The 62,283-nt window shown below is 43.9% G+C and overlaps 4 protein-coding genes across 9 annotated transcripts in view; 2 read left to right on the plus strand and 2 right to left on the minus strand.

The window, feature by feature from the left end:
• lsp1a (lymphocyte specific protein 1 a) overlaps positions 1 to 24,881 on the plus strand; it is a 49,079-nt gene extending 24,198 nt beyond the window's left edge. The window contains exons 7-13 of the mRNA XM_030054438.1: positions 4,570 to 4,613; positions 8,666 to 8,747; positions 11,900 to 12,037; positions 15,020 to 15,115; positions 15,942 to 16,028; positions 16,460 to 16,568; positions 23,930 to 24,881. Of these exons, the coding sequence (XP_029910298.1) occupies positions 4,570 to 4,613; positions 8,666 to 8,747; positions 11,900 to 12,037; positions 15,020 to 15,115; positions 15,942 to 16,028; positions 16,460 to 16,568; positions 23,930 to 23,952 (579 nt within the window). The 3' untranslated portion in view covers positions 23,953 to 24,881. The remainder of the gene's footprint in view (positions 1 to 4,569; positions 4,614 to 8,665; positions 8,748 to 11,899; positions 12,038 to 15,019; positions 15,116 to 15,941; positions 16,029 to 16,459; positions 16,569 to 23,929) is intronic.
• A 6,259-nt stretch (positions 24,882 to 31,140) lies between these two features.
• Positions 31,141 to 45,070, plus strand: tnnt3a (troponin T type 3a (skeletal, fast)). 6 transcript variants are annotated; one of them, XM_030054449.1, is made up of 14 exons: positions 31,141 to 31,201; positions 33,366 to 33,402; positions 33,914 to 33,921; positions 35,294 to 35,452; positions 37,500 to 37,517; positions 38,580 to 38,598; positions 38,734 to 38,779; positions 38,934 to 39,050; positions 39,634 to 39,711; positions 39,793 to 39,903; positions 40,326 to 40,438; positions 40,535 to 40,625; positions 41,598 to 41,638; positions 44,761 to 45,070. In XM_030054449.1, exons 2-14 carry the CDS (start codon positions 33,383 to 33,385, stop codon positions 44,795 to 44,797), a joined length of 858 nt encoding a protein of 285 aa, XP_029910309.1. In that variant the 5' UTR covers positions 31,141 to 31,201; positions 33,366 to 33,382; the 3' UTR covers positions 44,798 to 45,070. The 6 variants fall into 6 exon arrangements, with proteins under 6 accessions (XP_029910309.1, XP_029910311.1, XP_029910313.1 ...); XM_030054451.1 differs by lacking the exon at positions 41,598 to 41,638 and adding an exon at positions 42,962 to 43,002; XM_030054450.1 differs by having other exon boundaries at positions 31,153 to 31,197; positions 33,359 to 33,402.
• Positions 45,071 to 47,990: 2,920 nt separating this feature from the next.
• On the minus strand, positions 47,991 to 50,926 carry myod1 (myogenic differentiation 1). The gene is made up of 3 exons (XM_030054447.1): positions 50,320 to 50,926; positions 48,831 to 48,906; positions 47,991 to 48,202 (listed from the first exon to the last, which is right to left on the minus strand). The coding sequence occupies exons 1-3, from the start codon at positions 50,917 to 50,919 to the stop codon at positions 47,994 to 47,996; spliced, it is 885 nt and encodes a 294-aa protein (XP_029910307.1). The 5' UTR covers positions 50,920 to 50,926; the 3' UTR covers positions 47,991 to 47,993.
• Positions 50,927 to 54,780: 3,854 nt separating this feature from the next.
• Positions 54,781 to 60,686, minus strand: LOC115361138 (ferritin, heavy subunit). The gene is made up of 3 exons (XM_030054455.1): positions 60,414 to 60,686; positions 58,236 to 58,382; positions 54,781 to 55,759 (listed from the first exon to the last, which is right to left on the minus strand). Exons 1-3 carry the CDS (start codon positions 60,585 to 60,587, stop codon positions 55,466 to 55,468), a joined length of 615 nt encoding a protein of 204 aa, XP_029910315.1. The 5' UTR covers positions 60,588 to 60,686; the 3' UTR covers positions 54,781 to 55,465.
• Positions 60,687 to 62,283: the final 1,597 nt, after the last annotated feature.

Consider the following 62,283-nt stretch of genomic DNA (forward strand, 5'->3'; position numbering starts at 1 on the left):
CATATGTCTAAGTTTGTTTCCATGAAAAAAACATCACTCAGTGCCTTAAATGTAGCACTAAATCTCGCCCTCATTAAAAATGCACAGATCTATGAATATGCAAACAGGCCCCGCCCCCTGGTGTCAGTTCACACGCCCAGGAGGCGGAGCCAAAAGCACCACAGCTGAACTATTTCTCATGAACCAAAATCAGACGAGCAGAAATCTGGTTTTATTCAGCTCAAGTTTCCTGCTCAGACTGATCAGGCTGCTCGCAGTGTGAACACACACACACACACACACACACACACATACACACACACACACACACACACACACAGGTAAACCAATATGCTGACTGATGTTGCTCTGTCAACCATAAAAACATCAAACTATGACAAGTAATAACTCTGCGTCTTAAATCTTCACAGCCGATGAGTTCAGGTTCAGCTCGTAAGTTGCATGTGTGTGTGTGTGTGTGTGTGTGTGCAGAGCATGCTGTGAACAGACTTCTTGATTCTGTGTGTCTGATGAGTTTGAGTTTGTTAGTCAGACGATGTCGACTGTTAAAGGATAATTCTGGTGTTTTTGGATCGGCGCTCTGTTTTTCCACATTTTGGGTCCAAACAAACGACAGGGACACACAAACTGTTTGGTCCAGAGCTCAGAGAGAACTCCAACAGGTAACAGGTAACCTCACCCATCAAATGACGTGCAGTAAACGGCTTTTTCTGCCCAGACTGTTATTATAAACGTCCACAGAAAACAGCAGAATGATCCTTTATCAGTGTTTGAGTTTTGGTTGAAGAGTTTGTTTCCAAAATGAGACTGAAGGAGACAGAGTGGATCAAACACATCAAGGAGAGAGCACAAAGTTCAAACACAGGTAACAGACTGATTAAGATCCTGGTTGATTAACTGAAGCGACTTTTAATGACTTTATTCTTTAGGTTTTAGAGAAACTGAAAAAAACTTCACGTCTTTTTTTCTCTGCAAAGTCATGGAATCTGATCTTTTGTTTTCCAGTCCTGGAAATATTCGGAAAATGATGAAGTTTCCCTAAAATTACAAAGTGTAGAGACATTTTTTTCCCCTTTGAACATTTTGGCAGGGAACAGGTCAGGTGAACTGTCCAGGTGAGCTGGTCAGGTGAACTGTCCAGGTGAACTGGTCAGGTGAGCTGGTCAGGTGAACTGGTCAGGTGAACTGGTCAGGTGAGCTGGTCAGGTGAGCTAGTCAGGTGAGCTGGTCAGGTGAACTGGTCAGGTGAACAGTCCAGGTGAACTGGTCAGGTGAACAGTCCAGGTGAACTGGTCAGGTGAGCTGGTCAGGTGAGCTAGTCAGGTGAGCTGGTCAGGTGAACTGGTCAGGTGAACTGGTCAGGTGAGCTGGTCTGGTGAACTGGTCTGGTGAACTGGTCAGGTGAGCTGGTCAGGTGAACAGTCCAGGTGAGCTGGTCAAGTGAGCTGGTCAGGTGAACAGTCCAGGTGAACTGGTCAGGTGAACTGGTCAGGTGAGCTGGTCAGGTGAACTGGTCAGGTGAACAGTCCAGGTGTGAGCAGATGTGCAGGTGTGACAGGAAGCTGACACTCTGCTCTCTGATTGGTCAGGACTGGAAACCTCTCCTCAAGTTTTTTTTTTTTTTTTTTTGTGTGTGTGTGTGTGTTTGTTTGAGGTTTTATGATGATGGTGACGATGATGATGGTGATGATGATGATGATGGTGACGATGGTGATTGACAGAAACAGCTTGACTGCATGACACTGCATGATCTGCAACCGTCACAATACTACAAAAAAATCTCCATTTCAACACATTTGGACACTTTTATTATTTAACTGGGATTATCTCGTCCCACTGGTGGATTTTTCTTATCTCATTTGATGAAAAACAAAATTTGAGCTGAGACTAAATGACTTGGTGGAGATTTTTTTCTTCTCCCTCCCTGAGTGGAAAGTGCACCGTGTGTTGGTGGTTTCTGTTTGCTGAGTTTCACACTTTGCTCTCCAGTTGTGCCAAAGCTCTGCCTCCTAAAAATAAACTCTGACCTCGTGACTCCTCACCTCAGCCTCACGCCACAACACAGCAGAACAGAATAGAACAGAATAGAACAGAATGGAATGTCTTTATCGTTGTTGTACCAATACAGCGATATTAGGAGCACTAATCCTGATCAGGGCAAATTAGTGAAACAGTTTAAGACAGACAACAAGCACATGTCCTTTAAATATTCAAGTAAAATAAATACTTTTTAAAAATGGATATTAAAATGGACTTAAATGAATTAAAACAGAAAAGCGTCTCAGCAGATGATGCATTTCTCTCAGAGACATGAATTCAGTTTTTTTTTTTTTTTTTTGGTGGGTGGTTCTCCTGTCGCTGAGGGGAACCGTTTCAAAACAGATTACAGATTACAGATTACAGATTACAGGAGGGTGGTGAGCATGGCCTGCTGACAGTAAGCCGTCCAGCTGGCTCCCGCTGAACTCAGATCAGCTGGTTTCTGATCTGATTTTCTCCAGCGACAACAGGCCTCCATTGATTCCAGTGGGAGCTGTCAGGCCGTCGTTCAGGCCGCCTGTTGTTCATGAGTCAGCACATTTCCCTCAGGAGCATGACTCAGCAAAACACAGCGAGGACACACACATCACCTGAACACTGAATAATCCCTCAAACATTGATTCTCCCTTAAATTCCCCCCTCAAATGGAACTGAGGGAAATATTCAGAGCCAAGATGCTGCTGTTTTATGGCTGCAGAATCACATCACATAGAAAAGATCTACACACATTTCCCTGGAATCCAGCAGCTCATGTTTGGGATCTTCGGAAACCTCAGGATCTCAGCCTGAGTTTAAATTAAAGTTGAGTGAGTTTGAACGGAGCTCGGCCGCGCTGCGATGCGTTCGTGAAGCCGAAGCCGCCGAGGTGCCGAGGAATCAGGTTCAGGCTTAAGCCTTTACACAAGGGACTCTTTTGTGTGTGTGTGTGTGTGTGTGTGCGTGCGCCCACTTTGATGTGTGACCTCTCGGCCCTGGGCAGAGTAAACGCTGAGCCGTCCTGAAGCCTCGGTCTGCAGTTAAAAGCAGTTTGTTGTTTTAATGAAGCTCTTCAGTTTGGAGGATAAAAACCTGAAGGTGGCGCCGTGACGCTCTGTAGCATTTACCTCAGAATTTACTGAAAACTGAAACTTTAATTTTTACTGCATCACCAAACTCACTCTGAGCAAACCAAGTAACATTTCAAACTGAATTTATGATTTTTATTGGATGGTTTTCCTGTGGAACTCCAATACAACTAAACCGCATTCAAGCTGCACATTTAAACACAGACTTAAAGGAATAATGCAACATTTTGGGCAAAATCCCCTTTTCCCGTCTTCCCCAAACTGAGACCAGATGTTTCTCCTCTGGACGTCCAGTGGTTCAGTTCCTATGGGTAGCATTTCCTGTTAGCTTAGCACAAAGACTTGAAGTCTATGGGAGTTGTTAGCCTGGCTCTGTCAAAGTGAGAAATAAACCTTCCAGCAGCTCTGAAGCTGTCTGATTTGAAATACACAGCTTGGAATTTTTTTTTTTTTTTTCACTTTGACAGAGCCACGCTAACAACTCCCATAGACTTCAAGTCTTCATGCTAAGCTAACAGGCATTGCTTCTTAACCACTGGACGTCCAGAGGTGAAAATAGTATCGACCAGCTTGTCTCAGTCTGGGTAAATTAGAAAAAAGGTTGTTTTGCCCAAAACATTGGAGTATTCCTTTAAGAATCAATGATATCCCAGAATGACGAGCGGCGTCCTGGTTTCATTTTTAGGATCCAGTGGATTTAAAATATCCATCTAGAATGAGTTTGGAGACACAGTCAGAGTAAAAGTTTCTGTTTTCCATAAATTTTGAGGTAACTGTTGAAGCAATTTGGGGTAATTTTAAAGAGCTACTCACTAATTATCACCTACTTACCATGAATTTTGTGGGCCACTAAAATGAGGTGTTACCCAAACGGCTCCAGCCTGCTAAGTGTGACTGACATGTCGGGCGTTTTTATTAAATATCAGACATAATCAGACATAATTAGATCAGTGTGATTTCAGTGCAGAGTTTTAGTCTCATTACAGTCTAAATGCAGTTTGAGAGGCTTTTCCACCTCGATGGGATTAAAATTCTGCAGGAAACTCTGAAAACATGGATTATTTGAAACAAAACTGGATAAAATATAAAGTAGATTGGCACGGAATATCAGTTATTCAATACAAAAATATTGTAACTCCAGCACCAGTTATATTTTAGAAACAGCTCAAATTCAATCGAAATGAGGCAGAAATAAAGTAAAGAAATAGAATGAGAAAAAAACAACAAAATCTGTTAAAACAATGCTGTTGAAGCTCAGATGGAGATTTATTTTATGTAAAAGAGACCTGGGAGCAAAAACTAGGATTCATCAAAATATCAAAGTAAATTTTCAGTATATCTGAGTTTGTAACAGAGCAGGAAAGGTTTTCTCCCAGCTGAACACGTGAGGTTTTGCTCTGAGCTCAGACAGAAACACAGAAACAAGAACAAAATCACAGCCGACTTTGTTTTTTCTTTGTTTCAGATCACAGAGAGAACAGAGTCGCTGAACCGATCGCTGAAGAAAAGGTGAGCATCACACCTGCGTCCGGATCACTTTTACAAACTAACAGCCAGCGTATATTACAATATTCATCTGACCAGTCTATCCAATAATCATCTGTCAAAAGAGGAAAGAGGAAACTAGTATTTATATGAAATCCTACCTATTTTTAATATTTTGTGTAGAATCAGAGCCCTGAGTGTAGAAACAAAAAGTGATGAGGAGTTTTCATTTCAAGCCTGTTCTCACCTATAATGGATCAAATTAATGCTGATATGAACAGCTGATTATCTGATTAATTGACTGACCAAAAATGAATCAATTATATTGATAATGGAATTATTTTAGTCATTTATCAAGTAAGATGCCAGGCATTTGCTGATTCCAGCATCACATACGATCACTAAGGCGCTCAGACTGTCCTCCTTTTTTCCATTCATATCTTTATAAAATTAAATCTTTGGGTTTTTTACCCGCTGGTCAGACTAAAGCTGGGGACACACTCTGTGATTTCGGGCTGTCGCAGATGAAAAACAATCAATGTGGAAAAAACGTGGCAATGTCCTTGGTCGTGGCTCCAAAACGGTGGTCCTACATCGCTCTGTGAGAGAGGCTCAAAGATGGCCGTCGTCACGGTCTGATGACCAAAGATCGCAACAGAATTTAGGAGAAAAATCTCACAATGCGACCGCTGCTACGATCTGCGTCTGCCAACGAACCAACGGGAATGCAGCAGAAAATAATGACGCTGATCAACACGACACTGGAGCGAAACCCAATGATGGAGGTGAAACAAGCAAAATGAAATGTTTGGGATTCCAACAAAGAACATGACCGGGTCAACATTCTTCTCCTCATTTTCTTTTCTGGATTTTTGTCCAAACACATTAATATCACTCAGCTCTACTCTACTTAGTACATTAATGTCACTATTGCAAGGCTCCAGTCTTCCTGAGCTTCACTGTTCAACACAACAGTAGTGCAGAGTGATCACGTACGCTGATGATGTTTTATTGTATATTGACTTGCACTGTTTTAGATTCAGTCATGTGATCATCACAGAGTCGACACGCATCAAACTGGATGTCAGACACAAGTTTATTAGATCCATGTCACACAGTGTGGCCTGCAGTAAACTCATAAGACTGCTGAAATCTCAAGGAGGACATCTGAAGACATTGCTTCAGGCTCTGGTGTCTTCCATCGGACTGTGCCTTTATTTTTGTCCCTTAAAACTCTCAACAATCAGTCAGTTAACTGGCCGAATAATCTGCAGATTAACAGCATGAGAATATTTGTTATTTGCAGTCTAAGATCAGACTTTCAGTTCCTTGTTGGGTGAAGTTCATCAACTTACAACCAACTTCAGACTGATTCACCACCCTGGCAGCGGAGATATGAGGTTAAATGTCATTGCTTCATGCAGCCAATCAGGATCCAGCTTGCCCTGTGGCTGCTGAGGTTTCCCAGAGTGCACCAGGGCAGCTCTGCTGTCTGAAGGCCCTGGCAGAGAGGCCGGTGGTGACCTTTGCCCCCTCTCTCGCAGATGATTTATGGCTCAGTTTAACTCTGAGCAGATGCAGGCCGTGGTGTTTTCCCAGGGGGCCGAGCGGCCGCCGGGCTCCGGGCGGTCTGCTGGAACGACTTATCAAACACACACACACGCACACACACACACACACAAACTGCCTGGTCCAGCCTTTTATCTGAAATACTGTACAGGAGCAGGAGTGTAAACATGTTTGTAGGCCGTGTGACCTCTGACCTCAGCAGCTGGTCAGCGACTCCACAGCCTCAGCCTCTGACGGAGACGACGACAGTCAGCACTCAGGCTTTTTTATCATTTAACCTTGTATGTAACCTGTGTGTATTAATCATTCCAATCTTATGTGTATCGAGCATTTTAGGGGAGAAAAAGCAGTACACTTTACGTGGTAGAGGAAAACATGAGATACAACAAAATACAGAAAAAAGTAAATAAAAACAATAGCTAAAAAATAGATCATTCTAAAAATGAAATAAAATAACAGTAACAAATGTGGGTTCACACTTTAACCTGCTACATAAAGAGGTAAACCACCCTCCGCTTTGCATCGGGCGGCTCTCTGCCTCCACGTTTTAAGGCACAGAGTCGTAGCTGTGATTCACTCAAACATGTTTGATTTTATCAGGCCTGATAGCGTTGCACGTCAAAGACTCAGATCAGCACTAGCTAGTCTCGTCTGTGTGCAGAAATAACAACGGTGGCGAGCCATAGACCTAAATATAGAGCAGTATGAAGTAATATTTGTTTTGGTGTTAAAATACCATGAAAGCAGTTCAGGCTGGAGACTCTAATGCAGTGGTTCTCAAATAGGGGGTACATGCACCCCTAGTGGTACGTTGGAGGACTGCAGGGGTACGTGAATTTTTAAAAAAAAATGTTAATTATCAGTCATGAATAATTCCTAAAATAATTAGCCTGTGCTTTAATAGGATCAATAAGTTCGTCGAGCGAGGATGTTTGTTCACTCTGAGCGGGAAGACGAGACCAAACAAATCCAGAAAGTGGATCAGTGGTTGAAGCTGGAAACAAGGAGGAAGAAGAGAAGAAGAAGCAGAAACACAAACAAGAGAATCTGCTCAGGATCAGGTTGTTGTTTTTTTGCTCTGGATGGATCACTGAATGAAAAGAGATCCGCCCACCAGATCCCAGCTCAGTCTGCTTTCCTGCCAGAGAGACAGACAGGTGGTGAAACTTGTTGCCAGCACCTGACTCACACCTCACACCAACATGCAGCATAAAAACAACTGCAAACACCTCAGGCACACATCGATCCAGGTGTGTGAGCTCAGCGGCTCGTCATGATGTCATTACCAGGTGATACATCCTCCCTCTGTCATGACATCATCAGGTGTGAAGCGGCTTTGAGGTGGGCGTGAGGCCCGGCGGCGCCCGGGCATGCCGACGAAACAAAACAATCCCTGGTGATGAATGAGGTTTCTGCCACGCTTTTACTTTTCTCACCACCTGCTCTCGCATGACATCATCCAGCTCGCCTTGGAAACCTCCAGAAACCTCCAAATAAAGCTGCGCTCTCACATTTATCACAGGAAAACAGTCCAGCGAACCTCTAATCACTCACACATGGCTTTCATCAGCAAAAACCCCGGGAACGTCCCGGCACAGGAAGCAGGGGCCGGGCCGTCCCGTCAGCACACAGTCTGGTTTCATGTTTGGGGAAGATGGCCGAGATCAGGCCGCCGTGCGTTTGGACCGCTGGAGGACGGCTGGACGTCCCAGATTTTTATTTGTCCAGTTTTGAAATATGACATTACATACAACAGAGCACAGGAGGGAAACCTGTGGTGTTTGTCAGGGGAAGGGACTGTGGATCACTAAAAAAAGGCCATGTTGTCCCCTGCGTTTTGAAACTCAGGAGTCCATGTGTGTCAGGTCTTTTATTTTGAAAGCTATGAATCCACCTTCTATACAAAATTCGCTTTATATCTTTTATTGATCTCTTTTCTATTTTTCTTGTAATTTATTTAATTTATTTATTTCTGCTGTGGATCCACTGTGGGCTTCCTTAACATGAAGAACTCTTTCAGTTAAACCACAGAGCACTGGTGACCCGCCTGAGGACCGCGGGCCCTAGTTTGAGAACCGCTGAGTTCATTTTAAAGTCATCAGTTGCCACATCGCTGGTGCGTTTGGGTGTCGTAAGACGTTACAGCAACATGTTGGCAGGCTCAGCCGTGTGTCATCAGCGTTTCGAAATCTGGTCTCAAACCAGCCGGCAGCTCGCAGTGACATCACACACACATCATCCAGAAAACTTTATTTAAACTTGATTTGATGTCAGACGCCACGGGAATGTCACTTTTTCTACTATAAAAAAAACAAAAACAAGAATGAAACGATACGGAATAAAAATGAAGGAAACAACATTCTGATTTCACAACATAACTGATGACGGAAAGATAAAAATGGTTTAAAAAAACAGCACTAAAAAACAACAAAAACAGTATCTCTTACACATGTTCTGTCTCTCTCCCTCCCTGTCTCTCTCTCCTTCTCTCTGATTGGCTGAAACAGTAACAGCTTTAAGAAGACGCAGCTTCCTGTCCTGCTGTCCAAGATTGACGACAAGCTGGAGCAGTATGCACATGCTGTGGAGGTCAGTGCACACACACACACACACACACAGGGCTCCCATTGATGCACATGATGAGTGCTGTCATCACCGGGCCCGATCAGTGACTCATCTCGTCAGTGTCATTATTCGTTAGCGACCTGGCTCACGTCAGAGACACTCACCTGTCGCGAGTCAGTCACAGCACCTGTCAGCGTCTGTCTGTCTGCCTGTCTGCCTGTCTGTCTCAGCTGAGGATTTCCAGGCAGGTCGGGCAGGGCTGGGCTTGCTCTCTCACCTGAGTCACACCTGTTACTCTCTTCAAAACATGAGTGGGTCACAGAACTTTTCATGTTCACAAACCCCAAGTTGAATTTCAGTACGCTGTGAAACCCCCATGTGAAGGGATTTTGCACTATAGAGACCTTTGTACTCAGTTAAGTGTGTTGAGTATTAACTGCTTGTGAAAGGCGTCTGAACGCAGCCTGAGGCTCTGTGCGTGGGTGATGTTCCCAGGAGTTTTTTTTCTGCTAATATGCTTATCGCCTTTTTTCCCATGATTTGAAAGCAATCAAGTGACTTGTCTCATGTCTCAAGGGGTTAAACTGTACAGATGCCACACATGAAACATGATCCTTCATTCATGTTCTGGATTGTAGCAGTTTGAAGAGCAGAGTGAAATTAAACTAAGGACGCCCTAACGATAACCCCACGTTGAACACCAGCGCCTTAACTCTGGAGTGAAGTGACTCGCTGAAATCTTGCGTCGTAGTGTCGTGCAGTGTGTTTGAAAAGACTCTTCCCCTCAGTGTCAGGTCAGTCCAGATTCACCTGAAAACCTGTGGCCAAAACAAAAGGCCAAAGCAGACAGAAGTTGTCCAGGTTCTTTACGACACCATCAGCTCAAATATGCTGCGGGGTTCCCCAAGGCTCCTTTCTGGGCCCGATTCTTTCAGTGTTAAGCGGACGATTTCCAGCTCTACCTCCATAAACCCAAATGATGTGAAGCAGCGAGTGCCCTTACACAAACCTGTCTCTCTGATATTCAAACTTCTTTTAGAGCTTCCTGCTGACAAACCTGAAGTCCTCATTATTGGCTCTGAGCTTTTTAGGGATCAGATTCAAACAAATCTTGGCTCAGGCACTGCTAATGTCACCCCTGCATGCTGTGAAATCTGGAAGTTATCTTCCACTCAGATATGATCTTAGACAAACACGTTAATAAAGTTGCTCAGACTTGATTTCTATAATGAAGTAAATTGTCCAGAATCAAAGCATTTCTGTCTTATAATGACCATGAAACACTGATTTATGCTTTTATCTCACCGTGACCGGAATGCTGTAATTCCCTGTTTATGTGCCTCAACTACCAGAGCTTACATAAAAAAATCATAAAAAATCAAAGAAATGAGATCATATTGCACCGATTTCAGCCTCACTTCTCTGACTACCTGTCCATTTTAGGATTCATTTAAAAAAAAATCTGAATTAGTTTGAAAGCTTGACTGGGTTTAACCCCAAGTTTATCTCTGGGCCTTTATTGCTTTATGACCCTACATGTGGCCTGAGATCCTCGAATGGGGCCCTCTAGTTGTTCTGAGGGCCGGGCTGAGGACAAAAGGGGACCGTTCCTTATCTATTATAGGACCCCCAGCCTCTGGAATGCACTTCCTGTAGAGATCAGGATGGCAAAATCTGTCTTTTAAGTCGCTTCTCAAAACCCACTTCTTCAAGCTTTCCTTCTCGTAGACAGTTCCTCCAGTGTTTTGTGTTTGAATCAGGGTTTTGTGAGGTTTCGTTGGCTTTGAGAACTTCTTACTCTGTTGGACGTCAACGCTGGTCCTCGTGACTCAGAGTGCTGTTTTCTGTCCTGCCAGTTAATTAATTGACGTTAATTGCATTAGCCACGCACATCAGGTGTTAATAACTCCCTGCTTAGGCGGTGAGAATGAAAAACAGCAGGATTCTGGGGAACAGACTGAGGAACTCTATAAAAATGGCTCTGTAGCACAGTGAGTGGTTCATGTGTAAAGGATGTTTTTTTTCTGGTGCTGTACAGAATCCTTTAATTTAAGAGTGTGCTGCAGTTATAAATCTGCCCGTGCTTGGAGGATTACATCATGTTGTTTTCTCTGCATGTCGGACAGATATACTGCAGGAGCGCCCGACTTTAACAGCTTTTTATTTTTAGCTTTCCGTTCGCTCTTTTCCCTCCTCACCTCGGGGGTTCCTGTGGTGATAATCGGCGCAGTGTGCGAGCTTGACTCCGGTCCAAGTTATTTACAAGGCTCTTTAACAAACCTTACGCCACGGAGCGCTTCAGGACATGTGTGCTGATTAAAAAACAGAACCAACTCTCATTCTGCAAATTTTAGGAGATGATGCCAAAGCTCATGGGCAGATATGTGTGTGTGTGTGTGTGTGTGTGTGTGTGTTTAATGAGTCATTGGCATCAGTTCGGGTAAAGCGGTTTATTGCACTTTCTTTATCTTGGCCTGAGTGAGTCCAGATTTGATGGAGAACAACAATCTTTTCATAGTTTACGGCACATAAAAACCAGAGCAGAGCAGTAAGACAGGGAGGAAAATGTACTTAAGGATTGTGTGGAGAAGAAAACAGCGTAAAAAAAAAACCTGCAAAAATATCCCAAAACAGGAGGATGTTAAGTGGCCCTGCTGATCCATGACACACAACATAAAAGCACATAAGGAAAACGTCTCAAACATTCAGGTTGTTAACTGATCTGGGAAAAATGTGATGGTTGAGTTTTGACACGTGGTGTCTCTAATGTGTAATTTGAATTTGTTTAAAAACACAAAGTGGACTGAATCTAATGGAAAATTGGTCCAGATCAAGCAAAACCAGACAGGAATCAATTCATAATTTTAAGGAAATGATTCATGGGAGAGTGAGAGTTCCAGGCAGTTTGCTCGTTTGGTGCGTTGAACAGTGAATCACACGGACCAAATAGCAATAACATGTCTGTTCATACAGCCAGTAATTATCCACGTTCACCAGATAATGCATCTTTACTGTCATCATTCCATTATTCAGCTGGAAGTGCTGGTGTTGAATGACAGGAGACGCTGGGACTTTGTTCAGGCTTTAATATTAACCTGATGTCTCTGTGGTGAGTTGATGGGACAGCAAGTTACTTCAGACGGGACTGACCCATTTTTGTTGTTGTTGTTGTCTAGAACTCCCAGGAGGCCCGAGTGGCCCGGCCGGGCCCGGCGGACCTGCCCAGCTCTCCGGAGGTCGTGGCGTCCAAGAAGAACCTGTTTGAGGCTGGAGAAGCCTGGAACCAGAGTCCTGCCAAGGCGCCAGCGAGCAAGGCAAGGACACACTGACACACCAGACACACACAAACACACACACACACACACACACACCCAACTACCTTTACATGCAGCTGTGGTAGGGTAGGGTTGTGCCATATGAGATTTTTCCGATAGTGTTTCTGTTCTCGTCAAAGCCGCTTTAGGGCAGTATTTTACACTGAGTCACTGAGTCGGAGCTCCCAGGGGGCCTTGAATGCACCATCACCCCACGTGGGCTCAGATAACAAACACATGGAGAAGCCCAATACAGAACAGGACTCAGCCCGATCAAGACGAGATGAGGAACTGGCACCTAGAAAGGGTTCCTCTGTGATTTGGACAGAAATCTGACACCGACCAGAAAACGGTACCTGGCAGAGTCCGCCACGGTTCCGGTTTCCACGTCAGCCTCCAACACAACAAACCTCCTCTTCCTCTACAGAAAACACACTACGTCATGATCTATCAGTATCAAGATAGAAATGATCCTTATTGTGATAGAGGATTTGTGTCATGCATGGTGATTTCTGGGTGACAGGAATCTTTCCACCATCTATTAACCAGCTGCTGAACTCTGATCAGCTTCTTCATTACTGTCAGTTTCTTGTGATCCTGATGATGGAGGAGCTGAAGTTTATTTTTCTCTGGACTCTGAGGTGTTCTGGATGAGAGTGTCAGCGATATAAAACCATGTGGATCACAGCCCTGGCAGGTGTGTTTTCAGGAAAAAACCTGCCAAGAGCTCGGCCGGCAGCCAGCCTGTGATGATCACATCAACACGTACAAGAACATTCACCCTGACTTTCCTCCACATTCTGTGGAGAGCTGATTTGCAGATGTTGCAAGTGCTGGAAAAAGTCCTCAAGAAGGCTGCATTAAGCAATATCACATTGCATTTTTTTTTTTTTTTACAAAATGGGCCTCTTGCAACACCAGTCATCACTCTTCACCCCCTCACCGCCTCAGCTTAATTCAGATGTCACATTCTGCAGAAAAAGTTCATTCAAAGCAGCGCCACCATGTGGCTGAAAGTCTGCAGCTTCCCCACGTTTTCAAATTGGAGCTCAGAGACAAAATAATCCCAGTAATCCAACAGGATGTAGTGCACATTCTCTCACCTACCCAGAGACTATATGAAAATTACAAATGAAATTCTTTCCAACTCTGGCATATTTTCAGTATTGTCATTAACATGAACTGTCTCTGTCAAATCAGGTAATAAACCAAACTACAGTAAATTAAAGAGCCTCATGAGAGTGAAGTCCTCATTTCCATTATAAAAACACATTTCTTTCACCTTAACTTTGGATTTTGTACCAGGCTGCCCTGAGACGGGCTGACTGTTTGCAAAAGGGTTTTAAGCTCTCCACGCCCTCTAGTGGTCAGAAATCACTTACTGCAGCTCTAAGGAAGTGTGACAATAGATATAAATTTTACTCAAGCAAAACACTGTGAAAAGTAAAAGTAGTTGTGAACAGCAGTTTCCCTCAGAGAGCTGAATTCATGCTGCATGAACCTGTAAGGAGTATTTTAATGCTGCAGCTCTGACTGCTGCACATCCTGTTGGCTGGTTTCCTCTCAGCTCATCTGATGTTCTGCAGAGGAACTCCAGCCGTCAGATAAATGTAGAACAGGAAAAAGTACATGATTTCCCTCTAAAATGTGAAGTAGAAAGTCTCCGACGTCCATCAGGATCCAAATTGGGCTGATGGATGTTGTTTCTTCCCACCTGTGGATTTCAGCGCTGCAGCCTCACGCCTCTCGTTTCAAATGTTCCTGGCAGCCTGAATCTCTCTCCTGTGTGTTTAATTGCTTAATCTGACAGGCCTGAGAGTGAAACGATGAGTTATGAGCTGAGACAAACTGAGGCTTTCCTGGCATCAGATCATAACCTGCGCTGCGGAAAATGAACAATTTACAGAAAATTTACCCCAGATAAAGATAAGGAAACACCAAGGAACCAACAGAAAGGAAGAAATCAAGATAAGACGCAGGTAGAAATAAGTGTCGCCTTAGACCCAGAGCACTGCGGTTAATCAGCTCCTTATTTGCAGTTAACTGACTTCACCTGGCGTCTCAGGTGTAAACTTGTCCCTAATTAGATGGTGAGAATGAGCGGCCCAGAAGCCGAGACGCTCTCTGGATCACGTCCTCTTTTGTTCTGGCATTACTAGCTCTTCTTTTATTGGATTTAGTCGTATCCTCATGATTGTGCAGATAAACTAAACCAAACCAAACTGTGACAGAGAGGCTGTTCCCACCTGGTGTCAGCATCCATCCTGAGAAATAATCCTGGACACAAGCTGTCCCCTCCCAGTTCAGGTGGAAACAGCAGCCATGCGTCCTCAGTGCGTCCTGAGTGATCGGACCTCCGGACGCATTCAGAGGTTTGGGACGATGTTGTCTGCATCGCATTACAGGTGTAAACAGACGCGTGTCCCAGGACAGACTGAAGGACCGCCCACTCACCTGACGTCCTCTGTCTAGTTCAACCTGACACCCCAACACCTCGACTCTGGCCTCTTTTCCAACAGAAAAAATATGTGAACTGACTGTAATCAAATACAAACTGAGGTGCAGCTCGGCTGTACAGCAGCTGCTTAATGAAGGAAAACTGCCCTTAACGAGACATGAGCTCCCCTAAAAACATGATGCAAGAAATTCTGGGGGTCTCTAAAATATGTATTGATAATATGCAGGGTTTTTTCTTCCATGTAAAATTCAGAGGTGGCGGCAGGTCTTAAATTTCATTCCTCAGTGCAATTAAACACACTCTTTCTAACCCCAGACACAACAGTTACTATAGCAATAATGTGTGTGTGCTGCAGTTACTGCAGGAATACCACAGAAATATTACAGGCCTGCCTGGTAAACGCTGTTTTAGTTTTATTTTTTGCACGGGGGAGGACAAGCAAAGTGAGAATTAGGACATTTTGAATTTGAATTTCATTTTGGTCTCTCTCTCTCTCTCTCTCTCTCTCTCTCTCTCTCCAGCAGGACACTGAGGTGGTGAAGGTGGGCGTGGCCGGCCTCATCACCCAGTGGGTGAAGTCCAGTCCGGACGGCAGCCGGCCGTCTCCCTCCAGGCCGGCGGTGAGTGTCCTGCGTGGCGAACCCTAACCCTGACCGTATCATTAGTGATCATCATTAGTGATCATCATTAGTGATCAAGGACATTGATAAGTGATGTATCCAGGGCCGGTGTTTATGTGTCATAAATTTGAAAATGGATTTTATTACAAAATGCCAACACAAATCTTTCCTTGAATTAGTTTAACTAACATTATTGTATTAGTAAAAAATTTAAATAAAAAGAAAAAATGGTGAGAAAATTTGTGGAAAATTAGAAGGAAAAAGAAAATGATCAAAAAATTTGCTGAAAATGTGAAAAATTACTAAGAAGATTTATTTCCATCTGTGATGCTGACTGATTAATAATAATAATGAAATAATAATAATAATGAAATGAAAACTATAACCACCTCATCTTTAGGAAACCTGGCCCCGCCTACTTGGAGAGGCGGAGTCTGGCTGGTTTTCATATCAGCAGATCAAAAATCATGTAGATCAAAATGACGATATTGATCATTGATAAATCCTGAGTATTGGTGAGTGTTAATGCAGCGACTCTGTGCTCCATCTCAGACTGAGGCCTAGGGGAGGCCGCCCCCTGCTGGAGGATCAGCTCACTGCAGCCAAGCCCTCCTGTAGCTTACAAAATGAAATAAAAAAAATAAAAAAAACTCATATTTTTGTATTAAAGAGATACTGACTGATGGGCCTGATGATGATTTTCCTCCCTCCTGTGTGGATACATAACCTTCAGTGTGACGTGTTGGTGTGTGTGTGTGTGTGAGTGTGTGTGTGTGTGTGTGTGACAGCTCAGCTGGTCTGAATTATTTTGCTTTGACTTCATCAGGATGTGAAGCCTGGAGATGTGATGCAGAAGAGAAACATGTGGGAGATCATCGGAGATTCATCTGCCAGGACGGGCCCGAGGGCGAAGGCAAGGACACACACACACACACACACACACACACACACACAGAGTGAAAGGAGGTATTTAAAGCTGAAAACACAGCTTGTACACTTTGAGAGTGCACATTTTATTCCTTTCACTTTATTACTTTATTTATTTTATTTTGCCTTTTCCTTTATATCAGTGTTCCTCTTTTATATTTACATTACATCCAGCTCATTGCATTTCAAGTTTTCAGTTCTTTTGAAAAGTCCCATAGTAGTCGTTGCTGATTTACTGCTCAGCTGCAGAAGAAAAAAAAAACGTTTTCCCCTCTTTTTTCTGTTGGAAAAAAAAAAGTTTTCTTTTGAACATTTTGGTTCTGGAAAACATTGTAAAAAAAAAAAAAAAAAAACGTCTCAGGATAGATGCAGGAGCTGCACGTTCACTTACTGAACTTTTCTTTTCTATTTTCTCAGGGCGCGCCTTCTGGTAAAAGATATAAATTTGTTGTAACTGGCCACGGAAAATATGAGAAGATCTTTGTGGACGACGAGGACGGACACGAACTCTCAAACGGAAAATCTGGTGAGAAAATGTCAGCAATTTGTTAGATTTATTTCCTGAAATATTCTCAACTCCCAACTGTAAAAAAAAAAAAAAAAGAGCCAGATATTATCATGCCTTATGTTTTAAGAGACACGAAATCATGTCACTTTTAATGTGTGTGATCCATGTGAGTGCAGTTCTAATGTCTGGAGTTCAATAAATGATGAGTCATGGTTTGTAGGCAAACGTCAACTTTTTTATTCTTCTGGTCCTGTTGACAAAATCCTCTAAGAACAGATATTAGCTTGAAAATCAAATTTAAAAATGCAGTTTACAGCACCCGACTGTACTCAACGTAAATTAAGACTCTCCAGCTTCCATCCATCTCAACAGAAACACCTCCAGTCTGCTCCTCGCTCAGCTCGGTTCGTATCTAAATGTGGGCATAAGCAGCATTTGATTGAGGCAAAATGTTGTTTTTATCAAAAAATACAGAAAAGAAAACCTGCTCTACTGGTGTCACAGCATCTAAATCTAAAAAGGGCCCAGTTATGTAGGAACATGCAAGAAAACACACGTTCTGCTTCCCAGCTCGTCCGACACGGCAGCTCGGCCGCGGCGCTTCGCGTCTGATGCCAACGCCAAAAGACGTGTGGCATCAGGGCGAGAGGCGGGCGATGGTGATGAAGAATGAAGAGTGAGAAAATCAGGACCTTCACGCACGAGACCGGAGCTCGAATCCTGTCTCCAGTTTTGTGTCCCGTTTCCATGTTTATGCCTAACCCTAACACGTGACGCTGACACGTGGTCAAAGGCAGCCCACGGCGTCAGGATGCCGGAGGCCGCCTTTGACGTCGCCATCAGCAGTGAAAGTGGTGTGGCCAAGCTGCCGTATTCGACGAGCTGGGAGTGAGAATGTGTTGAGGAAAACACGAAGCAGCCTCTCAGGAGCGCTCGCGGGTCTTCATCACCTCCAAAAGTCTGCGTACGAAGCATCGCAGCCGCACGGCGAGCTGATCAGCAACAAACCATCGATCACGAGTTCAGCCTGAAATCCTCTCCGCACAGCTCAACCTGACGAGTCGCACTTTTCTTGTGAAACGAAAACGCGGCGGCGTCTGAGCCTCGGCCTCCCTCGCCCGTCGTCTGCAGCGCCGCCGGCCTCCGTGACGCTCAGCGCTCGTCTTCAGAGTCACACCGAAACCAAAAACCACCTCCTCGTTCAGCTCATCTTCATCATCACTGTCGACCACGTCCACCTCCACCGAGCGCACAAAACACTGGGGACGCTCGCTGTCTGCCGCTGATGCAGACTCATGCTAAGCCACTGTGCTTTATTAATGTTTATTATTAAAGACGAATAGAAGCAGAGATTTGTAAGAAACAAAATGAGATGTGGAGTAAAAAGGGTTTTAATGGAAAGTCAGGAAGCTGTCCCCAGTATTTTGTGCATTCAAGTGTATTTCACTGTAAACTGCAAAAAAAAAATATATAATATATATCTCTATCTATCTGTCTATCTGTATATATTATATAATAACCTAAAACTTTTATTTCTTAATGGTTACTTCATAGCCATACATAATCATTTCCATTGAAAGTGCCTTATGCAAAACTGCTGATTGTTGATTGAAGTGAGGACTGTTTAGACTCAGCTGACAGAAGCTGAGGAATAAGCTGTCATTTATGAGGCAAAACATGAGAACCGTGCAGACTCAGCCGTCATTAATTAGGTGCCTAACTGTTTCCGCATTTTCTGTCAGCCGGGACTGAGAGGTCTTCACTTTAGTCTATAAGATAACTTTTTTTTGTTTTTAATAGTGCATCTTTAACATATCCATCTCAGCGTTTTGAACGACCCTCCCGTCAAATTTAACTTCCTGTCTCTCCCTCGCCGCCGTCCCGTTGGCTTACGCCTCGCTGTCCGCCAATCCCGACCTGCCCCAACACCCTGACACACGCCAAACCCCCCAAAAAACAAACACACAAACAAACAAAAAAACTAATATCTGGAGAAAAGGTCCTGCGCTCGCCGGCAGGTAGCACCAGTTTGAACCACATGGGGAGGAAATCATCGATCATCTGATTCCATAAACGATTCGTCATAAAATCAATAAATTCTAGATTTGAAACACTTGAGTCAGTTCCACACCATAATTACAGCTGGTGTATTATCGATTCATACTTAGTTAATTCCTCTCTGTGAGCTCATGATCAGAAAAAGAGCCTTTTTCACGCAAAATCACAGGCGAGTAACTCAGCTAGCAATGGTGGCATTTTTTAATTTTTGATGATTATGAATATGTTCTGGATTTTTCCATGGGCCGACACAAAAAAATGCTTTAGAAGAGCACATATCATATCATATTGTTCACCCTAATGCAGTGAAGAGCGACAATGAGATGGAGGTAAAAAGGGAACTTAACGTCAAAATTTTCACTTTTTTCCATTTGTCTCCATTTGCTTGTTGTAAAATCCTAAATGAACCCAAACTGTGTCCAGTATCACACTCTGATAAACCAATATGAGCGTTACACTCTCAAATACAGTGGAAAAAAACAGTTAAAGGGTAAAAGATTATGGCAGAAAATACAATGAGTAGATGAATAAATAAGTGTCAATATTAGGTAGAGAGACTGTTTACCTTCATAGTCATGGACGTAATTACAGATAAATCTCAACAACCAGTGAGTAGCTTTTGTCAAGCCTGATAATTAATTTGATTGGGTGTCAGTCCCATAAAGAACAATGTCATTTGTGGAAAATTTGAGCAAATATTGTATTGAGGAGGAAAATATCCTCGATACTTCAAAACGCTGCCATTGCTAGATGAGCTGTGATGTCTGCTGTTGAAGTGTGAGAGGAATCTGTTGCATGAATTTAGTTTTTTAAAGTCCCCACATATTTAGCTTAATGATCTGTGTTCATCGTTTTCGTACGATATGTGATAAAGGTTGCACACTGGACAAAAGAGAAGCTCTGAAATTACTTAAAACATACGCTTTAATCTGATGGGACGTCTGAGTGACTTTAAGACAAGTGAAGCTCTCTCTAACCAGGAAATCCACAGACACTCACACACACCTACAACCAGCCAGACAACCAGGCATTCAGTCCGCTCTCCAAACGCAGCACACTGCATTTGTCCAGTATAAACTCTCTACGACGCTGCCACACGCTTCATTCTAACACAGAGACTAAAAACACCAGACCTGTACATCATTTACGTTGCTAAGATTTCTGCACCTGTACATAAAGCATACATTATAATATTTTTTTTAAAACTTTTCTTTCTACATTTTCACGTTACCACATCATTCACATTTGTCATAGTTTTAAGAAGCAGTGAACCCTCTTGCTGTTCTGTTAAAGTCTTTTGGTTCCTCGTCTTTGTTTTTACGCCCTATCAGACCCATTTCAAAGACGGTTGAAATTTTGGTGAGCGGCCTCGACGCTGCCTCTTTCAGCTTTTTGGCGTCGAACCTCGGGCTGAAGAGCAGCACGGGGAGCCGGTGAGCAAACGTAGGGATTTCTTTTAACTCCTCCTTTGCCTCTGTCTTTTTCTCTTCCTCGCTTTTGTTTAACTCAATCTGATGCATGATGTTCTCTTTAGTGGAAAACATCTGGAAGAGGACAGCGTCCCACATCTGCGTTGCCTTGGCAGTGTCCTTGCTCTGTGTCTCGGTTTCAGTGCCAGATTTTTCTCCGGCCTTCTCTTCATCCGGCTTCGCTTCACCTTGACTCGGCTCTGCTGTTTTCTTCTCGGGCTCTGACTCTGGAAACTGGGGCTCCTCTTGCTCGACCACCATGTGCTTCTTGAGGCGGGACCAACCGCTCAGTTTAGATTTCACTCCCTTTGGCTTCTGAAGGACTTTCAGCAGGGGCTCGGCTGCAGGGAGGGAGTCGTCTCCTTCTTTTTTCTCAGAGGCAGATTTGCCTTTCTCGTCTTTTTCTTTGTCTGCAGTGCCTGTCGACTCAGCAGGCACCTTAACGTCAAGAACAGGCTTTGCTGGAGTCGTGTCCTTCGCTGGTGGAGTTGCGTTGTTCAGCTTTGGGCCTTCAGCTTTTGGCTTGGCAGGAACTGAAGGTTTCTCTGACTCTTTTTGATCTGAGACAACAGGTTTTGTCTTGGTTACTGTTTCCTGCTCTGTTGTCTGGACTGTGTCTTTGGCCAACAGTTTGGTTATTGCCACCAGAGGTACTTGGCCTTCACCTTTGCTTGCTGGGGTGGGTAAAGGACGTTTGGCTTCAGGAGGTCTTATCTTTGGTTTGGGGATTTCTTTCGTTGGTGTTTTCACCCTTTCTTTCTCTGGTGTCTTGACCTCTACAGTTACAGGTTTCACTTTTGGTTTTTCTTGTATCGCAGTTTGTTCATGCGTTGCTGCAGCGTGGCCAGGTATCTTACTTGGCGTGTGCACTGATAATGTTGTTTCTGTGATGTCTGACGCTTGTGAAACAACAATACTAGGAACCACGACTGCAGGACCAGCAGGACCCAAAGAGGGTTTCTCTACCTCTTTGGGGGCTTCATCAGCTTTAGACACCTCAGCCACAGATTGTGTTTTCACAGGTGATTCTAGGCTGGGTGTTATATCTTCCACAGGTGCCTCTTTTGTGGCTTTAATCTCTTCTTGAGTTGGCGTCTTTGGCCTAGAGATACCAAACGCTGGTGTGTAACTTTGGATTCCACCGTAAGCGACATATTCGGCCGGTGTCAATCCACGATATGATGACTTTGGTTTCTGCGCCACATGGGTTGGGGTTTTAGGTCTTTGAGAAGGTGTCCCGTACGCAGGCGTCCTCGGCCTTGGAAACCCAGTTGACGCTGTCATAAGTCGCGACGCCTCATAAGTTGGCGTCTTAGGCCTTTGGTAGCCGTAGGATGTAACAGCTGGCTTTAGTGGCTCAGATGTGGGAGTTGTTGGCGTCTTAGGCCTCTGGTAGCCGTAGGACGTCACAGCTGGTTTTAGTGGCTCAGATGTGGGAGTTGTTGGCGTCTTAGGCCTCTGGTAGCCGTAGGACGTCACAGCTGGTTTTAGTGGCTCAGATGTGGGAGTTGTTGGCGTCTTAGGCCTCTGGTAGCCGTAGGACGTCACAGCTGGCTTTAGTGGCTCAGATGTGGGAGTTGTTGGTGTCTGAAAGCCAAGCGGAGCTGCTGGGGTCTTTTCTGTCTTCAGCTCAGGCACTGCGGCTTCTTGTTGAGCAGGTTCTGCTTTGGTAATACTTTCTTGGGTTGGCATAGCTGCAGGTGGCTTTGCTGGTGTTACGTCTACATGAATGTCACCATTTAGAGCACAGGTATCGTTTGATACCGTCTTGTCAGGCTTAGGCTCAGGGGCCTTCACACTTTGGGAAGTGGGCACGGCTGTTGGTGTTTTTGACCTCTCCGTCTCGACTGTGACTGGTGACACTGCGAATAAAAGGGGATTGGGCTTTGAGATTTCAAAGACAGGTGTTTTTGCCCGGGTTACATGATATGATGGTGTTTTAGGCCGTCCACCCAGAGTTCTTGATGTTGGATAGTCATACGTTGGTGTTTTAGCCCTTTTGATCTCAGCTGTTGGAGTCACTCTTTTGACTTCAGATGTGGGAGTTTTGACTCCGTTGGTTTCTCTTGTTGGTGTGGTTCCTCCTGTTGGTGTGGTTCCTCTTTTGATTTCTGAAGTAGGTGTTCTTCTCTGTGGCTCGGCGCCCAACACAGGACTCTGACCCACTGGTGTCACGTCTCTTTTTATTTCTGACGTCGGAGTCAAACCTCTTTTCACCTCAGATGTTGGTGTCGCGCCTCGCTTTATTTCTTGCGTCGGTGTTTTAGGTAACTGAGGTAGCGTAGTGCCAATGGCGGTTAATCCAGCCGTGTCGTACACTGGAGGCGTCCGGGATGTCTCGTAATATGATGTGGTTGCAGTGTACATCCTAATCTGAGGGACGTCGAACATCGATTTGGGTGATCTGGTGGCTTCATTTGCTTTGAACGTCGGACGAGGACTTTTTGGTTTGACGTGTTGGGTCAGCACTGTGAGTGGTCTTATCACAGCTTGAGTTCCTGTCGCTGAATAAGGAGTTGGAACTGGGCTTCTAGGTTTTGGCTGCACAGTTCCTGCAGGCTTTAAAGCAGCGTGACTTTGAGCAGCTGAGGAAGGAGCTACCACTGTCATTTCAACAGCTGGTATTATCGCCTCAGACACTGATATTTTGGGTGCAGCTGGCTGGATGACCGGGCTGACAGCCAGTGAGACTCCAGCCGGGTGGGCCGGTGCCACATAGGAAGAAAGCGAGGTCACATGTTGCGAGAACAATTGTGAGGGAGCTGCCACTGTCTGAGGTGAGAACCTAGCTGCTCTGCCAAATCCTACACGCTGCGGGTAAGGCGACGCCACATGTTGGTACAGCGGCCTGACGGTGAAGCGTGGGTGCTGCGGCGCTGCGTACGGTGGCGTCTCCGGAGTCCTTGGCGGGGTGGCGTGGTCGCTGTGCTCCAGGTCAGGGCTCGCTTCGTTCACAGGGGAAAGGCTGGAGCGGAAAGGCCCGGCGGACTGCGCGGCCTGAGCCGAGGCTTTTTTCTTGGCGCTTTTCTTGAGGAGTTTCTGAAGCCGGGCATTGTCCTTTCCAGGCTTTGGCAGCAGGGGCGGAGGGTACTGCTGGGAAAGCAGGCCTGGCTGGGTGATGCTGCTGTAAGCGACAGCCATGAGCACTTCAGCGCCCTGCAGGAAACAAAAACAGAAATATTAGGAGAGATTTCCAGCAAGTTAGAAGATCATTAGATTACCTTGATTGAACACAGATGTGGAAATTTGCCTTTGGCTTCACGAGTTGGTTAAAACAGTTGTTCTCAAATGGGGGTGTGTGTACACCGAGGGGGATGTTGGAGCACTGCAGGGGGTAGGGGAGATTTAAAAAAAAAAAAAAAATGTGATGCTTGCATAATTCCTAAAATAATTTGCCTAAGCTGTAATTATTATTATTATTATTATTATTATTATTATTTATTTATTTTTATATGCATTTTTTATATTTCTTCATATTTTTATATATATTTTACATCCCAGTTTTCTCTGCTCTTTCCCAGTATTTTGACTGGCCCTGTTTGTGATTCTGGAGAGTCTGTTTTTATCCACATATTAAAAGTTAAAACTTTTTCAACAAGACTTCTGGGAACAGTCTCTAAAATTTCCTTGCTCATACCGTGTGAATCCTGTTTCCCGAAAAATCACAAGTGTCTCAGTGCGTTTTTAAAGCTGTACTCTGTGCAGAAAAGGTGATTGTGTTGTGTTGTGTTGCTTGGTTAGCTCCTCTTGAAAATGTTTAAACCAAAAGTTGCAGGTGAATAATGACAGTTATACCACCAAGTTACTGCATATTTAACATTTTCTTTTTTGGTCTTTTTGTCTCTTTTTCAGGCCTGTGCAACAGTGATTACTGAGACCATGTTGGTGCCAAAGAGTCGTCTTCTCTTCAAAAAAAAAAAAAAAAAAAAAAAAAAAAATCAGCCGGCTATAAAGACATCTAGCACAAGCAGCTCTTCTAAGACAATACTCCACGCATGTTCATTAAATCACATTTTTCCTGACACGCTCTCTTGGATGCAAAGAACTCCACCAACCGATCAAGTCCCAAAAAAAAAAAAAAAAAAAAAAAAAATCTTCATATCATAAAAATGTCTACATCTTTTTGGTTTCCTGTTTCTCTTCTTTGTTTTTTTGTTTTGTTTTGTATTTTCTGACATGTTAGTGTATTCTATTCAACTTCAAATGTTATGTATATATATGACTGTGACATTTCTTCTCTGTTTATTTTTTCTGTATTTTATTCCACTGCAGTGTTTGAAAAAAAAGATCATTGTATGATGGCGTACAGGGGAAATTCTTGCTACATGCTATAAAAATACTCTTAAATTGAAAAGTTTACATTTGCCAATCATGCAGGATTAATCTCTGTGATTGCTGCGTTCAAATATGCAAAGTATATTGAGCTGGACTGCACTTAAACTTTGGAGTTAGAACAATCGGTGATATCTGCTTTATGAAACACTGCAAAAATCTCAGAGTTTGCAAAGACAATAATGATTTCCACATCATTTCACTGACATGTGCCGAAAACACACATCTGACCAAAGTGGAGAATAACGCCTCTTAATCTGTCACCAAACCTAATCCAGCAGACACCCAAATGTAATCCATGCCTCTCCCTGTTTCTTTGTTTTTTTTTAATCCAGCACACCAGTGCCTTTGGCTCTGTTTGTACGACTCATGTAGACACTTATCACCTTAAATACCTGCGTACTGATATTCCTGCTTATGTGTGTTAGTTACCCATTTTTTCTTAAATAAATTAAAATCATTTTCTACTGTAGCTGTGCTGTCTGTCTTCTGTTTTCTGTGTTTTTGTTTGTTAAAGAACTAATCGTTGCACATCACGACATGCAAAATATTACGAAAAGCAGCCGTTTTTATGCTACCCAGTTTTGATTGCGTGGGGACATGCAATCATCAGAATTGAGTTCATGAGGTTTTCCCAAGAAAACAGCGATATGGGCAAAAAATTAAAAGAAAAACAGAGACTTTTTGTGATCATATTTGAGAAAATAAAACCCGGTCAGAGTCAAATGTTATCCTGTCTCACCACCTCACAGCTGATCCTGGAAGCTTGCTCGGCCTAATTTTAGCCTGAAGGCAACGAGAGAGAGAGAGAGAGAGAGAGAGAGAGAGAGAGAGAGAGAGAGAGAGAGAGGAGGCCAGCCAATCATCTGCTTCCCTTTTTTAAGATGCCATTTATGTTTTTTTGCACAGGCCGCATCGCTTTCACAAAACAATAGATCAGTGTGTGATGCAGGTCAGATCAGACACACACTTCACAGCTTCAGCATCAAATGACATGTCAGCAGTGACTTCAGTTTGATGAAAGTGTGTTTTTATCCTGTTACCTGCCTCTCCGTGCAGGTCAGGGCCCCCAGGCTGACCTCCTGACTGAAGGTGCTCTGGTATGCTGTGTTTTTGCATCATTTTGTGTTTTGTTCTCTTCAAAATTCGGCTAATTATTATTATTCCTGATGTTTGAATGCTATGTTCAGCATCAGCAATGTTATTTCCTTTGGTTCATCTTTTTTTTTTTTTTAAATCTTTTATTTAATAAACTGAATGTAGATATTCATCACTTTCAATGGTCAGTCTCTGTGAACCTTTGATGCTCGACATCCCAGAACTCCAGATGGAAACTTAAAACTCCAAACTCACATTTCACAGGTTTCATGTTCAGCCCAGATGTAGGTAACACTTCATTTTAGTGAATTTCATGGTAACTAAGTAGGTGACAATTAGTAACATTCACCTTAAAACTGACTGAAAACTTTTACAGTGTCACTAAACTCATCCTGAATATCCAAAATTGATGTTACAAATTAAATTTCTGATTTTTACTGCAGCACAGAACTGAAGCTGCACATGCAAAGTTAGTCTGAAGATTTCATGACATTCCAGAAAATCCATGAGCAGCGGCGACCGTGGTTTCATTTTTTTATGATCTAATGGATTTGAAATATGAATCTAGAATGAGCTTGATGAGACAAAGTGAAAGCTAAAGTTCTGGGTTTGAGCAAATTTTGAGGTAAATGTTGATATAATTTTGTTAATTTCAAAGACTTACTTGCTAATCGTCCCCTCTTTACCATGAAATTTGTGGCCCATTAAAATAAAGTGTTACCCAGCTGCATCATGTGTATTTCTATCTCTATCTATATATCTACATTTAGACAGATATAGATATATGGATATATATATATAAGACCTGCTCAAGGGGGAAAGTGAATGTGAAGCATCCGACCTCATGACATCACGGCCCTCAGTCGCTGCAGAGGGCTTCAGATTACCCAGTTAAATGCACCCGTTTGAAACTGAAGCCACCCAATCACATGAGAGAGCAGCCATTTAAAATAAACCGGTGATGGAGAAGTCGGTTTGTGAGCTCGGCGTTAAAAGGGTGTGTCTGAGAGAGACTGAGCATCAACGATCCTGACATCCAAACCTTCCCCGTATGTTACGCGTTTTCACTTTTTTAACCCGACCAGGTCCTTTATTAGAAACAAATCACACCTCGCAAGCAGGAGGTAACTTTCAAAGATCATGAATATGTAGGTAACTTCATGTAAAACACTGATAAGCTCAGACTAGGAGCAAATATGACCCATAAAGTTTGATTTTCACATTTTTTTTATCAGATGAAAAACACCCGACATAACCCAAAGCAGCTGGTTAATATCCTCAGTTTGATATGTGTGTCACCTCAGTGAAATGTAGGCCAGCTCTGGTGCAGCTTTAAATCCCCCCACCCACCCACCCAGCACCCCGCCCATGGCCTGAACCTGCTGCCTGACACATGAGAGGCCGGCCAGCCTTTTAAGGCCCTGGTAGGTTTGGTATTTGGAGCTCCTCCAGGACACAAGCTCAAAAGAGGAAAGGGTAAGAATAGCAAATCTAATCAAACCGGCCGGTCCACAATAGCTTCTGGTGTCCACCTTAAGAAAATGAATCCACCCCAAAACCTACAGTCCTGCAGCTGGGTTGTGAGGCTACACACACACATGCACACACACACACACACATAAACCGGTGACCTTGAAGTGAATACGGGCCGACTTACCAGGTAAAAACTTGTTGCTGGTGGCCAATTTGCTGCGGACAGATTCCCCTTGACAGGACAGGAGAAAGAAGAGCAAGATCAACCAAACAGGAAGACTTTCTCGTGTTTCCCTACAAATCAGCTACAGGATGATTTGCAGTCACATCTAAATATAATCATTATTTGCTCAGTTATGACATGACGCCTCATTGCAGCAGGACACACACACACACACACACATGAATGGACTGAGTGTGTTGAAGCCACAGGCAGCAGAAACAGCAAGCTCAGCCCTGATGATGCTTTAATGTTGCACTGCACAACAAAAAATAAAACCCTCAGCTCGCCCAAACACATGTCAAATCTCTGGCTGCGGTCGGGCCGGGGGGTGGGGGGTGGGGGCCAGCTGTCCGCCCAGCGCTCCCTGTCTCCCTGCCAGCAGCATTAACACGTTTCCTGCTCTGTGTGGAGAAGAAAAAAAGGTGAATTGTGGCGTGTTTACCTGTGCGACGGCTGCTTAGGGGGCGGCCGGCTGCTGCCTGCTTGTCCCAGCCCGGAGTGTCAGAGCGGCAGGTTCATGTTGAGCCCAAGTCGACCCCCCTTCCTACAAATGGAAGGAGCAGCCTCCATGGCAGTCCAAAAATAAATCCTGAGTCCTCTGCTCACAGTGACAGAGTCGTGACACTGAGGCAAAGGGAAGCACGACGCGGCCCAGCCGGGGCCCTAGCACCTTAGGTTTCACCTCCTCGGGACAGCGGCTCTCAGAGGGACGTCCGACAGCCCCCGGGAGGACATGAGGGGGGGTGGGCTCCTTGACTGGATTACAGGGCGTATCCTGCAAAATTAGGACTAGTTTAATCTCACCGGTCTTTATTTCACTTGAAAATAGTTTGATTTTATTTGAGAGGAGGGAACATCAGGAGTCCTTGAGGAGGAGGTTCTTGAAAAGGTTCTGGCAGGTTCTTGAAGAAATTCCAAGCGGTGCCCAGAAAAATGCAGAGTCGTTTTAATTCAGTGCAGTTTGAGTCACTAGAAGTCATTCCAGTTGAAGTGGGGTCAGAGGACACACAGGAAGTGCTTTCAGGGGGTGCAAGGAGGGGCTTGCAAAACTTTTAAAAAGGGGCAGTTTAATATGACCAGAAATTATTTAATTTCGAGTGGGGTTCATGATGGTGTTCCAGGCGTCCTTCAGGAGGCGCTAGAGTCTGTGAGTGAGTTGCGGGAGGTATCTGACAAAATCAGGAATCATTTATTTTTACAAAATTTGAATTTACTAGAGATTATTCCAAATGGCCTCGGCACTGAGGGGTCTTGGGAGGTTTCCAACAGGTTATGGAAGAGGCTCTGGGTTGAGGGGGTTCCAAGCATCCTATATAATAAGTAATAGATTACTTTCATTCATGTCCGACAATCCCCCAGAGGGATTTTTGGGGGTGGGAACCTTGACCAAATCACAGGGCGTACCCTGCAAAATTAGGAATAGTTTAACCTCACTGGTCTTTATTTCACTTGGAAACAGTCTGATTTGAGCTGCGTGGGGAAACATCAGGTGTCCCTGTGGAGTTTCCACAGGTTCTTGAAAAGGTTCTGGCAGGTTCTTGAAGAAATTCCGGGGGGTACCTAGAAAAATGAGGATCAGTTTTAATTAAATAAATGTTTAGTCACTAGATGTCATTCCAACTGAAGTGGGCTCAGGGGATATCCATGTCTTCTTTAAGGAGGTTAAAGGGGGGCCTTTAAAACTTTTTAAAAGTTACAGTTAAATCACCAGAAATTACTTTCCTCAAAATTTTAATTAAATACAAATTATTCCAAATAGCCTTGAGGCAGGGGACCCCCATGAAGGTTCCTGGAGGTTTTCAACAGGCCACTGAAGAGTCTCCAGGGAACTTGACGGGGTTCAAGGTGTCCTATCAAATAAGTCATAGGTTCATTTCACCAATATTTTAATTCAGTGGAAAGAAATACAAATTACAGTGGAGTCTGGGGATCAAAATGTGTCTTCTGAAGGAATTCCAGGGTGTACCAAGAAAATTTAGGCAAAGTTTAGAATTACAGAGGAATTCTGAGGTCCTCGAGAGGGAAATTCATTTTAAAAGCCTTTAATATCAAATGCCAGTATGTTTCAGCGGTTGAGGCCTTCATGTTAGGTTAGGCAATTACAAAAGTTTAATTTATTTAACTTCAACTCATTCTTTAATTCACTGAAGATTAACGCTAATTTCAACGGGGTTCAGGGGCCACTATGTTCCCCCGAACAGCTTTGAACTTTTATTTTTCTTTTATTATCTGACGGGATTTCAGGCATCCTTGAAGGGGTTCTTGTTGGTCCTTTAGAGGGCTGAATTGGTTACTCAGTGAATGAGGAAAATTTTAGTGTCAATAAACTTGATTTAATTTGAAATGATCCCATTTTCAGTGGGGTCCAGGGTTCCTGGAGGTCCTTGAAGAGGTTTGAGGGATCCTTTAGTGGATTCTTGGAACAGCCAGAATAAAAACCAGTTTAATTTCACCACATTTCAATCCACTACAAATTACTGGTAATTAGAGGATGTATGAGAATGTTTTTTGTGATTACAGGCTTCACTCTCACCTCTCACCTCTCTTCTTTCCACCTGCAACACAGAGAGTTCCTACATTTCAGTGCTAAATCAACAACAGAATCATATGGGCAGAATGTGACCAAATGGGGTGTGTGTGTGTGTGTGTGTGTGTGTGTGTGTCTGCCTGCTGTGGATCTATTTGTGGGTCTGAGACATGAAAACGTTTAGGAACCACTGCCCCCCGGTCTCCATTCTTAACCCTGTCAAAGTGGCGCCCCCTTGAGGCAATTATAAGCCAGTTGAAGATTGCTGGGACAGTCAGGACTCCGGCCGCTGTGGACATGAAGGGGCCTGCTGGTGAATTAGTGTTATCAAACCCTCTCGGCACAGGAAACTGAGGAGCGGCTGAATGATTTCTGAGGTGGCACAGATCCTGGTCTCGTCAGGGAGGCGGGGGTCCGACAACAGATTGTATTAGCAGCACAACCTTGAACTCAAAATCACCCATCCACTGTCAGATAATTCAAATTAATTTGTAAAATGATGCTAACGGTGACCTGACTCTCACCCAGCACCGGGGCTATTTTAAGGAGGCAACTGAGGTGCAAACAATCATTAAAATGAAACCTCTGAAAACACATATCAAATAACAATAACAAGAGGACAGATTTGCAGATCGCCAGGTGTGGAGAGTGAAGACAGAGGTCAGCAGTCAAATGCATTTTGGTGAAGTTATAGCCGTCCCATGTGGGAATCCTTCCAGCCCTTATTTGATCTCTTTTATTACTTGTGGTAGGAAAGTGTTTTCCCTTTGATTTGTCTCACGGTGGGGAAGCAGAGCGCTCTGGCCTGAAGGGAGGAGGTCGGACTCGCTGTGCTGTATATCTGATGGTCTTGTCATCTAATATTTCCCATGCCTTTCTCAGGGTCTGGCGGGGATAAAACTGTGACGCTTCTCTGAGGTAATCCCATTATTTTGGAGCAGGTGTTGATGGGGCTACACAGCCTGATCCTGTCCTGACTTGACTGAGACTTGCAAAGCAGATAATAAAAGAAAAATAAAAGTTCAAAGCTGTTCGGGGGAACAGAGGGGCCAACATGTTGGACTGTAAACAGTTCAGGTCCCTGTCCTGCTTTGACCATGCTGCACATTATGTTTATAGTGCCGGGACGCCTCTAGAAATCAGATGTTCTTGTCTCGCCTCTCTCTTGGATGAAATTTGCTTGCCTCATGTAGCAGCCCAGAATAGCATCAGGGGCTTCTTGGCTGGCCTTCTCCAAAACTTGAGCCTACCTCCTTACCACTCGACCCGACCATCTCCTTATTGAGTGTCGGGGTCGGGGGGGCGAAGACGTCGGCCGGCCCCCCGTGGCCCGGCTCCTCGGCCAATGGGGAGGCTGTCCGGATCAAGTGTCACTATAACAGAAGGACAAAATCAGCGCGGTAAGTTTGCAGAACCTTACAGCCAGTCTCGGCCAGCGGGGAGCTCGCTTCTTTCAGCTTTTCTGAGGTAAGGAAGAGAGAGAGTGTGAGAAAGAGAGAGAGAGAGAGAGAGAGAGGGAGTGATGGGTGAAAGAAAAAGCTCAAGTGCAATGTTAAGAGTTCCCTGCCCCCCCAACCCCCAACACTTTCAAACCAACACTCAATCCAAGCTAGCAACAGCTGAGTCCACATGTGTTAAACCTCATCCCGGCTGGCTCTGCGGAGCTGCTGAGGTCAGGGGTGACGGGGCAGCCTTTCTGCTCCAACTCTGGACCGGCAGTGGATCCCAGGGTTGGTGAGGTGGGGGGAGGGCAGGCCTCCTCTACAGGCTCCCATTTGATCCCAGAGAGCCACGCTGCTTCTCTGGTTGAGTTCAGTGGTCAGGAATGTCCGGTCTGAGTGAATGTGTGCGAATGAGTGAAGCTGAAAAGTGCTGATTTTGTTGTGTTGCTGTCTCTGTGGAAACCTTGTATCTCCAAAGTGTTAGGGGTGAGGCTCAGGACTTTGTTTTCAGGGTGTTTTGAAACGGGAGGCACAAACTCTCCTCAGCTGAAGTGAAAATGTGAAAATGACCCAGACTCGGTGTCGTGAGGTGTTTGCAGGACAGCAGCCCGCTACCTTAAGGGAACTGCGTGTTGTTTTTGTTGTTTTTGGTCGGACTCCAGCCGGCCGGCGGAGCTTCATACCTGTGGGATTTGCAGACGCTTAAAGCCTCTGAAGGAGCTTTGAGCTTCAGGTCGAGGTGAAGGCTGGATGACCGGGTTATGTAACAGAGGTGGTGAACCTGGATCAGTTTCTAACTCTTATGAAAGATCCAGTTATTTTTGGAAGAGAGATCGATTTTAGTTTTGGCCGTTTATCTTTAATTTTGATGATGTCTGTTAGCTGAGCTGTAAATGGGCGGGGCTTACGAGCACATTATAGCTCACATAGCATGAGGATAATCGAATACACACTTACTTAACATGTGAAACAGGAGCCAAGACACTCCGGCTCGGATAGGAAGGGATGTTTTAGATGCAAGATTCCTCCATGAGTAACATTACATAACAAAGTCATCATGACACCTGACAGGTCTGAGCTCACAGTTTGTAAAGATTCAGAAATCAGAAATACTTTATTGATCCCCGAGGGGGAAACTGAATGATTAACTGGGATTCAAAAATCCAATTATCAGGAAGCAGGACTTTAATCTTCACGAGTTCCTTTCCGGTGTTTATTTCGAGTAGGAGGGAGCCGATCGAAGGAACCGTGTGAGACAGGCGGCCACATAAGGAAAGCAGATCGGAATTATGGGAACTATTCCAAGCGAAAGAACCCGATCTCCAGCGTTGGATCCACTGAAATCAGATCCGGGACCGTTTTCTCCGAGACATTTGCAGCTGTCTGTTTTTGAAATAGTTGTGACGTGGGACTCCTCCTTGGTGGCCTGGCAGTAATGACATTAGACCAAGAGCTAATTAACTCTAAATACAACCTGGTCTCATATATATTTATTAACCAAATCAAGCTTTTCATCGGACCCATCGGCGATGCGTTCTCAGCATAGCAAAAGTTGGGCGTTTAATAACCGAACGCAATAGTGTGACATACTGGGGATTGCTTTAGAAGCGGCTCTGCTATAAATTGTTCAGAGCTGCAGCAAAGTGTTTCTAAAGATAAAAAAGTCTTTAACACCCATGCTGCCAAAGGGACCCGAGCGCCTGGGAAAGGCCTGGCGCCCGACCTTTACCGCGACCCCTGGGATTTTTTTCGACAGCAGCATCAATCTCTCGCCCGGCAGCAGGGAAAAAGGCAAGAGCATTGGCATAAATCTATGTTTGGCTCCCTTCTCACTTATCATAGGGAGAAGCAGATTCAGGACGGGGTTCGAATTTCAGTCCAATTACTGACACTAATTATAACCAAATACACCAGAGAAAGATGTTGGTTTGATCCGTTTTCATTTGAGATGTTTGAATTCATGACCGCCATTAAAAAACATTTAGAGAGATAACTAAAAAAAGATGAATTATCATGTTTTTTGTTGGGCTTTTTTTGGTTTGGAAGAGTGTGTTGGGTGGGTTTTGGCAGGGTGGGGCTGACAGGAAACATCCAAGACATCTGCAACTTAATCCTGAGCTATAAATACAGCGTACAGGCTCCTCACAGCTCCTCACAGCTCCTCTCCCCTCCCCTCTCGCCTCCAGGTTGTCTCCAAGTCCACAGTCACCATGTCTGACACAGAGGAAATGTAAGTACCACACACCTGCACATTTGCATTCACACTTTCAGAGCTTAAAGAGCAAATAAACTCCCCAAACCCAAACCTGTGTGAAGCCTGACCTCTGGTGGTGAAAAGCAGGGTGGCAGCTCTCCGGTGGCCCGCAGACAATTAACAGGTTAATTAATTCAAACAAGAGAACCAATCAGAAACAGGCGCATGCTGCCAACACATCAGCTTTTTACCAGATGTAACCTCAACATTTTGATTAGTAACTGCAATTTAATTACATTTTTTCCTCTGTAGCTGTAACTGTTTACAATCACATATATTTTGAAATTTAATAATGTAAATAGCTGCTCACCATCAGAGGACAGGGTTAAATTTGGGATTTGGGGTTTAGTTAGTCTTTAACTCATCCAGACAAAAGAAAAAAAAAAAAAAGAAAAATCTGTCAGTGTGAAGTTTTGTCTATAAATCTCTCTCTCTCTCTCTCTCTCTCTCTCTCTCTCTCTCTCTCTCTCTCTCTCCTGTCTTGCAGTGATCAGGGTAAGTACCAACATTTGCTCCACCTAAACGTCTCAAACTGTAAAAATTATCTTCCCCATCTTCAATCCCCAGTTCCACTCTAAATCCAAGTGTTATTATCATCCTTATTATTATTATTATTATTATTATTATTATTATTTCCATTACTCTTATTATTTCTGAACATTGCCTAACTGACTTTCCATTCCCTGTAGAATGGTTTAATTGCATTGGAGGAAAAAAAAAATGTTTGCAGGTTTGGCTTGACTCCCTGAGATTTGAGTTATGCCATGACACTCTCCTCTCTCCCTCTGAAGTCATGCACTTGTGCACACACGTTATCTATCTCATGTCTGTGGCTGCCAGAGGCCTTCATTGCTACTTGCATGGTTGCAGGATCCCCCGTTGACAGCAGGACAGAGTCATCCGTGCTTTCAGAGCGTGGCATCAGAGTCGAGTTCATGTCACGTTTAGCTCTGAGGCTCGGTATGCGCTGCTCTGCTGCCAACGGCCCTGCAGCTTTGATGTGCGACTGTGCCGTCGTGCTGAGCTGAGCGGGCTCGCCGCGACGCTCGTGTGGCGTCCCGGGACGTTAAAGAGGCCCGGCGAGCTCCGGTCAGCACAGCAGGACCGCGTTGTGAATGCTCAGCATGGATCCTCGCTGTACCCACATTTGCATTTGAGTATTAATTCAAATTGGGTACAGGCGGGATCTTGTCATAATGTTGTTCTGCTCCTTTCTTTCTCGGACGAACGTGAAGATCTCGATGGTAAGATGCAGCCTGCAGACTCCACATGATAAGTCTCATGTCGTTCATACTAATTGTGTCAGTGCCCTCCTTCACCCATGTGGTTGGACATGTCTGCTCACTTCTTCAAGCGCCACCTCTGTGGACCGTCTGGCATGCCACTTTAACACTAACGCCATCTTTCTTTTTTTCTCACCAAAGACCCCCTGAAATGACAAAGCAGGTCAGGACTAGTTTGTGTCTCTGCTGCACACGGCCAGTAGATGTCGCCATCCTGCCGTCCGACAAAAACAAACCTTTTCCTGTCACCGCACCGAGTTGCAGTTGCTGTTTCCAGGTTTCTGCACATGGGAAATCGATCGCAGTTTTTGTGTCCATCAATGACTGACCTTTTCCCTTTTCCCATAATTGCTTGCTGTCTCACGTGCTTCAGCGCCACCCGGTGGCCGTCCGCCTGAACTGCAGCACCACCAAACCTCCTCGTAACCTCATTTCACCCCTTTTTTCATCCCATCGACTCATCGCCAACACCTCCTCTCCTCTCCTGTCCTCTCCTGTCCTGTCCTCTTCTTCCCCTCTCCCCTGCTTCCATTAACCCTTTCATCGCCCTTCCTCTCCCTGGTTACTCGCTGCATGTTGTGTAGCTGTAGCAGAGGAGGTAGTAGAGGAAGTAGAGGTGGCCCCTGAGGCGGCCCCTGAGCCAGAACCAGAGCCAGAGCCAGAGCCAGAACCAGAACCAGTGGTAGAACCAGAACCAGAGCCTGAGCCAGAGCCTGAGCCAGAACCAGAGGAGGTGCATGAAGGTATGTGGCGTTGAGGTTTATTCTGTCATCCTTCCCCAGGCGGCGGCGGTGCGCTCCACCGGCTACAGCCAGACAGACCCACTAACCCCGACCTGTTCACCACGTCCACTAACCAGACCCCCCCCCACCTCAGACCGCACATGGCCGGTTCTATGTAGCACTCAGAGGGGATGAGGAACTCCCCATGTTACCCAGTCATTCAGCCTCAAATCTGGTTTTCTGCAAACAGCTTTGGGAAAAAGTGGGATTATCTCATCCCACTGGCAGATTTTTGACCTAAAAAAAAAAAAAAAGCAGGATTCGGACACTGAAAATGAGACTGGATGACTTGATAAGATGGAGATTTTTTTTGCAGTGGTTTAATTATGTCTATGTCAAAGAGACTTAATGTTTGGGTTTGACCGATATGGGTTTGTGAAGGCCGATATGGAGATAAATTTTAAACAATTTTTTATTTTCAAAATTCCCTCCAGAACTTGTCCTCTTCTCTGTGTGTCTGAGCACTGAGGAAGAACCTCCATCCTATCAGAGGTGTTGCTATTTAATATTTTAAAAAATCAGCACCATACATCGGTCTAGCCCGACTCTCAATGAGTGAACAATGAGTGCATACATTTCCGGCACAGACGGGAATCAAACCCTCAACCCTGACAGAGTTTACCACCATGTCACCAGATGCACAGGATGTTTTACCTGCTGATATCTGACCCGTTTTAAACCCAGCAGTGATCATGTGACTTGACAGCAGCCGGTCAGGAGGTAAACGTCTCCGGGACGTCCTGTCATTCATTCCTAAACGTTTTTGAGTTGCAAAGATGCAAATGTCTGCATCTCAACTTAAAAAAAAAAAATCCATGTGTGTTGTACGGCAGTGCTTATGAACAGTAACCAGACCACATGCATTAATGTCCAGCTCACTCTGTCATATAATCCAGGCATGTTTTAAATCAGTCAATTCTGGTGGAAAAGCAGCATCAAACCCTGTGATTTGTCTGTCAGCTTCATTTATTTGACATCTGAATTGAAGATTTGGGGCTTTACATGTTGGAAGCAAATCAGTCTGATGTCATTTTTTGTCGCTTTTTCACTGTTTTGATATCTGACCATGGTAAACATCAGGTTATCAAAACATGGCAGAGAATTTTAAAAAGATGGACTCTTGGATTTTCATCTTTTGGCTTCATTCCCCGTTGGAAATCACTGAAACTGTCTCATGTCTGATTCAAGTGCTGGCGAGAAAGTCCGACATCCCAGGACTTCCAAAGAGTCACACGCCGAGCAGCTTTGCATTCACGTGCTGTCGGCTCGAGCGATAACCAAACACCTAATCCAACAGCTAATTTAACAAACCACACGCAAACTAATGTTAGCGGCGACGATTAGTCTGGCTAACATCCAGCCTGCAGTAAAGATGCATGATGCTAGTGTAAAGGTTAAAGGTCACCACTGCATCATTATTTTAGATGTCATGTGGCAGCAGCTTTTTGTCTTGATCATGCAACGCAGGTTCATGTGAAATTCTGCAAAAGGAAAAATCGCATTTTTCCCAAAAAACGCACAGCACATGAATGCAGCATTATGATACTTTGTTGAGCTGTTTAAAGATGAAAACGAGGCCCCTGAACGCCTCATCTGACCCATTGCCTCTCACCTTGTATTCATAGTCTTTACTTCAACAAAGCATCATCTTTTACATGCAAGTGAGTCAGCAGCAGCAGGGGCGGAGCTACCAGGGTGGCCCGAGCCGGCAGCTGCCACCCCAACAACACAGACCCCCCCACCCCCCAGCTGCCACCCCAGTCTGGACAATCTGATAGGAAAAAAATTTGAATTGTTGTCACTGGTTGGACGTTTACAGGACTGAAACTCATCTGTCCGACTGCCACCCTTTAGCCCCCCATGAGCGCTCCTGTAGCTCCGCCCCTCTAGGCCCGCCCCCCGTAGCTCCACCCCTGCAGACTCTGCTGGTGAACAGTGGTGAACGTGCGCAGCGCTGTGCTTGCTAACTGTCTGTTTTGCTCTTGTTTTCGATGCTTGCTGCATGCAGAGGCCCCGGAGGAGGAAGGTACGGTACGCCCCGCCAAAACTTCACCGACACACTTCTGTCTCTCTGCTTCTGCAAGGTCTGACGTCTAGCTGTAGTGGAGGAACGCCTGCCTCACAAAACGTCTGTCAAAATCTTTTTTTTTTTACCTGTCTGTTAAACCCAGCAGCACCGTCCCATTGGCTTCATTTGTAAAATTGAAAGTTGAAAAAAAAAAAAAATCAAAGCAACCAACGCACAGTACAGGATTTGGAAATAAAAATAAATCGTATATTTGTTTTGAGACACATAATGCTAGTGGAGAAAAAGGGTGAGAGGATCTGAAACGCTAACATGTGCTTGAGTGGTCGCGGCCCGCCGGTGAACACCTGGCTGCGCCGCCCGTCACCTGCATGGCATGGAGCCGCCAAACTCATCGCCAGACCAAAAACACAGGAGGAACGCCCTCCCGTCTTGCTTGTCAATAAATGATTTTTGGGGTCAAGCCAACAAAAAAAAAAAAAAAAAAAAAAAAAAAAAAAGAGAGAGAAAAGAAAAACAGGACACACATTTGCAGGACTGTTTCATTTTTTTAGAGCAAATCCCGACAAAACCCAACAGAAAACTAAATGATCACCGACTCTTAGGCAGATGAAGGCCGATGATACTGATTTTCTTCTTTAATTTCTTTTAATGTTTTTGTTTTTTCTGTAACGTGGGATGGTTCAACAGTGTTCAGCTATGATTTACTGTAACTGTACTCACAGCAAGGTTTTCTCTGATATTCACAAACCTGATGTTCCTGTGTAAAGCTGTTTGACTCTCACAATGTCAAGTTTTTCACCTGTTTGTTGTTCTTCTTCTTTTTTTTAATTTAAATCTAACTCTAACTTCAAAAGTGACAGCAAAGCTACACTTTGGATTTTCTTTGACCAGTTTTTTTTTACATTTCACGCAGAGCCCACAGCGTAGCCTTTAGTAATCCATGTTAATAATGCCTGAGACCTTTTGCCTGGAAATGAAATAATTTGCCTCAAAGCGTCCAGTGTGCTGTTCTAACCCGATGACATGTACTTGTCCCCTTCTTCATTTCCTAACATGCAGAGGAGAAGCCAAAGTTCAAGTAAGTTCCCTTCTCTTGTGGCCTCATTTCTGCACATATTTTAGCTTCCATTAGACCGTCCATTAAAAACTATATAAAAATTAAAAAAACAGCTTTATTGAAACATGAATCAACAGCCTGTGTCCTCTCCTGCAGGCCCAGCGCACCCAAGATCCCCGATGGTGAGAAAGTGGACTTTGATGTGAGTAGCCCCGCCGCCCCCGAGGCCTCCTGGTTCCCCCTTGGTGTCGGTTCCTCTGGTTCCTCTGGTTCCTCTGGTTCCTCTGGTTCCTCTGGTTCCTCTGGTTCCTCTGGTTCCGTGTGTTCTGAGCTGTGTTTTCTCTGTCGGCCCGCAGGACATCCAGAAGAAACGTCAGAACAAGGACCTGATCGAGCTGCAGGCTCTGATCGACGCTCACTTCGAGTGCAGGAAGAAGGAGGAGGAGGAGCTCATCGCCCTCAAGGAGAGAATCGTGAGTGTCTCATCTCAGAGAGGAAGACACAGGCAGCTTCCTCTCCTTTCACAATAAAAGGTTTTCTGCTGCTGACTGAGCACAGAGTCTCAGAAAGAGAGTCTGAGAAAAACTCATCATTTCCATATTGTATTCAGTTTTATCTCTACCTGCACCACTGCCGCTGCCAATTTTTACCTATTTATTTTTTTAATTAGATTTTTTAAAAATCTCATAATTTGGTGCCTGTCTGATTTCATTTTTTTTTAAACATTTTTTTTTAATTGAAAACTTATTTTTTAGAACTCCATTTTTTTTTATTTTTTTATTTTTTTTGCATTTTTGCATTTGTAAATTTTTAAATTTAAATTTAAATTATTTTAATTTTAATTAATTAATTTATTTATTTATAGAAAACCCTCTAATTGTGTCCAGCAGGACAGGTGGTGCAGAGTGGCTCAGATATATTTTAAAATTTAATTAAAAGATTTTTCTTTTCACACAAAACAGAATATTTGAGCCTTTGATTTAGAGACTCAAAAAGCAAAGAAGCTCTCAGGCGTCCTCATTGTGTGTGTGTGTGTGTGTGTGTGTGTGTGTGCAGGAGAAGCGTCGTGCTGAGAGAGCCGAGCAGCAGAGGATCCGCGCTGAGAAGGAGAAGGAGCGTCAGGCCAGACGTGAGGTTCGTGTCCTCGTTTTGGTTTCGTGTGTTTTCACGACGAGTTAAAATCAAAAATAATAAAACTGAAATGAATCCCTGCAGGCTGAGAGGCTGCAGAAGGAGGAGGCTGATGCCAAGAAGAAGGCAGATGAGGAGGCCAAGAAGAAGTCCGCCCTGTCCAGCATGGGCGCCGTCAGCAGCCACCTGCAGAGGGTGGGCACACACACACACACACACACACACACACACACAGGGGGGAGATCAGTGAGAAAAGTTTATTTTGCTCATTTTATATTACAAATATTTCTGTTAAAAACTCAAGAATAAATGAGATTAGCAAATTAGTAAAAAAAAAAAAAAAAAAAAAATTCTAGAGAATTGACAAAAAAAATTAACTAAATCGATAAAAATTAGAGAAATTAAAACAATAAAACAGAAATTAAAAAAATAAAGAAATTACCTGAAAATTATCAAAAATTTTTATTTTATTTTATTTTATTTTATTTTCTGAAACTTCACTAAAATAAATTGTTAATGTTAACAAGCAGCAGCTCTGTCAGTCTGCATTCTTGGTAACTGTGTATGTGTGTGTATGTGTGTGTGTGTGTGCGTGTGTGTGTGTGTGTGTCCGACAGGCTGACCAGAAGAGAGGAGGCAAGAAAGAGACTGAGAGAGAGAAGAAGAAGAAGATCCTGGCTTCCAGACGCAAGGCGCTCAACATCGACCATCTGAACGAGGACAAGCTGAAGTGAGCCGCTCGGCCCGACACACACACACACACACACACACACACATGCACACACACACCAGACCAACCTGTGTGTGTGTGTGTTGCCTCCTGCAGAGACAAGATCAACGAGCTGTACGATTGGATGCGCCAGCTGGAGTCTGAGAAGTTCGACCACATGGAGAGACTGAAGAGGCAGAAGTACGAGGTGAGAGAGCCACACACACACACACACACACACACACACAGCCACTCACATTTTGAGGAAATAGACCTTTAACTGTTTTTCTTTGTTTTTCTGCTTCTGCAATAAAAGCCTATAAATAAACTAAACCTCTGTTTTATTATAAATAATACATTTTATTATCATTATCAAAAAGCACTAACAGCAAATAATTTAATATCTCATAATCGTCCAGTCCTGCTAAAATCACCATTTCTCAGCCGAGTTCTTTAAACTCTTTACAACAAAATGATTAACAGCCTTTACAATAATTAATAATTTAATTTATTTCACTGAGTGATTAACATAGTAATTAACTTTCTGAGCCTGAGTGAACAGACAGCATACCTTCAGCTGTTTAATTCACATTTCACTGTGCAATCACTGATCCCTGTAGGACTACATGTGCTCATTTACTTATTTTTGTATTTGTCTTTGTAATATTTTTGTGGGATTAATGCACATATTCAGACATAATGCACATACTTTCTAATGCAGCTGTTTTTCTTTTATTTTTTTCTATTTTTTATCATTTCACTGATGCTTATTGATGTTCCTCTCTTGAGAACGTGACGGATCACATTCACAGATTTTCCAGGTTTTTGACGCCGACTGACGGAAATGGGGGAATTTGGAAATGTAGCCGTGACCTCCGATGACCTCTGAGTGTCTGTCCGTGCAGCTCGCTGAGGGCTGACGGACGACAGACTCACCTGGAGGTTCACACTCACCTGGAGGTTTAGCTCCGCCTCCTCAGGCCGACATGTGACATGATTTTTGCAGCACACAGAGAACATGATCAAACTGGTGTGTTGAAGCCTAAAGTCACACTCCTGTCAGACTGAGGGGGCTCTCGGTTCACAGCGGGGGGGGTGGGGGGCGGTTTGGGGTCTGGAGGTCAAAGGTCAGCCCCTGTGTGTGTCTCTGGGTGTGACGGCTCTGCTCTGCCCCCTTCAGGTCACAACCCTGCGTAAGAGAGTGGAGGAGCTCAGCAAGTTGTAAGTAGAGCTGAGCGGGGCGTCGGCTCGGCCCGCTGCATGCTCCGCCAGCATGAAGCTCAAACCCGACAGGGGCCCCGGGAGCCTCGGGGGCCCCATCGGCCTCGGGGGCCCCGGGAGCCTCGGGGGCCCCGGGAGCCCCGGGGGCCCCGGGAGCCTCAGGAGTCCGAGGACAACACGCAGCGGGAAGGAGAACTGGAGAGTTCACCTCCAAAACTGAGAGACAGACATTTATAAAAAAAAAAAAAAAAAAAAAATTAATTTAATTAAAAAGTTAATTTATTCAGTTTAATTAAATTTTCCAGTCTCCTCTGGCTCAGCAACACAGTCATGTTCTTCATGATAACTGCACAAAAATATATATAATTTTTGTTGTTCAAACTTAAGTTGAATGCTAAGTCAGAATGCTGGGCTGTGATTGGCTGACAGCAGCAGCTCATTGAAATAAGGCAAACCTGCTGCAAGCTGCCCTGATTGGACAGGTTTATGTAATTTTATATTATAAGGAGCCAATCAGAGCCAAGTCCAGGTATGATGAGGTTTTTTTAAAGATTAAAAAAACAAAGATCTCTGGCATTAAATTCAGCCACCAAAACAAATTCATATTTCAACATCACCTTCGTGAAACATTTCCCTCCTTCTGTGAAGTTTTTTAAATTTCACACGGTGTCGGTCTCAGTTTGGATTTGAGCTCTCCAGGTGAAAACATGGGTGTATGATGTAGAGCGCTGGCAGGTGAGGATGGTCTAGAGTAGAAAGTCGTCCATGTCCTGGTCCTGCTGCAGATGTTAGTGAAGCAGACTGGACCTGCAGTGCCACCTACAGGTGTGTGTGTGTGTGGCAGCAGGTAAGTGACCGCTCGGGTTTTCACAGTCAGAGATCGTCGTCTGGAAACCGAGACGAACGCATGGCGACGCTCACCTCACCTCGCCGCGACAGCATCAGCATCAGCCTGTCCTCTGTGGGGTTTCCTGCAGAACGGATCATTAACATCCATCCCTGATTAGAACCCAATTACGGATCTATGAAATCTATTTCTAGACATTTTTTCATATAGAAACAACAGTCCCTCTCATCAGTATTACACCTTTAGAGGTAAACTCTAAATTAGAATCAGGAGTCCATTTATCCGACTGCTGAGGAGCCTGATCAGAGTGAGGAGGCCCGTCGCTGCGTGTCACGTCTCGGTTTCCGATGATGCCTCAGTCTGCAGCGTCCGGCCCCTCGGAGCCCCCTGGCGGCGGCGGCGGCGGCGAGGAGAAGCGCCTCTCCTCCAGGTAAAGGTGTGGTGTCGCTGTTAAAGAGCTGCTGTGTCGTTTCCAGGTGCTCTCGCAAAGGAACCGCATCGACGAGCTGCAGAAGCAGTGAGTACAGCTGGCGTGACGCTGCGTTCACTGACCCACACGCCCCTTCAGAGCTAAAGCCCACTAAACCCCCTCCATCCCATCATCATCATCATCCACGCGGCATGACCGTCACAATAACAGCTCAGGACGGTTCATGTCAGTTTATGGCAGAAAACAATAATCAGACACTGATATCACCGCTTTAATAACACTGCAGATCAGATTGTGGCCATGCTGTAGCCCTGAAACATCCATTTTTCTGACTTTACATGCAGAGTTTTAGTGTCCCAGGCTGATCTCAGTGCAGTTTCAGAAGCCGTTGACATCCTGACAACAATAAAACTCGAGGCGATGACGTTTAATCCTGATAGTTTTGTGGTAATTTGCCATGAAAATGCTCAAATTTCCATGTGGAGCTCAAACCAGAGGCAGAAAGTTTCACTGATCAGCTGCTTGAGACCAAATAACATCAGGATAGGCCTTCAGACACTCGGCTTAAATCTGTGTCAGCTCGGCTCAGGGCCTTTTTAATCCCATAATCTCCACTTTGGGACACTTTGTGATGAGCTGTAGGGATTAAAAAGCCATAAACAGATTAAATCCACACTAACCGGAGTCCCACCTGCCGGCCGACGCTGAGCGGAGGTGAGCAGGTACGAGAGCGGCCGCCTGTCTCTGCAACACACAGCTGAGCCACTGCTGTGTCTGTGTGTGTGTGTGTGTGTGTGTGTGTGTGTGTGTGTGACTGCGTGTGTGTGTGTGTTTTCAGCTTTACTCTGCAGATACAACAGTAACACTTTTTTCATCAAAGCTGACAGTAACAACACTCTGAAAGTGAATGCATCATTTTCAGCACGTCGCTGAGAGCGATGCATCAGCTCTGTGTGTGTGTGTGTGTGTGTGTGTGTGTGTGTGGTGACCGTTGTGGCCCGGCCTCATGCAGGTAAGTCTGCATGTCGTTTGAAAGAGGACGCAGCCGCTCACACATCTCAGTTCTGTCGGTGTGAAACTGAGAGGAAAGGAAACACTGCTGAGGTGCCTTTGAGCAAGGCACCAACCCCCACAGGCTCTGCAGTGTGACTCAGTGTGAAGCAAAGCAGAGGAGCACTTTATTTTGGGATTATGAGCTGATTATTGAACAACAAAACCAAATTCTGGGGAATACAGGAGTAAGGATGCTGAGGTCTAATTATGATGCAACTCTTTTATTATGTTTTTTGTCTTTTTGGATGAAACAGGATACGACCACAGTCACATCAGAACTATGAAATAAAACTCTCATTACCTCTAAATGTTTACCTGTTAGAGGGAAACAAAATCCCCTTTCCCCGACCTCCCCAGACTGAGGCCAGATGTTGGACACCAGGTAGCATTTCCTGTTAGCTTAGCATAAAAACTTGAAGTCTATGGGAGTCGTTAGCCTGGCTCTGTCAAAGTGAAAAAATCTGAGGGTGTCTGTTTCACACAGTGGATCATGTGGATCTGAAATCCTGGGACTTAAAAAAGGCTAGGCTAACGACTCCCATAGACTTCAAGTCTTTATGCTAAGCTAACATGAACCATTGGATGTACAGAGGTGGAATATTCCTTTAATTCCCCAGAGTTTAGTTTTGTTATTGCCTCATAACTCCAGAACAGCTCCTCTGTAGTTTGTGTGCTAACCAGAGGAGGGCAGCATGTTGTCAGCTCTCCTGGTGAAATAAAGGTTTTTGAAAAGTTGATTTTTCCTCCAGAGGCCTGACTCCTGTTTTTTTTTTTTTTTTTTTCGTATTACAGCAGCAAGAAGGGCGCCGCCGCCCGCCGCAGAAAGTAGAGCGTGTCGGCGTGCCGCTCGGAAGCCAAACTGCGATCCTAGCGGCCAGACGCCCGATGAAGCGACGCACACCGCGGCGAAGGTCGTAGCTCAGAAGCCAATCACAGCGAGGCTCTCCGCCTCCAGTTTCACCGCCGTTGCCGTGTTCCAGCACGCAACCCGGAGCCGTTAGCTGCTGCCGCTGCTGTAGGGAAAACCAGCCGCCACCGCGCTTCCTCGCCCTGACTGTTTGGTTCTCAGTGTTTTTGTAAATAAAGTGTGACTCTTCAAGCCGTGTCTGCGTCTGGTGTCACTCACAGCTCACAAACCGTTAAGGTGTGACGTTAGAGAGGCTCCTGCAGCGTCTTAAACAATATAAGACATAAAGCACAACGTCTCCATCAGTGGCCCAAAAGCTGCAGGCTGAAGCCGCTGATCTCCTCATTTACAGGCAAATCAGAAAACAGGCAGTTTTTCAAATAAAACACAAACAAAATTAACTAAAGAAATCAGGCTGTAGCATCAGACGTTCAGATGATGTTTGAACACACCCAGAGGACATTTTATTAGGCCTGTGGAGGCTGCAGCAGTGCATTCTGGTCTGTTGAGGCTGCAGCAGTGCATTCTGGTCTGTTGAGGTTGCACTGTTGCATTCTGGTCTCAAAAAACAAAAACAAAAACAAAAACTGGTGTGCTCCTTTAAGTGTTAAAGTAGTTTAGGGGGGAATTTCCCTTTAAATTTCAGGAGACAGGCGTGTGTGTGTGTGTGTGTGTGTGTGTGTGTGTGTGTGTGTGTGTGTGTGTAGCCCTGCAGTTCCTCTGTGTGAACACACGGTGGCGCTGCTGCTCGACTTTGACACGCCACAGAGGCTGCGGCCCGGAGTCTCATAACAGTTTATAATGTTATAGGTTGTACATTTAATTCAGTTTCCATAATGAATCTGAATATATCAAAACATCTGAATATAAATAAAACCGAGTTACTGAACAGTTACTGAACTCATCAAGTATAATCAATCAATCAATCAATCAATCAATCAATCAATCTGTGTAGGCTACAAGAACTTTTCTTGGTGGCACTAATGCAAATAAAATAAAATAAAATAAAATAAAATAAAGCATTATTAAATACAAATCTACAAATACAACAATGGTTGTAAATTAAAATTAAAATGCAGAAATGAGCATCAAGAGTTATAGAAACACGTAAAAAAAATTAATGTGAAAAATGAAAATCTGTGGTACAAACAAATCAACGATGTCACAGCAAAGCCCGATGCAAAGGAAGCCCCTTTGAGTGATTATTATTATTATTATTATTATTAGTAGTAGTAGTAGTAGTAGTAGTAGTAGTATATTAGTAGTAGTATTTCAATATTATCATCATAGCTGCTATTATCATTTTTTAAATATTATTTTAACGCACGCTCACTCCTCATGATAATCATTAATTTCCGCAGCAGCAGCAGAATCCGCTCCAGGTCGCAGGATCCCGTCGTTTCCAGGTGATATGACGGGAAATTCTGGACATAACAGTTTCTTAGACTGACGATAAGTACATTTAAAAAAAAAATCTTAATGAAGACTTCACTTCCAAAACAACAACAACAACAACAACAACAACAACAACAACAACAACAGCAGCCTCTCATCGTGAACTGCGTCGGCTCTGTAAAATATCTCATTAATGAATTCATTAATAACCGTGAGGGTCTAATTATCGAAGCCTTCTGCGGCTTCATCTGGATGTTTTCATGTGTTGAGCAATAAAATGAATTCCATCAGATTTTATGATTACAGGCAAAATGTTGACCAGTTTCCATTTTCATGGCTGAAAATATCGCCACACGAGCAACAAACAGAAAACATTTAATTAACCAAATAATAATAATAATAATAATACAATGATAATGAATGAAATGAGAGCACGAGGCGTGTGTCGTATAAATAACCAAGTTCATTTATTTGTGGTGGCGGACTGTCACTCATTTGTTCAGCTGTATAAATATAAAGTTTAACATTTCTCACAACAAACAAACCCACATACTGACAGGAAACATTAAATACATTAGTAATACTTTGACTTGTAACAAATCAGCTCTTATTTACACATGTACAAAAAAAGAAAAGAAAAAGAAAGAAAAAGAAACAGAAATGGTCCTCCGCTGCAGTGACAAGCGACGTGAAAAAAAAAAAAAAATCATAAAAACTTTGATTTTTTAACCGAATCTACTTCATAACCCTGACGAGAGAGAATCACTAGAGTACTGCTGTAGTATTTCTGTGATATTTCTGTGATATTTGTGGCGTGAGCGGGTCAGGGACAGCTGGGGCTTCAGGACTTAAGATGGACACGACTGGAGGAATGTACGACGCTGTTTTGGCCTCCATGCTTCACCAAATATAAAATAAAAAATAAAAATAAAAAAAGGGTTAATATCCATCTGGACAGGTCAGATCACAGCTCCAACAGAGTCTTCGAACCTTTTTTCTCTTAAAACGAATGAAAACAATAATAATAACAACAATAATTATAATTAAAAATAAATAAGTAAAACTGCCAGTGGGTTGTTACGATTAGACATTATCTCCAAAAAGATTACATTTCCGGAAATCATTTCTATTTATGTACTTTTATCTCAACTTTCTTCTTCAGCAACTTCACATTTTCTTCTTGGGCTCCATTTTTTTCGTTTTTCTCGTTAGGCAAAAGGAAATGGACAGAATTATGAATACCGGTTTTTCCATTATTTTCAAAGTTCAACCACACTGATTTTTACAGAAAAAAGTAATAATAAAACATCAAGAATAACAATAATAATAGTGATAATAGTACAGAACGAAAATTGGGCGGGTGAAATATATTATTTCAAATAGTTATAATAAAATAGAAAAAAGGCCAACAGCTGGGCCTGAAAAGAATAAATAAAAATAATAAATAAAATAATAAAATGAAAATGAAAAAAAAAAAAAAAAAGATTTATAGACTCAGTTGAGGCCTGATCAGCTCCTTCAGGTGGATATTTTCTCTGCAGTTCTGTGTCTCTGTGTGTGTGTGTGTGTGTGTGTGTGTGTGTGTGTGTGTATGTGTGCCTGTGAGACTGCGTGTGTGAGAGAGTGTGTCGGTGTGTGTCCTGTTTAACTGGATGACTTTTGCAGGAAATAAAAAAGTCCCGTGTGAGTGCCTGTGTGTGTGTGTGTGTGTGTGTGTGTGTGTTCATAGGACTTGGTAGATGAGGTTTGGGTCCTGGCTGCTGGTCGGGGAGGGCGGGGCGGCCGCCGCGGCCTCGACCTCGGCCTCTGCCGGGGAGGAGGGCCCGTCGGCGGGCGGCAGCAGGCTGCTGGACTCGGTGGAGATCCGCTCCACGATGCTGGACAGACAGTCCAGGCTGGAGACCATCGAGCTGCGGTCACTCTTCACCCCGGCTGCAGACAGACAGGCAGAGAGAGAGACAGGCAGAGTTTAGTGAAGCCCAGTGAGCGCAGACACATTTCACTGTTTTTATGTCTTCATTTGTTTCTCCATGTATCACTGTTTCTAAATCTTCATTTGTTTTCTCTCCTTCCTCTGTATCCTATTACTTTTATCTTAGCCTACTGACTTCTGTCTTACTGCCTGTTTGTTTTTCACTGTGTGCACTCGTTTTTCATTCCCTGTTTTTATTTTATTCTCTTGTTTTTTCGCTTTATTGTAAAGCACTTTGAGCTGCACCCCTGCTATAGAAATAAACTAGTACTATTATTATTATCATTTTTATTTTTCCCTGGCACGTGGGGGGTAAAATTGATATTTTACCAATTTAAGCAGTCACACGTAAAAATTAATAAACAAATATATGCATGTACATGAATAATAAAAATAAAATAATTCGTTTCTGCCCATTCCCCTTAAATTTAGTTGTTTAGTTATTTCAGTTGTTTTTTTTTTGTTTTTTTTTTTGTTTTTGTTTTTTTTACAGATTACAGATTTTACAGTCTGAGTTCAGCTGATCATATCTGTGTGTGTGATTGATAATCTTGATAATGTGATATTGATAATGTGATGGTTTCTCACCGTTTGGAGTCTCAGAGAAATAAGAGCTGTTGTCGTAACTTCTGGAGGACTGACAGGTCGGGCCGTTGAAGTCCATCTGCAGGAGACATGAACAAACATGAGGATTCAGATTTCTACAGCAGACAACATGCTGATGAACATGTGATGCTTGTTTGTTTTTTTCTTCCTCAATAAAAAACAATTAAAACAACAATAATTATAACAATACATCTTATAACCTCTGTTCAAAGGAAATGTGCAAAACCCACAGGAACTATAAAACCATAAACCGTGCCCTCTGTCTGCACATCAAACGGAGTTAAATGACATTTTTAACACTTTTTTTTTTTTTTTTTTTTTTTTTTTTTTTTTTTTTTTGAGGAGTAAAAAATGAAACGTCTCAGTTGTTTTAGTGATATTGCCCTGCCGCGTGTCAAACCTGATGTGACTGAAATGTGACACAATATGGAACCACGTTATGATTCATGTTTTAGAGTTCATGTGTGTACAGAATATTACAGGAGCATTACAGGGGATTCTGAGAGGAATAAAAGCTGTAGTTTCAGTTTGACAGAAAATAAGGATGTAAGTTAAACTTAAAGTGCGTATCGCGGCTTTTCTTTAATTCCCTGATTTCAGCTTCATCGGATGAAATGAATCAGAAGTGATTTTCGTCGCGGCGCCGCACCAAGCAGAGGAGTAACGCAGCATGGAGCTGAGCGCCACAAGACGGAGTCAAGCGTACAGATGAGATTTGGAATAAAAACGAAACGTCATTTTGTACTGTTTTTTTATTTTTTATTTTTTAATTTATTTATTTTATTATCATTATTATTATTATTCCTCACAAAATAAATTTGGTTCTGTTCAAACTTATATTTTCTCGTGTCAGCTCATTGCTTTAGTGGAGGAAAATGTCACCTCTGAGTTTTGACCCTGAGAGAAACACAGGATGTAACGTGCAGCTCTGAAATGAAAGTGACGCAGGGAAATATTATCTTGAAAACAAAGCAGAGCCGCGGAACGAAATATTCTTCTGATTTCCTAAATTGTGATGAAAAAAAAAATCATCAAGTCTGAAACGGTAGAAAAAACGGAAGAACAACGAATTTTTCTATTTTATTGTGTTTCTATCTCATTCATATTTACTGTGAGGAGGAGAAGCTGCACTCGAAGCCTCTTTAGTAAAAGTTTTAAAGGCGAGTTATGTTATGTTGAATATCACCAGACTGGATTAAGTCAAAATGTACTTTTTATTTATTACAGATTTTTTAATTAACCGTGAGGGTGAAAACATGAACTTGACCTCGGCCTCTACGAGCCTGCAGCTGTTTTAGGTGAAGTGGTTAAGGAGAGTCTAATGAGCTGAAATGAATGAATGGATGAAAAATGGAACCAAACTCAAATTAATTTTACTTTCTTTTCTATTTTTGCGTCTCTCCTGGGAGAAATAACGCATGGCCCCTTCCTCCCCCTCCCCCTCCCCTGCACCTGTCCCGGCCACACTCACCATGCCGTCGGAGCAGTTGGACCGCGGGCTGGACGCGTCCGAGTCCCCGCTGTAGTGCTCCAGCACCGGGTAGTAGCCGTCGTCCTGGCCGCCCCGCAGCAGCGCCTGCAGGGACTCGATGTAGCTGATGGCGTTGCGCAGGATCTCCACCTTGGGCAGCCGCTGGTTCGGGTTGGCCGACGTGCAGCGCTTCAGCGTCTCGAAGGCGTCGTTGACCTTGCTGAGCCGCCGCCGCTCCCGCATGGTGGCCGCCTTCCTCCGGTCCGCGTTGGTCGTCTTCCTCTTGCAGGCCTTGCAGGCCCAGAGCAGGCAGCGGCCCGCCTGGTGGTGCCCGCTGGGGGCCCGGACGTGCTCGTCGTCCTCCTCGGCGTGGTGGAGGTGCTGGTGGAGGTGCAGCAGGGAGGACGGAGGGGAGGAGGAGGAAGAGGAGGTGGAGGAAGAGGAGGAGATGGAGGAGGCGTCCTCGGGCTTCAGGAGGCCCACATGCACCAGCCGCGGGTCCAGATCCTCGAAGAAGTGCATGTCGCTGGTGTTGAAGCACGGGTCGTCGTAGAAATCATCAGCAGCCGGGATGGGGAAAGAGATATCCGACAACTCCATGATTCAGTCCGGAGAGGAAAAAAAAATCACAAATCACAAGAAAAAAAAAAATCCAGTGACAGAGCTGAGGAGAGGCGGCCGGAGCGTCCTGCAGCTTCTCACCCAGAAAGTCCAGACAGGCTGAGGGAGAGAAGTTCCTCCAGAGTCAGCCTGAAGAAACTCAGCGCGATCGATGCCAGCAGGAATGTTTCTGTCCCTGCAGCTGTCCGGCCTGCCGCCTCTTATACCGGCCAGGGGAGCGGGGGGCCGCCGCCCGGCCCGGGACGTCCAGGCCCGGCAGCCAATCAGCAGGCAGGGGGGAGGGTTTTACAACTTCACGGTAATTAGTGTACAATTACCTCTAACTGGGCAGAAACAGCAGGGAAGAGCTGCAGAAGTACAACATGAAGTATGGAGGAGATAAAATCATACAGAACATTACAGAGTCCGCTAGAATAAACAGCCTGGGGAACATGGAGGCTGTTGGAATAGAATATAATAATGACAATATTATTATGAAAACGAAACACAGCTGACAAAACCTTGAATAATAAATCGAATTGACAAAAATCATAGAAATATGGATCCAGTGGGAAATAAATGCGCAGAAAAAATGGAAGAACTTCAAAATAGAGTTCCAGCAAAACAAACCTGATGGTTCATAATTAAAAGGGGGAAACCAATAATTGCATTTTTCATGTGAGGAGTTATTATTTTGCTCAGAGGCCATTCCTTGATCTAAAAGAAAAGTAGAGAGTAGAAAATAAAGTTTCCTCAGAGCCTCGGAGCTGCTGAGGTTTATTTCAGACCTGAAGACGATAAAAACTGAACCAGTTTGTTTCAAATCTGAAGCAGCAGGATGATGTTGGTGTTGTTTCAGGCTCGTTATGTTTTTGAACTATAAGTCATAGAGACCAATCAGCAGCAATGGTGACCTTTGACCTATGGCTGCTCATCATGTTTGTGATCCGGGAGCTGAATCTTATTATTGTCCTGCTGCTCTGATCTGAGGTCAGTCTGGATCAGCATCACCGGACAAAATGTGGAAAGTAAATTTATTTAAAAAACAAACTGAAACCAAACAAATTCTAACAATATGCCATGTCATCGTTTTTTTTTTTTTTTTTTTTTTTTTTTTTTTTTTATTTATTTATTTATTACATACAGTTTGATATTTACCATGGGATGTTATTACACATGAAAAAGAAGAAGAAGAGGAGGATGAAGAGGGAGAAATAGTAGATTATAGAAGGTTCCACTAATATCCACTAATCAAAGTGTGAGGATCAGTGAGAAAATGAGAAGTCATTTCTGGATTTTATAAGAAATCAGACAACTGGTTCTTTGTCACTTTTTTGTGCATTTTTATATTTTTGGTGCCGTTCTTTTCTTTTCGTGATGCACAAGTAAAGATTTTTTTTTTTCTGTACCAGGATCTGAAGCTTCATCTCAGCTCTCCTCATGAGTAAATTTTGTTCTTGAGCTCAGATTTCCCCTTAACAGTCATTATCATCTCATCATTATCATCATCATCATCATCATCCTCATGATTCATTTTGCATTTTGTCCGCTGGGAGGCTGCAGTACACAGCTGCTGCTGCTGGGCGGCGCTGCTGAGTCAGTCTGACCGTGTGCAGCCTGCAGACCCACAGCGGCAGAAGCTCTCTCTCTCTCTCTCTCTCTTCCTCTCTCTGTGTGTGTGTGTGTGTGTGTGTGTGTCCCAGAACACACAGGACAGATTATTCACAAATAAACCACAAAAAAACACACACATTTGCAGCATTTTGTTTTCCCCCCACATCAAAATTTTATTTGCGAGTCCTGCAGGGTGACAGTGCACAGCGTGAGGAAGAGGAGGAGGAAGAGGAGGAGGAAAATAAGACTTCATAAACACACACACACACCCACAGAGACATCTGCAGGAAAAGAAAAGCACCGATAAACTTTTTTATTTTACATCAATGTAACAAACAGCGGCTCCTCTCTGCTTCACACTGACCTGCTTCCACATAAACACATTAAAGCCACAACAAAAACTTATTACAGGGTAAAATGTTGAGGAATACATGACATAAAATAAAATTACACACGTGCTGGAATACATGAAGTCAGTGCTAAAGCAGGTACAGATGATCTGTGTGCATATACAGAGTTATTATCCATCCAGGAAACACACACTCCTTCTTTCAGTTCATCTTCAGCGTCTCTAAAATCTACAAAATCCAAACGATAAAACTTTATTATTTATTCATTCAGCTTCAGTTTTCATTTTTCAGCATCATTTTATAAAAGTAAAGGTGCATTTCGTTTATTTTTCACAAGGTGCAGCTTTTATTTTGCTGTGTTTTGTTCTGGAGGCTTGCTGCTGGCCGGGGCAGGGGGTTTTCAAAGTGAGGTCCGGGGCCCCCCATGGGGTCCATGAGGGGCCCCCAGGGGTCCTCAGCAAAATAACAAATCATTTATTTTCACTCATAATTCAAATGGCTTTGAAAGGCTGATCTGACATTTAAATTTATCATCTTAATAATTATAAATATAGCATTTTAAAAAATAGATCTCTGAAAACTCAGTTCAAAAAAATATATTTTGGCTAATTTGACAGTCTTTGCTTTTTTTCTTATTTTTTGTTAGTTTATTTCATTTATTTTTTCATTTTATTATTTTTTATGGATAACTTGCCCATTGCCTTTTCGCCCGATTGTTACTGACAGCAATCCAGTGACTTTGCTCAGGTTTCAGAGGGTTAATTCACATCACATCCCTGCTACACAAAAACATGTGCTACAGTAATCATCATCATCATCACCATCATCATCATTTGAACATGATGTTTGAATCTCACCACTTTGAGTTCATTTGAAAGTTTGCCACCTAGACAGTTCCAGAAACTACAAAAAACATCTTTTCACATCAGAGTCCAGAGGCAAAAGCAAAATGTGAGTTTAAAAGGAGAAACAAACTTCATCTGAAGGAAAAACAAACCCTGTGCCTCTCTGCTGGCAGCTGAACTCAACACGCCCAGACATGCCCTGGGACGGCTGCTGAAAAGCATTCTGGGAAACGTAGGAACTCACCAGACGAGGTGGACGAGGCAGGGGGAGGAGAGAGGGAGAAAAAAACAAAACAAACAAACAAACAAAAAAAAAATACGGCTTGGAGCTCTGAACATCACAGACTCTGATTTTGATTAAAGGGATAAAAATTGGCCTTTAATGAACGTTTAAAATAAACGATACCTGCAGCATCCGACTGCAGAGCTCGTCCACGTTTCTGATATCTCTAACATCTCTAATATCTCTAATATCTCTGATATCTTTAATATCTCGAATATCTCTAATATCTCTAATATCTCTGATATCTTTAATATCTCTAATATCTCTGATATGTCTGATATGTCAGGCGTGTTGGTGTCTGGCAGTTTAATCTGTTTTTTCCTCCCTGAACTGTCACAAAATGACAAACGAGACAAATGGCTTTGCTACACATAAAAACAAATTTTCCTTTTCTTAAAAAGGTATATAATCAGAGATCACTCTCTGTGTAAGAAACGCCTTACATCAGCGGTTCTCAACCTGGGGTCCGGGGCCCCCCAGGGGTCCTCGAGGGCTTCCAGGGGGTCCCTGGAAAAATTTTAATTTCATTATTATTTCACTGACTAGAAGTTAGAACCAATGAGAGAATCTCTAAAATCGACTGTTCAGCTCATAGGTGTCACTGTTCACTGTTAATCTGCTAATCTGTTATGGAATAATTTATCAGATTAGGATGTGGCTCACTGAATCCACAAGAGTCTCAGCTTTCCAGTCAAAGCCAACTGATGCAGCTCCAAGACTGTTTAGGCCCCAGTCTGCACGCACACACCATTTTACAACAGGCCACAAGAACACATGTGGACTGCAGGCTTTGGGGCCCAAACTGCATGGGATTAGCAGAAGGTGGGCGTGTCTGCAAAGGGGAGAGAACCCATTTTCATTCACACAGCTGGAGGTCAGAGGTCAAGGGACCTCACTGGAAATGACCATGACAGTTTTCCTCTCGCCAAAATTTATCTGAACTTGCAGACGACCTAGACAGACTCCTTTGGACTAGTTTCATATGAGACCAGTATCTTTACTTTAAATCCGTACAAAAAAAAAAAAAAAACATTTAATTTTTTTTTTTTTTTTTTACGTTTAAAAACGCATAAAAAAATTACGAAACTTTTGCCAACTGATTGTTTTAGTACTTCTACTGAAATGATTAGTCAGTTGGAAAATAAATCGATTATAATTTTGATAATGAATGAATCATTTTAGTGATATTCAAGTAAAACGCTGACTCCAGCGTCACTGAGCTGCTCAGATTTCTTCCCTCTCGGTGTTTGTAGTAAAACTCAGATTTGGTTTTATTTTGGCTGCTGGTCAGACTGAGGAGGACGTCGCTTTGGGCTCTGATCTCTCCTCATGAGGCTTTGGCATCACGTTCACACTAACAGCTGCTTCTGCTTCTGCTTCTGCTTCTGCTTCTGATGGTTGTGAGAAATGAAACGTGGGAGCGGCGGCGGCGTCCCGACAGCGCCCCCGTCTGCTCAGGCGCTGCTCAGCTCCTCCTGCAGCTCGTCCAGCAGATACTCTCCGAAGCCGTTGGCCTGCTGGTCGGTGCAGCCCAGCCGGCGGGCGCTGGCCAGCAGGTCGCCCAGCAGCTTGACCCGCTGAACCCGCGGCTGCAGGAAGCGCCGCTTGACGAGGCCGGCGGCGTGCGGGTCGCCGTGCTCGCCCGCCAGCCGGCTCAGCTCCACCAGGACCGACACCTCCTCCCTCAGCTGGAGCAGCAGGAGCTCCAGGGCCGGGAAGACGGCACACACCGCCTCGCAGCCCGGCCGCTGCACACACACACACACACACACACACACACACACACACACACACACACAGAGCAGGGGAGTCAGTGTCTGAACATCCACAAACAGAAATCTGACTGACCAGATATTATTAATTATTATTATTATTATTATTATTATTATTGTTGTTGTTGTTGTTGTTTTGTCACCAAAATAAATTATTAGAATTACTGGTCCAATGTCTTATGTGTTTGTTTGTTTGTTTGTTTAGAAATGACTTCCAATCAGGGACAAATTATTGGTTCAGGCCAATAATCAGAATTTTAAATTTTTCAAAAATGAACACAATCTTTTTTATTTACATCATCGCCAATATGGAAACCACTCACTTATTTTTTCTTCAATTTTCAGTTTTTTTGAATTTTTTTTATTAATCTATTTTTCAGCTAATTTTCTTCTTTTTCATTGCAGTTGATTTTTCAAATTTTCAGTTTTTTGTTTCAAATTTTCTTCTTTTTTGTTTCTTTTTTCAGCATGTTACTATTAAGACAGTATTAACATCAATATTGAACATTTTAAACTGGTGTTTTATTGATGCCGTGTCTGCAGGTTTTGAAAATGGAGATCTGAGACGTAAATTGATCTCAATGGGACTTAGCTGATTAAATAAAGGTTGAATTAAATTACATTAAATAATTTTAACTTTGACACTGCAATTTTCAAATCTACTACTTATGAATATCAGCCCCACATGTTGGTTATTGGCATCCTGCTTTACTAACGATCAATATTGGTATCGGCTGTGAAAAATCAGTATCAGTCAGTTGCCACGTCTAATTTTTGGCAGCACAAACACACAAAAGACTTAATATAACACACAAAAGACTTAATATAATATAATATAATATAATATAATAGACAACTAGAAGGGATTTCAAGATTTTAGCCCAAGAGGAGACAATAAAGTCTGCTCCATTTTGGATTTTTAGTTTTGTATTGTTTTAGAGGTGGAGGTGGAGGTGGAGGGGGGCCCATGTGAGGCCTGTGGCCCCGGGCCCCTTGGTCCTGTGAGCGGCCCTGCACATGGAGCAGGTTCCAGTGGGACGGTACCTACAGGAGCTCAAAGCCCAGTTTCAGACTGGACTCGAACATGAGACTAAATTCAGAGTGAGAGAGTGACGGGGTTCGGGTTGTTGTGACGTGTCTGAACTCTGCAAAGTGACGGAGAGAAAGAGGAGCCGAGGAGCCAAGGAGCCGAGGGGCCGAGGGGCCGAGGAGCTGAGGGGCCGAGGAGCTGAGGAGCTGTGGGCTCGGTGGTAAAGAGCCCGGAGGAGGCGTCACAGCGTCGTGCACGGCTCTTAACCCGCTCGCTTGGACGGATAACGAGGTGTCCCAAACCGCCGCTGACGGCCCGCTCGGCCGCCTCCGTCCCCATTTGCACGATTTTGCACGACTCGTAAAGCCGGAGGCGGCGCGCGGCGGCTGTGGCGCGAGGTGACGCGCCGACGCCGCCACGTCCATCTGGAAACGCCATCAGTGCCACCGTCCTCCTGCCGCAGCATTAATCTCGCCAATTTTCCGGAACTCAGGAGGAAATGTACACCCTGAGCGGCTTTAGGCCTGAGCCAGGGGCCAGATCTCCAGGGGTTTACCCCCCCAAAGCCCCCCTGACCCCCCACCCCAAAAAACCCTCCCCCACCTCATTCCTGCGGCTGGTGCGGCGCTGTCGCTAACGCCCGGCCTAAATGAAGAGCTTCGTTCCAAAATGAGATCTCTGCCATTTGGAGGAAAAAAAATAAAAAAAGGAAAAGAGACACCTGCTCTGACAAAATGAGTGATAGTGCAGAGGGAAAAGTAATCCTCACCATGGTCTGTGTGTGTGTGTGTGTGTGTGTGTGTGTGTGACAGCGAGCAGGTCCTCGGGGAGGAAAAGGAGCCGGCCTGGATCGTCTGTGTCGGAGACACTGAGCGATAAAGTTCAGGCAATAAATTTGGTTTAAAAATGGATTTGAGGCTTCTGTTCCTGTATGGAACCTGTTTCCCCACAGGGAGCGTTCAGGTTCAACGCCCCAAACCCCCCCACCCGGGGCTGCTGAAGTGTCCATGAGCAACACTCTGAAGCCCACAGGGTCAAAGGTCAGAGGTCATCAGGTTGAACATGGTTGAACTTGAATGAGGAAAACAAAGGGACACACTTTTTCAGAAAACCTCCTTTGAGACCTTGTGCCGTCTGGACTTTAATTTAAAAACAAAACAAAGAGACAAAGCTGCCAGAAGCATCTCAGGTTATGAAGCTATAAATGAACATGATAACAGGACAGAAGTTAAAGAAGAAGAAATCTGTGTTTAGCAAAGCAAACAGGACGCAGAAAAAAAGACATTTTCAGATTTGACTGAGGACCTTCAGTTCAGATAATCTAATTAAAGAGCTGTTTGGGTTCTTTAATGACCTGCTGACACCCTGGAGGCACGTGTGTGTGTGTGTGTGTGTGTGTGTTTGTGTGTGTGTGTCTCCTACCTTTATCTGGCGGGCGCAGTAGCAGCCGCCCCGCTGGGCCAGGTAGGCCAGCATGGCGTCGGCCTCGGCCTCCTGCCTCTCCGCCTGCTGGTGGAAGAAGGAGGCGAGACGCGGCAGAGCGATGGAGCCCTGCTCGAACACGAAGGCCTGAGGACACACGACACACACCGACACACACACACACACAGACACACACTTCCTGTGAACACACTGCAGCCTCAGCCTGGGTGAGACGGCGCTCTGATGAGGAGGAGGAGGAAACATGGAGGCTTGATGCAGGTTGACAACAAACACCGAAAGTCATCAAAGGTCCAAATGTGAAACTGTGAATGTGCTGCAGAGGAGTTCAGCCAATCAGAAGGGTCCTACTGTATGTCCATCTGTGATTTCATTGGCTGAGAAAACTAATTACTAATATATATAACTAATATATTCCTTGTTTATAGTGTTTATACTGCTTGCTGCTATTTATCATCTGTGTATACTGTATATTTCTTCTAAATTTGCACATTGACCTACATCTATGCACATTTTATACACCTATGCACACGGTATTTTGCACATTTTTTGCACACTGTTGTACCTAGATCTATAGTGTCATCTCGTATTCTTTCTTTTTTATTTATTTAACCTTGTAATCTGTGGATTCTGCTGAAAACTGGAAATTTCCTTCAGGATGAATAAAGTATCTATCTATCTAATTTACAGCTCAGTTTCATGGCCGGGAAGAAGAAATCAAACTTTTTACAGTTTGTGTCCTCAGGATCTGTGTGAGCAGCTGTGCAATGCATTCTGGTCGCTCTGCGTTTCGAGAGACGGGGCATCACCGTCTGCGTCTCCTCATTTGCATAAAGTTGAGGTCTAGGTTACTTTATGCAAATTAGAGGCGTCTGATGTGACTCGCCACCTCTGGAAACTCCAGAGAAACTTTAAAACGAACCGTGGTGGATCTGAGCTGGAGTCAGATCCAGCAGCTGCAGAGTTTATTTCCTGAAACACATTTTAAAAAACTGATTTTTGTAATATAAAAGAAAGAAATGCTGAGCCATGCATCCGCTCTGTGAGTGTGGTGAGGTTGAGGCGTGTCCTCAGGTTGAGGTTGGGATAAACGCGCGGGTCCATTTGTCAACAGAGATCCAGAACTTGGTTTAACACCGGCCGGGTTTAGAGCCTCAGCCGCGGTCATTTCTCTTTTCCTTCTTTTCTCTCTTCTTTTTCTGTCCTGGTTGTTTTTGTCCCGTTTGGTTCCGTCCTGATGACGTCTGATTATTTTGTGACTCTGAATGAAGTGAATCTCAGGTGTGTGTCCCCTCACTCCGGGACGTTTCCTTCTCAGGGTTTAACAGGCGCTCCGCTCTCTGCTCAGCTCAGTGTTTCCACCTCTGACAACATTTTCATCTTTAATGGTTTCACACTGTAACTTTCAGCAGAGCTACCAAACTATAAACAATATTACTATAAAGATTTAAACTGGCTTTATAGTTTATATATATATATATATATATATATATATATATATATATATATATACTTTTTTTTTTTTTTTTTTTTAAATCTCACAGATTCATTATAAAATTCCTACATCACTCCTGTAGTGACCTATATTGTGTTAATATTTTGTTTATAACCTTATCAAACTGGATTTTTTTCAATCTCTTTTGACATCACTATAATCTTCCTATGATACTGAAAAATCACTATAATAGCCTTTTCCTGCAAAGACAAAGCAAACTGTATGTCTGTGCTAATTCGTGGTGAGTTTGTGATTAACTTATTTTATGGTGTTTTATCTTCCTCTACAATCACTATACAGTATCATAGTAGTCCTGTAATATTCCTATAAGGATTATTATCATAGGGTTATGGTTTGCATCTCCATATTAAAGCTCGCTGTGGTTGTTTCTGTCTCTCTGGTGCTTCTTAGTGAGTTTGTGGCTTTTTACTTTATGATATTTCCATCTCGTACATGGAAAATTAAAAACATGATTCCTGAAAACAGTGTGTGGCTTTACAGTGACCTCATCATGCGTCATGGTGTGTTTTATCAAATATAATATCACCACAGAAGCGTCATTAATGTTGCTAATATTCCTATAATATTGCTGTAATATTCCCAGAGGCTCTGCGTGCAGCAGCCGTGCGGGGCTGGCTGCGGGGTTATGCGGGGAGTTTTCCTACCAGAGCCTGCAGGCGGTAGGCTCCGTCCCGCAGCAGGCTGCTCACCCCGCACAGAGCCTCCTCCACCCCGGCCGACAGGTTCTGGCGGGCCCGGCTGGCGGCGGAGCCCCGGTGGCTCGGGCACCGCGGCAGGTCGGACTTGAAGCGCTTCGGTCCCGGTTCAGCCTCCGCCATGATCCACAAGGTCCAGACCGAGAGGAGCGGAGCGGAGCTGAGGCAGGAAAACAAGTCCTGAGATAAATATAGCAGAACACACACACACACACACACACACACACACACACACACACACACACACACACACACACACACACACACACACACACACACAACTGTTTCCCGTTCAGGCGCTCAAGTTCATCCGGTGCGCAGAGTCCGCAGCAGCGCGGAGGAGGAGAGAGAGAGAGTGGAAGTGATGCAGAGGTGACGATGATGATGATGATGATGATGATGATGATGATGATGATGATGATGATTCAGTGGATGTGACTGTGTGATCACTGCGGGTGTTTTAATTAGAAAGAAATTACTGGAGGCGCGTGGTGTTCAAAGTGGAGTCCGGGGACCCTCGGGGGTCCCTCAGAGGAAGTGAGGAAGACTTTCACTTTCACTGGAAAGATGAGAGCGATCAGTTTTCCTCTTCCGGGTGTGATCTCAGCGGGATCAGTCGGTGACATGGAGACAGGTTAACCCTTTGGATCCTGAGCAGAGTCACTTGATTTGATTCAAAACAAGGAGAGAAACGCACTTACATGTAGCATATTATCAAGAACTTACAGCAACAACAGTGGAAAAAAGACAGGAAGAAAAAATAGAAAAAATTAGAAGAAAAATTACAAGAAAATTATATAAAAGTAAAATTTATTTTTACAGCAATACTGGTAAAAAAAAAAAAAAAAAGGAGAACAACAGTAAAAAAAAAAATACAAGAAAACTAAATAAAAATAAATCCAGATAATAAGAAAAAAACTTATACACATATACACACACACACATACACATATATACATACACATATATATTAAAGTCAAGAAAACTATTTTTATAATTATTAATTTATAATAAAGCGATGTATTTAGAGGTCAGATCAGTGCTGGATCTTGTGATCAAATGTGTTTAAAACTGAGAACAAACCAAAAGAACTCCTGATGTCAGGAAAATCATTTCAGATGTGAGCTCGTGGTCTGCAGAGCTGCAGCTCACTCAGGGTCCAAGTCACTGCTGCTGTTCTGGGCGTAACATGCAGTGAACCAATCAGAGGCCGTCTCCTGTCCCCTCTAACAGCCAGGTGTGTCCCACCTTGGTGGGCTGCTGTTCTAATGGAGGATTCTCCAGGTGAGAAGGAAGGAGACGGATCTGCTCGTGCACCACCGAGCCGCTTGGAGACCAGAGAGACACTTGCTGCTCTTATACTTGTTGTATATTGTACATAGGTTGTACATTGTATATAGGAATGTTATATACACTTTCTATTTTATCTTTATTTTATTTTATTTTTTTTTAACTATTTTATTCTATCTATTTTTACTTGCACAGTGCCGGAGTTGTTGCAATTACATTACTGATCTAAGGGATCAGACCCTTAGAGACTGAACCCACTAAAAAAAAAAAAAAAAAAACCTCACATAGCACAAAATTTTCTTATTCCAAGTTTTTGGCCGGTTCAGTCCAAACAGTCCCCACTCCCATCATCCTCATGACAAAACAGACCCCGGGCTGCTCGGTGGATCTGTCTGTCACAGCAGCAGCGAGGGGGAAGTTAAACCGTGTGTGTGCTGCTGAAGGCGACCTCACAGCCGAGCTCAGGCTCATCACATGTTGTGTTGTTGTTAATAAAGTTACTGAGAGACGTTCAGGCGTCAACCAGCAG

Source organism: Myripristis murdjan, chromosome 6 (genome assembly GCF_902150065.1).
Source record: "Myripristis murdjan chromosome 6, fMyrMur1.1, whole genome shotgun sequence".
NCBI classification, from domain to species: Eukaryota; Metazoa; Chordata; class Actinopteri; order Holocentriformes; family Holocentridae; genus Myripristis; species Myripristis murdjan.

What these genes read in the sequence shown, in the direction of transcription:
- tnnt3a (XM_030054449.1), top strand. Translation starts at nt 33,383, where the DNA reads ATGTCTGACACAGAGGAAAT. An exon ending in AGCGTCAGGCCAGACGTGAG is followed by an intron (nt 39,712 to 39,792) that starts GTTCGTGTCCTC and finishes GAATCCCTGCAG; the next exon opens with GCTGAGAGGCTGCAGAAGGA. An exon ending in CTGAACGAGGACAAGCTGAA is followed by an intron (nt 40,439 to 40,534) that starts GTGAGCCGCTCG and finishes TGCCTCCTGCAG; the next exon opens with AGACAAGATCAACGAGCTGT.
- LOC115361138 (XM_030054455.1), bottom strand. Translation starts at nt 60,587, where the DNA reads ATGGCGGAGGCTGAACCGGGACCGAAGCGCTTCAAGTCCGACCTGCCG. An exon ending in CCTACCGCCTGCAGGCTCTG is followed by an intron (nt 58,383 to 60,413) that starts GTAGGAAAACTC and finishes GTGTGTCCTCAG; the next exon opens with GCCTTCGTGTTCGAGCAGGG. An exon ending in ACTGCGCCCGCCAGATAAAG is followed by an intron (nt 55,760 to 58,235) that starts GTAGGAGACACA and finishes GTGTGTGTGCAG; the next exon opens with CGGCCGGGCTGCGAGGCGGT.
- myod1 (XM_030054447.1), bottom strand. Translation starts at nt 50,919, where the DNA reads ATGGAGTTGTCGGATATCTCTTTCCCCATCCCGGCTGCTGATGATTTC. An exon ending in CCAACTGCTCCGACGGCATG is followed by an intron (nt 48,907 to 50,319) that starts GTGAGTGTGGCC and finishes TGTCTCCTGCAG; the next exon opens with ATGGACTTCAACGGCCCGAC. An exon ending in TTTCTCTGAGACTCCAAACG is followed by an intron (nt 48,203 to 48,830) that starts GTGAGAAACCAT and finishes GTCTGTCTGCAG; the next exon opens with CCGGGGTGAAGAGTGACCGC.